This window comes from Xiphophorus maculatus, chromosome 22, assembly GCF_002775205.1.
Source record: "Xiphophorus maculatus strain JP 163 A chromosome 22, X_maculatus-5.0-male, whole genome shotgun sequence".
Classification (NCBI taxonomy): domain Eukaryota; kingdom Metazoa; phylum Chordata; class Actinopteri; order Cyprinodontiformes; family Poeciliidae; genus Xiphophorus; species Xiphophorus maculatus.
Genome location: NC_036464.1, coordinates 23,306,321 through 23,367,268, shown reverse-complemented (window position 1 = coordinate 23,367,268; position 60,948 = coordinate 23,306,321). Strand labels below are relative to the sequence as shown.

General features: G+C 40.4%; 1 protein-coding gene across 1 annotated transcript; it reads right to left on the bottom strand.

The window, feature by feature from the left end:
* Positions 1–3,003: 3,003 nt before the first annotated feature.
* Positions 3,004–38,678, bottom strand: LOC102231720 (sprouty-related, EVH1 domain-containing protein 2). The gene is made up of 6 exons (XM_005811367.3): positions 37,997–38,678; positions 18,514–18,706; positions 18,254–18,422; positions 16,793–16,857; positions 9,279–9,437; positions 3,004–8,297 (listed from the first exon to the last, which is right to left on the bottom strand). The coding sequence occupies exons 1-6, from the start codon at positions 38,020–38,022 to the stop codon at positions 7,512–7,514; spliced, it is 1,398 nt and encodes a 465-aa protein (XP_005811424.1). The 5' UTR covers positions 38,023–38,678; the 3' UTR covers positions 3,004–7,511.
* Positions 38,679–60,948: the final 22,270 nt, after the last annotated feature.

Below are 60,948 nucleotides of genomic sequence, written 5' to 3'. Positions count from 1 at the left end.
ATCAAATAAAGCCCACTAGTGCCCCCCCCCCCAAAAAAATCAGCTTTGGCAGCATAAGATCCAGACTATATTCTACCAGCACTTCACAGGCTTGTCCAAATCTTCTACAGCAAACTTTAACATGCTATTTCTTCAGCAGTGTGAATAGAAACTGCTGCTGTTGAGTGACTTGCTTATCGTTTAGCGTATTTCCAGGCTTTGCTGCAGCTCGCAGAGTGTTCCACAGTTCTTGGGACAACTGTTTAGATTAATCTTTAGACTCTTTTTTTTCAGAATGTGATGAGGGAGACCTGGTTTATGATGAAATGGTGGCTCTTTTCACTTCTGAAATATGACTCCAACACCACTCGCTGGACCATTCAAAAGTTTAGAAATGCCACTGTAAAGGTTGAGTTATATTTGCGTTCTTGAAAGGTCACGTCGCGCCAAGACAGTGGTACGGCGTTTAAAGTTTGACGCACACGTTGGAGCGGCATTCTCATAAAAAGAGCCTTCATGGAGGGATTATATACATGCCGGTGCAAGAGCACCTTTCCAATCATTCAATCTCATTTTCAAGAGTGACCTGGCAAGGTAGCAGCAGTGTTTACAATTTCTAAACGCTTACAGACTTCAGCTGCTTTCTTGGCTTCCTACACCTTTTTGCGCATCATTTTCTTCATCTGTTCGGTATATAAAACCTACACTTGCTTCACAAGAACAGAGATATTTCAGCGTTAGTGTTGGCCAGAACAGTAGCAAAGTTCTGTCTGGCCAGGGAACTTCATACTTCACAAGAACCCAGCGGTAGAAATCTTAGGAAATTGTCACTGGTTCCTGCCTTTGCAGCATTAATAGTGGTTGGATACCAGGCAACAAAGAAGTTTTGCCCAGATGTTCTTGCAGCCCCAGGAGAGAGAATAAATTCTTTTGTTCTTGCAGAGTATGTGTAGAGTTTTTTCCCCCCCCATTACTTCATTTGTGGACTAATTTGCTTTGATTCCTTTGCACACGTGGACTAGTTGGGTCATTGCCAACATCTTGGGTGAATATTATGTCAACAGCCCAATTAGAAATTTTCTAGCTGAGAAAAAAAAAGCTGATGTTGATATGCTTATCTTACTGTATAGCACTGTGCGGTGAATCTCGAGTTGAAACCACACATTTACATACAGCTTATAAAAAGACATGACCTTTTTCTCACTGACATTAAATCAGATGAAACTTTTCCTGTTTGATGTTGTTTAGGATTATGACTGAGGTCAAGGGGGTTGGGCTCCTTCCTCAAGCTTCTCACAATGGCTTCCTTTAATTTTTCTGCTGTAGAGCTCTTGCAACTGAGCGCGTCAGGTTTGGAGGCTGCTTTGCTCCCACATGACCTTTCAGCTCTGTCAACAAGTTTACTGCGAGACTGAGGTCAAGGCTTAGGGATGGCCACTCTACGTCTTCGTCTTTGTCCAAAAGCCACGTTGGAACTAATTTGGTGGTCTGCTCAGGATCTTTGTATATTTGGAAGACCCATTTATACTTTAACTTCCTGTCTGATGCCTAAAGATGTTGCTTCAATATTTCCATTTCTGTTTTGTGAAGTGCACCAGTCCCCGCCGAAGCAAATCACCCCCACAATATGATGCTTCAGCAATCTCAGGCTTGCAAACACCCCCTTTTACCTCCAAACGGAACAATTGTCATTATGGCCAAAAACTTTCAATTTACAATCATCAGAACTACCGGACATGTCTCTAGAAATTAGGGTCTCTAAATGAATTGGCCAAATTCCTACCTGGCTTTTCCTGATACTTTAGGAGTAATTGCTTCCTCCTGACTGCATGGCCTTTCAGCCCAAGTCGGCGTAGAAACGGTTTCATTGTTGATAACTCCAGGTTCAGCGAACAATTTTGTAAGATATTCTGCTTTTGAGGAGATTGGTTCACACAAAAACAAGTCACCTTTGGGATTTGGAACCGACTGGTGGCTTTGGAGGACGTTCCCATGTCGTCTCACAACACGCCCCTCCAGGCATAATGCACCCAGAGCAGTGGAGGTTCATTGCCTTCCAGATGTCTTGCCTTATTTGATTTGACCACGTTACACAAGGAAGCAGTGAGTATATGGTACGCCTCCATTTAACGCAAATATTGTCAGTGGACCTACTAGAAGGTTACAAAGCTGCAACATCATCAACCAGGCCTTACCAACTTGCTTAAAGGCAACGTCTGACTTTTATCTGGTTTCAACTAGATACAAGTTTGACTTGTTAGATGGAACAAGTAATCATACTCTATTTTACTAAAGTGCCCATGTAGCACTGTGCAAAAGTCTTGGGTCAGCTCACATTTCCTTGGGATTTTCTTTCAAGACATTGAAATATTTTGAATTGATCTTACTCTATGTTTCCGGCGTTTCTTTTGGAAATCTCAACCATATATCCCTCCACCCCTTTGAACTGCAACACTTTTTCAGTTCAGTACCAGATAATTTTCAGACTCTTTGTTTGTTATGCCACTAAGCTCGTCGGGGTACATTTGCAGCAGGTAACACTGAAAAGCATGTTTGAGAAACACCAGGGAAACTACCAATCATGTCCAAATTCTGGGATTTGAAGACAGGAACCATTTCTAAAGCTAACTGGAAAATTCTGCAGGTTGGACACTTTAAATCTGAGACACGTGGAATAAACCAGAAAAGTTTCATGGGGAGTTGTGGGGGTTTCCTCTGTGTTCTCTCTCGTTTTATTAAAGGCAGAAGGTAAGACACACATTTCGATTCGATTTTCTCACAGACCCTGGCCACTCTTTAGTATCTAGAAAGTACTTCCTTGTCCTTCTCAAAAGCAAGAGCTACATCCATCGTACATGTTATAAACAGTTACTTAAAAAAACAAATATAGAAATAAAAATGTACAACATACACGAGATATATATAATATAATTTTTGCTCTTACTTTGTTTTGTTGTTTTTACAGAGGTAAAAATGCTAAGTGTAAAAAAAAAAGAAAGAAAAAAGATCCAAATTAGTACAGTGTTTTTTTTTTTTTTTTTTTTTTTTTTTTTTTTTACCAATTCTTTTTGTCGTTTTCGATTTAAATACACAAGATAAGGTGGATGTGTTCAGGCACTTTGTTAATGGCTCTGACATGTGAGATCAGTGTAAAAAACAAAACAGAAGAAAACAACACACAGACACTTTCTGAACGGATTGGCCCAGTCCCTGATGCATCGTCGTTAATGGATCCAAAATTAGCAGAACAAAGCCAGACTGCAAGCTGATCCCAGTATCTTCGGATCAAGGAACAGGATGGAGAGGCTGGAGAGGATGCCACGTAAATACACACACACACACACACACACATGCCTTCATACAGTGACACACAAGTGGGTACAGGGGACAGGATGTGTCGAACAGACACAACCAGGGGGGAAAGAGGACATCCTTAAACACTTTTCAGCTACAGTAAAAGGACATTTCCTTGGCAAAACAATGAGGGCTGGACGCTTGTTTTTAGAATCGCAGACGTCTTTTTTACACTTTGTGCTCTCCGAGGGATTCCCACTGACGTCCTGCCTCGTTTCATCTTTAAACGGCTTATTGTGTTCACCGTCACGTTCCAGACGCTGCCATCACAGAGGCCAAGGGCTAAAGAGACAGTAAAACAGCAGGTGGGACAACGTTCCCACTTTTTTTTTTCTTTTTTCTTTCTGCATTTGCTGTAAAATTCAAAGCGCTCGCAAACCCCACCTGCACCCCCTTTACATAAACTTTAACCATTTCTTTCCCAGTCAGTCACAGACGAACCCACACTTCTGTTGCTGAGCCAAATCTGGCATGAGGGCAGGTTGAGGGTTGAGGGCTGAGGGGACGATTTAGGGCAGAGATTAATAGCACACGCTGGTCACATGTGGTTTCAGCAAGTTTGTTTCTCATGTTCACAACAACTTTTAATGCCTGAGATGGACAGACTGGCTTTTGGCGATAAACCAAGTGGCTTTATAATTAACAGAGAATAAGTGAAATAAATCAAGGGGGGTAGGCGTTTTATTCCGAACCCCCTGGATGTCATCTTACCTTTGCAACAAACGGTCTGATCATATAAAACATTCACTTCTTTATTTCTGTTTAGATTTTGGCGGAATAGGTGGGCTTTAAAGAGCCTTAAAATATTAGAATAAAATAATATAGAAAAGAGATCCAATTATATTATGTGCTAACTGACCTGTCCGTGTATTCAGCTGATCCTTTGGGTCACGAGGCACGGGCTGGTCATTAACGTATACCATGGTTTTAAAAAGATACCCTTTCAAAATGGCACGGATTTTCTGCCATACTTTCAATAAAGTGTAAACTTTGTTTACTGAGGTGCCGGAGAAAGTGCCAGAGTGACTGGAAATGTGTCATTCTGGCAGAGCAACGTTAGCCAGCTATCTGCAAGAAGGCTACTACACATTTTGCCTGAAGAAAATGTAACTATCAGGAAATATTTACAGTCACATTCATCCCTGTATGTATCATCAGTCCATGGTTTGTGTATTTCAACTCACGTTGCTCTAAAAGCATGCTCTGAGTTGCATGTCTGTAAAGTAGCAGACTGCAGGCTAGCTTCCAAGCTAACCATGTAATATGAACTTGTTCTGCTTGTGTAACTCAAAGAGCAGAAGGGGTTTCATATTATCTGCATTAGGCATGTCTGCTTTGAAACTACTGTTAAATGTAGGCGGTGTTTATTTTATATTGTGGCTATGTATCAAAATGAAAGTACCAATTATCAACACGGTATTAAATTTAAGCAGAAGTATGACTCATTTTTGGTTTTCTCTTTAAAGTAAAAGCCATTTATTTTGGGGTTAATTTTAGTGATAGTGATGAGTCTTTTTTTTTCCTTGCAGGGAGCTTATTATGGACCTTTTTTGTAAGATGAGAGTACAATTCGTCAGGCCTGTGCTGTTCCATATGTGACCAGTGAGAAAGTTTGGGATTTGATGGTTAAAAAAAAAAAAAAATCAAGGGTGCGGTGATTGTGTATCGCAGGCAAACTAGAGTCCATAGCTTACATATGTAGTGAGAACTTTTTTTTTCCTCTCCAAATTTCCTTGAAATTTCTTGTTACAAAAACAGCTTAAATCACGTCCAGTTGAATAGTTTGATTGTTGCAGACATCTTTACAGAGACAAGTGAAGTTCAGACTGAGACTCCACATTTTAAGGCATATGGGCACAAATAGTTAAACGGTATGTCATTATTATTTCAGTGTTTGACCAAAAGAATTTAAAAATCCTGATTTCTGGATGGAGGCTCTTGGTTTGCTGAACAAATCGAGGTGGCTGGAATTGTAAGACTCAGTGGGCGACCTGGTTACAGGAATTTCTAGGCACTGTTTTAAGGTCATGAGAAAGATGAAGGGATGCTAGATTATCGTAGCATTACTTGAGGCAACGTTGAATCACTCTTCTAAGGGTAGGTGATGAGTAAATAAATAGGATTTTAAAAAAAAAAAACATAAATCTTTGGAATATCTTAAGAGTATTAAAAGGATAGATTACATTCACTGAAGAGAGATTCTGTTAAGGTATTATCGCTAATAATTCCCTTACCTGTATTAGAAAGATGTCACATTGCAGCGAGTTCGTAGAAAGTGTTGAAATCGTCAGAGCAGTAGACCTTTGACGGCTAGCTAGCTCAGCTTAAGCTGATTTTAAAATATCTAACTGCGACTGTTCCGTATTCATGGAGATCAATGCTAAATTAGCAAGATACTAAACGCTTACTTTCACAAGACATCATCGTTGAGTTGTTGCCATTTTCTCAGTCAAATATTTGTGCTACGATGCAAATTTAAGTTGGTGGAGGCTACTAGCTAAAAACAAGTCTGTTAGACCAAAAGCAGCTTTGCAACGGAAACTATTTTTCTTTCTTTTTTTTTAGTGCATCAGGCTTGACTGATTCCAACCTTCCAGGGTCTCTCATTGGTTCTGATTTCATTTTTGACAGTGGATTTTGGAAGACGTGCCAATTCACATTAGCTAGCCATTTTAAAATGTGTAACTCTACCATGATATCAAACCTCAATGTTTATGCTAACAGGGAGAAAAAAAATCAATAACTATTGGCAAGACTAATTCACACTGCTGGTTGGAAGCAGAAGTGTAATCTAAAGTCTCCAGAGTGCTCGATTATGAACGAAGGCATTCATATAAAAACCTTACCAAATAATAAACTAGAAGAAAAAGTTTCTACTTTAAAGGTCATTATTTGACATGTAGTGAAATGCATCTAAATTCTTTCACATTTAGGAACCTAAAAGTCGTCCTGAAGATTCAGTGAAGACCATTTTTAGCTTAGTCTACCATCATGAACATGCATGTTCATCTGTGCATATGCAAAAAGTCTTATTTCCAAGGTTCCATAACACTACAGCTGCGTCATGTCAGTCTAATCTCGAGTCCACCAAAAGGGGAGTGAACTGTTGACTTTTGTGACAGGCTTGTCTTTTATGCATTCCTGAGCTTTTCCAGGTCTTGTAAGTTGTTTAGAAATCATTCCGACAGTACAACTTCTCCTAGTGACGTTGACATTGTTCGGCGGAGAAAAGCGACAAGCCTCTCGGCGGCCTCTTGCAGAAGCGAAGACGATCGATATCCGCAGCTGTAGTGTCATAGTTCCACAAACATTTTTAGCTAAGCTGCCCAAATCAGATGCAACGGGGAGTCCATGTGAGGATTTATTGACGTTTCTACAAACTCGCTGCGATAAGACGTCTGTCTGCTCACAAGAAAGGGACCTGTTGCTGATAATACCTTCACAGAACCTCGCTTCAAAAATCCAAACTGTGCCTTCAAGATTTGTACCGCATTTGTTTGAGCGAGGAAAGATGTCCGCAGAGAACTATGAAGAGTATATACATTAGCTTTACTACAAGCTGCAGTACAGACAACAAAAGGCCTCAACTTACACTCGTATAAACACACACATGTACGCGCGCACACACATTCCCAAAGAGGTGTAGTGTCTGATTTCTGTTGAACTGAGCAGGCCTGATGTTTGAATAGAAAATAAACAATATGGCCACAGAGACATTAAAGGAAAGAAAAGAAAATACAACAAAGAATTCAAGTTCTTTGAGGCCAATTCAATGTACAAATATAACAATATAAAGTACCTGCATATGTGATACATGACGTATAGGTTGGCTATAAAAAAGGCCCCCTGAAAAAGACTGCTCTCTCTTTAGAAACAAAGCATGAAATGGCCACATGGAGAGCTGAAAGAACTGTCTGCCATAAGGGGGAGCTTATCTTCCCAGGCTGTTCACAAAATGGACCAACTGTTTTTTGTTTTTTTTTTCTTATTTGGCTTATTTCAGTGTCTGGAATTTGTAGAGAAACCCAGAAAAACCAAGGCAAGAGAGCGAACAGCCGCGACCACTTCTTCCTCCTCTTTGAGCTTTTTCCCCATCCCTCCTTTTCGCTGCGTTTGCGTTGGGTTAAGGTTTTTATTTTTTCCGATGTTTCCTCTGAGAAGATTCCAAGTACGACATCTCAGCTCTGGGCCTTGTGTCGGCCTCCGCAGCAGCCGCATGCGAGCCCCACCCGGTGGCAGGCGTGGAGGGGCGGGTAGAGGCAGAGGCACGGCGCCACTGCGGACAAGCCTAGCAAAGCCAACCAACGGGTGCCAAGTCGGCCCCCGCCGCTACCCTCGCCTCCGTCGCAGGAGCAGGGGTCCGAGTACTCCCCCTCTGGGTCAGACATGCAGTGGTAGAGCATGGTGTCTGCCAGCCACATGCAGCTGACACGTCGAATGCACACTCGCAGGGGATCTGGGGCGTCCTGGCATCGTCCTCTCCGATTTTCGGAGAGGTAGAAGGCCTCGCCGCAGTGCTCGCACTGAGCACGCTCCAACCCGTTGTCCTTCCGCCCCTTCCTTCCATTGGAGGACGGGGAAGAGCTCGTGAAAAATGACCGAGGCTGGCTGGAAACGACAGAAGAGAAGGGCTGGTGGTAGGAGCCGCTGTGACCCTTAGAGGTCAAGGATCCTAGGGCGGGGTCAGAGTCTGAGGGCGACAAGGAAGGTGCCAGCGGGTAGGTATAGTCGTGCTTCTGCGCCTCTGTTTTGTCGAAGTGTACATAGGACTCTGTCTCATCCGGGTGGATGTATCTATCACGCACAATGGCGTGTCGGTAGTCCTCATAGCCCGTGTTCCAGGAGCGATCTGCCTGGCGTCCAAGGTAGCGTTCTGTGCTTCGCTCCCAGCTGCGCTCCCGGGGGTTGATTCGGACAATTTCCTCATCCTCGAAGGTGACGTGTCGAGGAATCCGAGACAATGGCTGAAGGGGAGAGACAGAAAGAACCTTTACTTGGACAAATGTCATTAGACAAATATACAATACAGGTACACCTGGTTAAGAGCATTAAAATAAATTTGTCTGTAAACCAAGAAAAATCTCACTGAGGCCTACCAAGTTACTGTCGATCACACTACATCTCCCATAATACACTACCACAACAACTCACCTTTGCACAAGTTGTACTTGTGGGAAAGTCAAATGCAGTAAGAAAACTGATTGTACTTTTTGTGGTTGATGTGCAATAACAAACGAGTGCATTCACATCAACCCTGTCTAGTCTACTTTAATCAAACTAGTTTGTTTTCCTAGAAAGTCCGGTTCATTTGCGGAGGTGTGTATTCACAATCGTACTCTAACGCGATTAGAGCAATCCCTCAAAAGCAATCCCTTGTCCACCTAAAAACCTAGGTCTCGGTTTGGTTGAAGTGAAATCTGATGTAGTTCCAATGCATATGTGACTGCCAAGGAGAGTGAGAGACCCCTCGAAAAGCAGGAACCGAGCAACAGTGCATGTCATTCTGGGTATTTACAACCACAAGAAATGACTCATGGTCTTTTATCAAAGACAAAAGAGAAATCCTACAACTACAAAAATCTGACGCCATTCCAGAAGAAAAAGGAAGAAGGAAGTAGGAAGATGTGCTCAGTGTCTTTTTCAGAGGTTTTCATGACATTTCCTTAGTGGTTCTTGGTGCAGTGCCACCACAGGCGAGGTGATCAACAGGTTCTTCAAAGAGTTTGGATCGTTTGACAATGCAGAGTGAAAGCAAACCACATCAGTTGAAATTGTATCAAATGTCGGGACTTTGGCCCGTAATCGAACCGAGTCTACTGGACTATCAGGACATGCATAACATGGTCAAAATAGTGATAGAAAGGCAGTTGCACTAATCAATGAATAGCTAATACTTGAGAAGATGCACATATCTATTCAACTGTGAATAAAGGAAACCCGTTTACCTGGTCCAAGTAGTAGTGGTCTGTGAGGCGGTAGGAGTCATGCAGGTCATGTCGATGTCCTGGCGTGCACTTGTGTCTCTGAGGAAGGGGCGAGGACTCGAGCGGCGTCAGGGAGCTGTCCAATTTCTGAGAGGAGTTGGATGAGCTGTCTGTGGCGTTCTGAGTGTACAAACAAACACAGGATGCGTGCTCAATCGCTGCTTTCTTTCTCATTGGACGCGGCAGACGAGTACACCGTGATTGGACAAACAAAAACAGGAAGCCTTGTAGCAGCGCTGATTGGGTAAAAAACAGGAAAACATGTGAAATGTTTTTTTTTTTTTTTGTCAGAGCCACTTCATCAAAGCTTGGATTACTGCACGTCGAGTCAACGTTCAAGATATGAAGAGGCAGCAACATAACTGGGACCATCTTAGAGACCACAAAGCCTTTTTAAAACTCAACAACAATGATCAGAAAATCCCTTGCAATCTGTCACAGCAAAAAGACTGCTTAAACGTTTAGTGAAGAAGAAACACAGATAAGTTAAAAAATGCTGCACATAAAGTATGTGGTGCAACTCAATATTATAACTCAAGACATTTGCACACGGTAACCAGAGTCGCCTTTTTTGGCCTCTCCAACACACACCCCAGGAACCCCCTCTGATCTTAACTCTTCTAGCCTCACAACAACCTGTCCTCCTCTCTCCCCCATCGCACTTTTCCCCACATTCCGCCCCTTCCCCTCTCTTGCCGGCACATGCAAGAGAGGCATATGCGCTGCTCTGCATATGCCTAGATGTGTGTGTGCACAAACAGTGTCCCGTTCCTTTTCCGCTAAAGGCTGTCAGGGCTCAAATCCAACCCAAGCCGTGGCCAGACACAAGGCAGTCGGGCTGTTGCCATGTAGTTCTCAGACAGACACATTTTCAGACGGAGCAAACCAGGGGTCGTCCTCTGAGGGCACCGTCTGACAGTCAGGTTGGTGCTGCTCCTGTCTCATCATGTCATCATGGTTATTTGAGTGCAAGGGTAGGCGCTATTCAAGCTGTGGTTCAGTCCGGTGAAAGAGTGTAACTGGACTATGACATAGGCTAAATAAGTCACTGGTGATTAAGAAAGAGCGTGTTAGAGGAATAGTGTCTTACAAAGAGCTACATGTTTACATTACTATGATTATTAAATATGTAAAGACAGTATAAAATTCTTCTTCAAAGCCGCAGTATGTAATTTTTTATTTACATTTTTTCGTTTTTTTCCATATTTGTTAAAACCATCACCATGTCATGACAGTACAATATGAGACACAGAATCTGTGCAAAGACTGAGCTCCGCCACCTTCACCTAGTGCTACCATTGCCGTTTGAAGAACAGCACCTCTCCAGGTCAAAAACAACCAATCAGAGCCAGGAGGAGGGTTAGAGCTGTCAATCAACCTCATGTATTCGCTGCTTACTGTGTTGATAGAGTAGAAACAAGACAGAAAAACTGCATATCCGCTGTCATCAGAATGCTAACTAGCCTTCCTGGCAGGAATGCTAATTAGCATTAGCGTTTCGGGAAGTATATCAGTCTTAATATTATTATTATTTTATACTTCAGTGAACAGGGAAGAAAATTCCATACAGTTTGATTGTATTATATGTATGGCCAACAATGATATTAAAACTATAGCAACACTGTAGCTACAATATTGTATATTACATTTTTTATTACTCTATTTAGATATTTATATTATGTACTTATCCTAACCTGATGTAGCTCTTCGCATGCCAACTTTCGCCAACAAGGACTGTGGCTTACACAAAGTATGTTTTTTCTTTATTTAAAATCGAAACCTAATGTCAAATCTCAAGATAAAAGGTTTTGTTCAATTGCACAGCTAACCAAAGGTTAGCAGTGCTCAACATAGCTTATTCGAGAAGGAGTTGTTCTGTTGCTGAGTTGACTGCTACCATTCGCTAATTCAATAATCTAAACACACTCAAAAATACAATAATCACATAGATCTTCATTCAGTCATTTGTGCTTTGATGTGCTAAGCTGCTAGCTGAAGGTTTAGTAGCCACTTTTGCATGGCAGCATGTTCTGAGCGGTACTAAGCACAGAAAAGAACACTAGTCTAATGCGGCTGCTGTCCAACACATCTGGGTAATATTGAGAAAGTCTGAGGACCCTCTGCTATCGAGTTAGCCACCAGTTGTAATAACCTTTGGTCCAGCTGGTAGATAGAGTATATTGATCGGATATCCAATATTGGATATCGCTGACAAGTCTTCCTATTTTGGCCTATGATCACTGTTTGCATGCCAGTGACTCTTTATGAATGTTGAAACTGCAAGCACCTGTTCAACATGCAAACACTTGTAATCATAAATATTGGGCAAATTAGAATGGTGTTCAGTGTGCATCACCTGTAGGTTACATACAGTCCTGGGACATGTTACCTGCAAGCATTTTGAACCCCTCCATTACATACCACTTCAGATCAAATCTGGGATGTTATTTGAGCTATATGACCCAGATCTGGTGTGTGTGTCGGTCTGCTCTGTCTGCTGAAGCCATCCCCATTATATCCTGCTCCCCACATGGATACTGCCATGCCGAGAATTTCCCCCAGCTTTCTTACAAAGCCCTGAAAGCAGCTAGCCAAAAATAACATAACATACTGCCTCTGCTCCTGGTCCCCCCCCCCCCAGCAGAAGCCATTACTGGGGGGAAGGAGGAGTGGATACGGTACAAAACCAGTCTGACTCTGGCCTCCATGGCTGCAACTAATTCAAAACACAGACCAGACTTTCTGCAGCTGAGCCCAAACGCCACAAGAGGACAGAGAAAGAGGGGAGAGTTTATATTACTGGACATCCTTTTGCTGTGTATTCCAGTCCAAGGCTGGACGGAGGGCATTTCAGGTTATTTTCTGATACAAAACATGCCCCGACTAAAAGCCCAGGAGGAGTCATCCTGCAGCAGGCCAATCTTGCACGACCTAGAATTGCTTCAATAGTTTTCACTCTCCCTGTTGTGAATGAGCCAAAATAGACACAGAGACAGGAGATGTGCAGAACGGGGGTGGACTGAGTTAAGTTTAGGTTTGATGAATGAGGAATAATTTAGGGAAGTCCGTCATTGCTCGCGCAAGACAGGAAGAACTAAGGTCCTGTTGCACAGAGCCGCTCTTCAGTTAAACCTTAACAATTTTGTCCGGCTTCCTCCCACAGTCCAAAAACATGACTGTTAGTTTAATTGGTCTCTCTAAATTCTCCCTAGGTGTGAGTGTGTGTGTGTATGGTTGTGTGTTCTGTCTGATTCTGTGTTGCCCTGCGACAGACTGGCGACCTGTCCAGGGTGACCCCGCCTCTCGCCCGGAACGTTAGCTGGAGATAGAGACCAGCACCTCCCGACCCCACTAAGGGGCAAGGGTGTTAGAAAATGGATGGATGGACTTTTGTTGTGATCCAGCCGCTCGTTTACACACCACCAGTGACCGGAGCCTCTCACACCAGCACTTTTTGACACTTTTCTGTAACACCCCCGTAGAGGTGTGAAGTAGTCTGCTTGTATGATAACGCACATGCGCAGAACACACAGCTTCAGGGTTTCTTTTGCGCATGTGTAGGGAAGATAACAAAACAATGGCGGATAGCATCGTGCTGTGTTGGGCTACTTAACGTGTTCAGTTTAACACAGTGTGTGTTACATGAGGACTTTGTTCGTGGGACACGGATACGGGTTTTTTTCACAATGAGATGCCAGCTAGTGAGATGGAACTAAGGGTCAAAAGCGCAGATGTATTCAACGACATGCTGAAACCACAGCGCCATCTAATGGCTTGGCATGACAACTGCAGTTGACTCGAAGCGTCTTGGCGGTGCCATGGAAACATGGACCCTTTTCCCAGTCGACATCCAAAAACACCAGCAGTTTTCAGGCAGCGGTCTCGCGTAAACCTGAGTAAGCTGTTCTCACTATAATTTAATTCCTACAGCTTTAAGTGAGAGGGAAAGTCTAAAGTTTCAACCAAAACCGCGGCACAATCTCTGACTTATCAAAGAAGTAAGAGATTAAAGATTCACAACTCATAGCACTTGTGGTATAAGCTCAATACCACAATTATCCTGAAATTTAGACAAAATATTGCTAAAGCGAGAACTCTGATCAAAGTGGTTAAATGCTAGCATCACCTGCAGCTGTAATGCTAAAGAGAAACATACAGGCTACATGTATGTTCGCTGGGTATTCTAGATTAAAAACACAGATAGGACAACTGATGCTAGACTCTTTAAAAGAAGGCAGGGGGTTGCTTTGTATTTATTATATGCTAAACAAATCCTACTAAACTGGAAATATTAAACATATTTTTGTAACTCGTAAGGTTTTGTTAACTGCTGCAACATTAAGTTTGGTCTGAAATATACAAGTTTTTATTTTACAAAATAATAATAATGCAGTTTCTCTACCAACAAAAGCAAAGGACTGCTTCGAATTTGTTCCGCTGAAATCTTCTACAGTATTCCCCGCACCACCATCCTTCCCCCGAAGCCTCACCTCTCCACTCCTGCTCATGTGTTTGTGTGTGTCTCTGTGGTGGCTGTACACTCCCAGCAGAGCACCTATTAGTCTTGGCCCTAACAGACAGCTCGAGTCAAAGATGAACCACGAGGCACTTCCTCTCGTAAATCAGCAGCCCCGCACTAAGCTGGGAAACAGCTGCTCCGCGCAAGCTCGGCGGCTTCTCTCCCTTCCAAATGGGAGGGCGCAAAGATAGTGTGTGTGTGTGTGTGTGTGTGTTTGTGTGTGCGAGGAGGGAGTTGGTGGGATACAGGAAGTGACCTTGTGACCCTGCCTGCTGGCTCAGGTGTCAGATTTCAGTACTAAAGGAGGAGGTAAATGGTGGGTTAGCATAAAATGCCTTTAAGCTGACCTAAGGTGGAAAACTATCTACTGTGGCAGGTATGCATAACAAAAGACTAATATTAAATCCTGAGCTGATAAGATTTAGCTTGCAAATGTTTCACGCAGAAGAACAGCAGTACAGGACATCATTCTATGTTTCACTTCAGCTTCTTCGAGTAAGCTTTTAAATTACATAAGATTTATAGACGGTAGAAGATTAGATGCTGTCATGTCTAGTTTGGTGTATTGTGATATTTTAAGCACAGCCCTTTATTAGGATGCCGTGCTAAAGTTTCTAAAGGTGAATTCACTCCAGCTCTGTTTAGTCCGCTTTAATCAAACTCCAGTTAGTTTGTCTACAAAGTCCAGTCTGTTAAGGGAGGTGTGAATGTGTAATCAAACTCTGATGCAGGCCAAAAAAGCAAACTCCGGTCCACCTAAAAACCCAGGTCTTGGTTCGGTTGAAATGAACAGCAGCACAATTCAAATGCATATGGAAACCCCTCCAAATGCTGGAAGCAAACTACATTCTAGGTAAATACAACCAAAACCAACCAAAAAGTCTAGTGCTATCGCCAGTGGAAACATGTTGCTCAATTAGTTTGGTTCATTTGGCACAATAAAAGCGAACAGCACTACATGAAACTATAAGAAATGCTGCAATTTTGGTCACAAAACCAACCAAGTCTCCTGGACTCGCAAGTGTGAAAACACTGTCAAAGTATCACAGTATTCTTGGTATATTTTGACTTTTTAGTCTCATAGTTTTGAGAAAAAACTGTAGCCTGGCCGTAATACTTTGTCGTGGAGGTGACCTGAATTCAACGTCCAAATAAACAGAAGTTGTAAAACATGCTTGACAAACAAGATGGCGGTCCTGAGTGTGCTGACATCACTCTGAACTATGGAAACCCAAGAGGTGCATTGGTGAAAAAAAAATGGATTTATTGCCCAGCCCTACTTTAAGTCATATATTCTGTATGAAGGAACATTTTTGAAACTTTTTAAAACCGTTGCTGTGGCTGACACTGGCAACCAGTTTTTAAGCCCAGGTTCTATGTATGCCAAAGCTCTCTATGACAGTCCGGGCCATTCTCGGACTCTATGAAAGTGGCATGACGTTGTGTTGCAGCAACTACGTTATCCTGTGTTGCAGCATAAACAAAAGGAAAGCAGCAACACGATTACATGGCCAAATAGAACCGCCACTAAGGGCCTACTTCTTCTGTTTAGCCAGATGACTGCGATAAAAGATGCACTTCTAGGGCAACAAAATCTACTTTACTGCGTCATAAACTTCTGTAAAGTCAAAATTCTTCCAACCCATGAGACCTAAAGGTCTCAAGTAAGGGTCAAGTGAAATTTGTCCTGATCAGCTCAGGATTATTAGAGCTTAGTGATTTGAATCTGATTATTTTAGGATGCATTCACACCAGCTCTGTACAGACCGCGTCGACCAAATTCTAGTTTGCTCACCTAGTTCGTTTGGGTAGGTCTGAATGCTCGACTGTACTTATATGGACCGAAAAAGTGACCTCTGGTTCAACTAAAAACCTAAGCCTTGGTTCAGATGACATGAGCTATATGGTACGATTATGTATGTGAACGCAAGCAGACCAGAGACCGCTTCCAAAGCAGGAAGCAAACTGTAAAGCAAAGACTTCTGAATAAACACAACCAAAATAAATGCGTGAGTCTAGCACTAGCAGGAGAAATGGATTGTGGTCTTTTACAAAAGAAAAATCCTACAACCACTAAAATCTGACACTATTCCATTTTTGTTTACTTCTTTTGAAGAAGAAGAAGAAAGCTGCGCTCAATGTCTTCTTCTTTTTTGTGCCGTTTCCTTCAATGATTCTTGGTGCAGCGCCACCACAGGCGAGAGGCGTGAGGTTGATCAGGTTTTTCAATTAGTTTGGTGTGTTTGATACAATGTAATATGAAAGAGAACCGCAGCGCCTGAAAATGTATCAATTTTGTCCCCCAATTGAGCCGAGTCTACCTTTCAGGCGTGAAAAGACCCTTAGAGTATCAAGTTTTTGAGTTTTTGCTAACATGTGAATGGGAAATTAAAAGAAACAAAACACATTAGGGTTTTTTTTCTCTTTTTGTCCTTGTCAAACATGTCATGTCGTGGGCTTCCTCTTCACATCACACATGCTCCTCTCCGTCCCCCGACCCTGCAGTGGGACCCGCAGCCAGCTCATACCTCAAACTACGATCCCCAATAGAAGATTACAATCAGTAGTTCCTTAAAGAGCTACTTAGTTGCTTTTGGAGGAAGAAGAGGGAGTTGAAACATCGCCTTGCGTGCTGAATGCAAGAGCTCGCCCGACGCCGAACGCTCTGAAACACGTTGCACAATAAAAGTTGGCTCTGCGACTTCCTCCGCCGATGCTCAGCTCAGAGATGAATCAACTTTGACCCCGTCTAACAAACAGACCAGCACGGTGCAAGGAAACCACAAATGTCCGGCCTGCAACCAGCAGCGTGAATGCGTCGCCGTGCATGAGTGAGATTCCTTTATCGTGCATTTGTCGAGGGGGGGGGGGAACAAAACAAAAAAAAAACCCCAAAGAAATGTTAATGTTTTGGACTCATTTTCTTAGGGACTCTGTTCATTAAAAAAATGCTTACAGTGAAAACATCGTCGTCCCCCAGTTCTCCCTCGTTCTGGAGTGCCGTAGAGGAAGTCGTGGAGCCTGCGGAGAGGGAGACATCGCAGTGAGCAGCTCGGAAACGCAGCTCGATCTTTCATCTCTTTTAAAGATGCACTTGCAGCAATAACCGGCGGTCAGGTTTGACAACTTCTGAACGTAAACTTCCTCATCCTGTCGCATTATCAAAACTTTAGAAAAACTATTTTCGGAACACGTTCCCCCACATACTTTGAGCTCATTCACGTCCTCGCCAGGACCGACCGGTTTCACCTGCCATGTTTTGGACACCGCCCGCTAAACACCTCCAGTCATGAACCGGAGAGGTGTTTTCTCGCCTCTCTGACTTTGTAGAACTCTTAACTTCAACATGGAAGAAATGGACGCTTGTTTAGTTCGAGATACACAAATTACAGTTTTCCAGTTTTCTTTTTTTTTTAATCTTTGATCTCCTGATACTGATTTCAGCAGAGCAATGTTTCTCTTTAAGAACTATAAAAATAAATTGATATTAGAAGATGTCACACTGTATGAGACGGTTTTCAAATGATTATTGATTATTCAATAATTATTAAATGATTAAGGAGGCAAAATGTTTACATCTTATATTAGCATTAGCTATTGTGACTGTGTGTTTACTCTCGACAAAATGAAGACCCTTAGACCTTAACATAAATTTCCACTCAAAAGTATTGCTTTCCCCACTTTAACCTTCCTGTTATCTGCTAAACTGACACTCTCTTTTTCAGTACTACTCCGAATAAATGACTTAAGACTTAAGAAAATCTAATTTCCTCTTTAAATCACTCGTGTTCTTTCACTGGGTATGGAATAAACAGATGACCATGGTAGAAATTTACCCCAGAAAAACGCCTTGTTCGTGAGGTAACGTTTTTTATTTACCAAGAAGTTTTGCACATGGTTTTGTGAAGAAACGGCTGCTGAAATCTATACATTTCAAATTTGTAGATATTTGTATCCAGCATTACAATTTATTAATATCAGATTTTTAAAAAACAGCTAATTATTAAACTTAACTAGAGCCATAATGTAGTTTAAATAATAACATCCATTTACAATCATCTGTAGTTTAATAATAAGTAAAGAACAAATCCTTCATTCAACATAAAATCTATGCTGGCCAAGCCATATAATTACCTAAAATAATAGGTTTTTTAAAATCATGATATTTATTGTTATACCACAAAATATTCCGATCAAATTCTAAGTTCATATCACCCACCCCTATTGCCAAATAAGTACTGACAGAGCAAATGTTTACCTGCTTATTACAGCCGTGCATAAAGTCAACATCTGACGTAGTCAAACACGCTGAATTAGCATTTTCTTGATTTGCAAAATTTTAAAAGTTCGCTCAAAATTCGCACGAGAATTAAATGGAAACACAGCTTGTGACGACCCACATTCCAGCACAGCGTACCTTCAGCCAGGTCTTCAATTGCTTTGTGCACCCCTCTGTCGAAGGCTCTGGCGTCAGCTGGACACTGGAACGACAGGCCGCACCGCCTGTCCTCCACCTTCCAGTGGTGAAATGTCGGCATTGCGATAGTGTACACTATGTCCTTCTTCAGCGGACAGTCCAGGATCACCTGTGCATCCAGCCAGTAGGAACTCAGCATCACTTCCCGTAGCAAAAACACAAATGTTCAGGGTATTTAAATTATTATTATTTTTTTTTACCTGTTTGTCACGCAGCCGTTCCCCCCGGATGACGAACTGGGAACTGCTGGAGCCGGAGAGATGCATCACCTCCGTAGGAAGGAGGCGACAGACGCCCACCCGGGTGAGGGCCCCCCCATCCTGAGCCAGCCAGCCGCCGCTCGAGTCGTCTCGCGTCATCACCACCGCTTTCACACGCACGATGTAGCTGTCACTGGACGGAAGGACGAAAGAAAGGTGGAAGATTATTAGAACCGGGTTCTCAATGTGACATTTGTGTTAGTCTCAATCTTAAAATGCTAATTACAGGAAACCGACAATGCTTTAAGAAAAGCATTAACTGATTCGTCATTTGCATCATCATTTGGAAGAAGTCTTTAGGGTTATTAGACGGTTGCTTTGTTAAAGTACAGTCTAGTTTGCTAGTATGTGTTAAGCTGCTTCAAGTGCAAACCACTTCCTTCCGTAGTAAAAACAGAACGACGGGCAAATCAATACAAAAATGCTTTACTTTATGTTAAAGAAACTAAGATAAACCCCCCCCCAATTATTTCAAATATTAAACAAAAAACATCCTTCAGATAAATTGTTAATATTCAAATTCTGTTTGCTAAAGCTGAAAAGGCTTTAAAGTCAAAGTGGACTTAATGCCACAGAAGTTTTGTGCAGTATTGGATTCACACCCTGACAGACTGTTTGAGGGCGTCGCAAGTCACGACTTTGTTCAGTGCACACTGTGCTGAAGTGGGAGGTGTTGCACCAGGATAAGTCAGCATTAAACACACACACACACACACGCCCACCCACACGTTTGTGTGGCTATCTTTGTGGGGACTTTCCATTGACTTCCATTTATTTCTACAGCCTAACCCTAACCCTAACCCTAACCAAAACTCAATTCATACTTTAGTCCTAAAGCTAATCCCTGACCCATAAACAGCATTTCCCTTGTGGGACCAGGTTTCAGTCCCCACAAGGTATTACAAACAAACGCACACACACACACACAGTAAAATTTATGGAAATGTTCAAAATCTCATGGTCAGCAGTCATAGTCTTAACTGGAATATTTCAGAATGACACGAACACAACTTCAAATGGCGGTGGTGAATCTCCTTTGGTACTTGACTTGATCGCATCCCATGTAGTTAACAGACAGTTTGTCGTTTTTGCTTTCTGCATCACAAATTACAAAATTTCAGCGTTGGGATTTTAGATCATTAAGTACAGATACGTTGCAAAACCCGAGGCCAAGCAAGTAACTGAATTTACCAAATAAAACAACCATAAACAAGGCAGTAAGGATGCTCTTTTTGGACTGTAATATTGCAAAACATTTTTATTCCAGACTGCATAAAAAAAACATACACACACAGCTGCTGCTTGGGTCTAAAATGAGTGATAGCAGCTTCCTGGTTTCAATAGTTTTATTCAAAAAAGCCTCAACTTCACCAGCTCCATAGTCACACCGTGTCGCTGTTCATCTGAGAGAATAACACTCAGAGCAGTTAGATATCTAAAATGTTCATCTCTGTTTTATGTCAGTTACTTCATAAGAAGCAAATATAAATGTAAAAGTAAGTTGAATTGAGCACAAATAGATGTTTAAAAAATAGGATGCTTCTTTGTTTCCACATGCAATTTGTGTGTCCAGCCAATAAACTATTGTGTCTTGGAAGTTAAACAATTTAAATTACTGACAAGTTTAAATATGCCACGAGTTTTTTTCATTATTGTTCTTTATCTGCTTTTGTATCTATCTAATATGTAGGACCTGATTGCTTTCAAGTTATGTTTCAATTAAGGCTTCACATCTGAAAAACACTGAGGCAGTTTGTCGTAGCTGTAAAGAGCCAAGACTACGATACAATTAAATGATAAATTCCAAGCACCAAGCCAAGGTTCCCATTGTATTCGGCAAAGGCCACTACCAAATGGCTAGATGCAGCAATGTTTTAAAAAATTGCTTTCGAATCGCTAAAATCTTCCAGCATATGTGCAGCTTGTGAAGTGACAGAAATGATCTCTGACTGAATGGTGGACAGAGAGCCACAGTGCTGTACCTCCCCCACCTGCTGCTGCTGCACCGCGCCGACCAGACAACTCAAACGAAGCCACTAAACCTTTTTCCACACTATCAAGAAAAAGAAAATATAGACTGAAAATATTTCTGGTTGCATTAAATCTAGACAGAACGCTGCAGGTTTTCTGTAAAGCAGCAGAATGCAGGCTAGCAACTCCACTAGCCAGCCCAATTATTTAGCTAAACAGAAGCAGCGGAACAGCAAAACGGGATATCATCATGCAAAATACTTATTTCAAAACTTGTACTAAATCACCATATGTTTAGTCTATATTATGGAAAGAAAATAAATATCACAGATACCATTGTTATGCAGCAACTGTAACTTTGAATATATAGCTATGTTTTTGTTTAAAATGAATTACATTATGTTTTAAATTGTTGTTTTAATTTTTAGTGTTAATACTGTAAAAATTGGCCTTTTTACTCACGATTGTCATACTGTGACAAACTCATATCATTCCAAATTTGCCTTTAAATGTAACATTTGCAGCCCAAGTGCAGGTCTTGGAAACGAAAGTAAATGTCTGGCAAGTTATTTATTAAATCAGCCTAAGTTATGTTTTCAAATCTAAATGAGTGTTTCTATACTGAAACGATGAAAAGTCGCTAGGCAATAAAACTAATAACACTAGTAATCAGGGAAATAGTTGCGTTCTTATCCCAGCTACAGATCGTTTAAGTAAGACGACAGCCAACTGGAGCCTGAATCGGACACACATCAAACCAACAAACAAGATAATGCAGCCAGAGTTTGGTCTTGAGGAGCACAAAACAATACATGACAAAAAAACAAGCAGGAGACCGGAGGTGGAGCAGCAAACAACACGAGCCATTCCCCAGCCTTAGCATGACAGCCACCACCCTCACGGGGACACAATGCACATGGTCCCAATCCTCATGAACGACCCGACAATAACAGGATGTGCCTCTGTATATTGAATCGATGCTCTTTGTGTGTGTGTGTGCGTGTGTGTGGAGGGGCTGGGGGATTGAGGAGGGACATTAAAAGAGATATGGAGGAAGAGAGGCAGAGTGGGAGTGAATGGGAGAGGTGTTATATAATTAGCTTGCAGATAGTCCAAAAGATCTAATGCACATACACACTCTCGCACACACGCAAACACAGGTGGCAAAACTGGTTCACCAGCTCCCACCCACACACATTCATAAAAGTGACTGAATGACAGACTGGCTGACTGGGTGATAGCAGACAAACAGCCCATACAGAAAAGCAGCCACACAAACACCCACGTTTGTGCTTTTGTGTAAGGCGCGCATGCATAAAATGAGATGTTTTTTTCCATCTAGCAACTACAAGTTGTTGTTGTTTTTTTTTTTTTCTTTGCACAATATGGGCGCAATAACTGAAAGGGTCACTTAAAAAAAAAAAAAGATGTTATGAAACAGACCAAACTGGGAGGTTCAGCGGTGTTTACTGGCAGAGGACAGAGTTAGCCATGATGTCGGTGCGCAGGTGGGGTTAAACTTGTCATGTGAAAGCACGATGGGCGTAGGCAAAAAGTCATTCAGGTTCCTCTGTGGAGCTGGAAAACTTGAAAAGCAACAAAGGAAATAATAGAAATTTAAAATAGACACCTCAGTTACCTACTTGTGTTTCCATTAATCTAAACTAACTGCAAGCTAGCTTACAGTGTAAGCCATCTTTCTTTCTTACAGTGAAAAGCAACTATCTCAAAGTTCATTGGCTAAATGGCTAAAATTGCTCATAAAAATAGCCCTAATGTGTTATACTTTTAAAATATCATATCTTGACTTCATTATTCCAACTAGAGTGATGTTAGCTTTGGCTAAAATATCTTCCCATGTATTTTAAGGTTGCAGTACATTGAGGCTACTTTGGTGGCAAATGAAGCATTTATGCAACCTTTGTGGCATACCAAAATAATAAAAATAAAAACAATACAGAGAAAATGTATCCTATTTCTATCAAAGGAATAAATAGCCTTGCTCCAGGCAACTATGATGGATTATCACTATATGCCTCAAATAAAACCACCAAAATAAACACCTGAATCCAGCTATAGAATGAATAACACCCCAAACATAGAGCTCATTTTCCAAATGTGCAGGCCAAATCTGAACAAGGCCCATATGCTGCCAGAATTAGTTGGCCCACATGCAGCTAAAAGAGTCCAAACACCCAAAAACCAGTCTTCCCTAGTAATTACCACTGAACCAGAGCTCACCAACCACCATTAGAGCACTCCCACACAGACTACGTCATTATATACCGACTACATGGGACTGATGAGATCACTTCTAGTATTGCAGAAAGAGAATGATGATGTGTTCTTCTGCTTGAGCAACAATTTCTCCATTAACTCCTAGAAAAGTAGTTTATAAATAACTAGCACAATGACTGAAAAACTACACAGCAGAAATGCAATCTTTTGCATAAGCAGTGACAAGAAAAAATACAAGTAAAATTTTGTTCATGCCTAAGAACTTCTAAAACAAAAGAAAAAAAAAAAGACCTCCGCTTGCTTTTATTTTAATTGGAAAATGAACAAGGGTTCTGCCTGGAATTCAGCACATTTATTGATGCTCCTTCAGCTTCCACTCAGTAACTCTCACTGTTTTTTAATGACCCAATATTTCTAAACTGTAGCTGCGTTTCCATTACAAACGTGCGCAAAATTTTTCAATATGCCGCTAACGTCAGCAAATTAAAGAAAAAAAAAAAAACAACAACAACACAATTTCACAATTGTGGTGTTTCTAGTAAAAAAAACAAAACACAATTAAAATCACACTGTAAGACAACATTCACCCACTACTTCTGGTTGTCTCCGTCATCTGATTGTTGATCACGTGACTTGTGTGATGAAAACTAAAATGTTCCTGTTACTGTTTAGCAAAAATAATACACTAAATTTGATACAGCCGAGAAACCACCCGACGCCCTCAGGTGGGTTTTGGGACGTCGCGTGCTGCGGTGGTCGGAGGGTGCGCCCCGTATGCACTACAGAGCTGCAGACTTAAGAGTCCCGTCCTCGGCTCGGTATCGTTCCCACGTGTCTTTCCACAGTTCTCTTTGTCTCCTTCCTGTCGAAATATTGTTGATTAAAGGCCACTGGTGCCAAAAATATATATGTGAAAAAAAGGGAGTTGTTTTTTTTTTTTTTAAACTGGCATTTTTCCATTCAGTTGCTGTTTTTTTTGTAATTCCAGTTTGCACAGTTACAGTATATTGCTAATGGAAATGCAGCTGTGAATAAGACTTTCTTGTAAGTAAGGAAAAAGTGTAGGTACTTCCTTCAGCCAGCTGGCAGGCAGTGTGCAGTGACAGAGGAGAGGCAGCGTAGCGTTATTCTTTACAACTTAAAGAATTGAAAACTGGCACTTTTTTAAAATGAATGTTCAAAATGGCAATTTGACTGCAGTAAAATCTTATTAAACCAGCTTGCTCCGTACATTAAAGTAACTCAAGACGCAGTTACTTTGAACTTCAAGTCATTCATTCGTTACTTTTGGCTCTGTAAAACTGCCATAGAAAATGTTTGCATTTGGAAATCCATACAGTTGCCTTTACATGACTCAGACACACATGACGAATCCAGATATAGCGCGACAGCATCCAAGCCATCCGCATGCAGAAATAAACACCAAATTCTGCAATAAATAGACACATGTGCTTTCAGATACACGATCCAGGCTATCAGCTCTCTGAGATGAACTCGTCACATTTTGGTCCGTCTTGTGACCCATGTCTAGCGCCCCGTCTGCCGACAGGCCCTGTAATCTGTGGTCGGAACACACAGACAGCCACAACCAGCAGCAGAGCGCTGCTTTAATACCCTTGGAGGAGACTAAACATCTTGGCACAGATGCACTCACACTAACATTTAGGAACTGTGAATCTAATTCTGTCCATGTCAATGTTGCATGAAGCGCTGATGCTGGAAAGAAAAAAAAAAAAAAAAAAAAAAGGGCCGACAGCCGCTTTGAAAGAAGACGACCGATGCGCCGAGGTCGTCCATTCATACAGATTCCAGCATGAAAAACATCTTAGTTGATCACTTTTAACCCAGCAGTAAAGTGGCTGTGAATTTTACTTGGCGTCACGACCAAATGTGAGTGACGACTCAGGTCGGACGGGCGATAAGAGGGGAGCTCACCGCCTCGCAGATAACAGCGGCGAATCCGTGAGTCGTGGCCTTTTATAATTTATTGTAAGCCAGCAGGACAAAAGTGCAGGGTGTGTCAGGCAACCGTGTCCTAAAAAAGCTCACGCACGTCCAATCGCCAGCCGTTATGCATTTGTTGCAATGCCACTTATACTGCATATCAAACAATAAGTCATAAGCGCAACAGCCTGGAATACAAGCCTGAAGTGTCACTAACTAGAGCCCCAAACGCTCTCTGCTGAGTTTTCAAACGGCGATATTCTTAGCTATGTGGAACAAAGCACTGAAATAGTCGAATGTGTTGGTTGCTAAACAACACATTTGTCCAAGTTCATGAACTTAGCATGTTTTGAGTATGTGCTAAAAGGATCTACCTGGGTTTACCTGACCCATACCGATTTCTACTTCACTTTGAGATTTGGACTCAGAGTAAATTTGTGATATGTCCCAAACCTTTGTTTGATCCTTTTTTTTTGTGACAAAACTCCTTCCATCCTTCCCCTCAGCATTTCTGCTGGCGACTACAGTCAGAGTCAAACCAGAGAAAACTTTATTTATTCTATCACTGGCTCATTATGAGTTTCATTAATGAAAATGAAAAAGCAAAACAAAACATGAGAATTTCAAGAAATAACTGGAAGTTCAAATGTCTTGTTTTGTTTCATCTTTTTGACCTTTAAGCTCTTACCTGCTAGGAGACATGAGGAATGTTGGCAGGCTTTTGGAAATAACAATATTGAGGTAAGGATTTACATTCTCTAGATGATAAACTTGGAAACCTTTGATTTTGTGATGCTAAGATAGCTAATCACTAACATGCTAATGCCATTTTAAAATGTCAACTCTGTTTTTTTTTATTTTATTTTAAAAACCTGTCTAACAATTACTTTTTTTCTCTGATACACACACATACAATTTAATATTAGTTCCTAATGAGAAATCTGACTCCTAATGATCGGTGTGGTCGAACCAGAGTTTGGTATCTGTTAGCGTTCACCGTTAGCTGTTTGCTGGCAGTCTTCAGTAGGAATTGTTTCGCTTCAATTTCTCTCATTTGACCTACAGAAATACTAAAGCTAACATAACTTTGACCAAAAAAAAAAAAAGAAGAAAAAAGGCCTTTAGCACCAACAAGAAGTTTATCATAGATTCAACAGCTTTCCCCCTCTTTTTGCTTAAAGACAAATATGATAGATTTGCGCGATCAAGTTTGGAGCTCGACTCTTCCTTTGTCCTCCTCATACGAGACGGAAAGCATTGGATGTAAAATTAGTTTTAAAAAAAAAAAACTGCAGGCAGAGGCTGAAGAAAAGCTAATCGAGACCACTTTAAAATTTTTTTACAGAGCACGACTGCACTTGAACCGTGACACAAAAACAATTAGAGCTGCTTTATAACTCTTTCACCATGCCCACTTTATATTTATACACAACAAACAGGCTATTGAATGTGCTCCAGAGTTAAATGGACCCTGAGAAATCCCCCCTTTGTGCAAGAGGGCCGTAATAAAACAGTAAACGGGACTTGGAAGCCGGCTTGGAAAGGTGTGGAATCCAGCTCATGTGTGCCAGATAAATGGGCCGGTGAGGGCAGTCCAGCCATGTGTGATAAGGGTGGCTACACTTCCTGTGATAAAGAATGACTCGCCACGCCTCTGCATGATCAACAGCGCCACACACACCCCTCTATGCACACAGTATGCGCTCTGTTTGCTGCAATCAGGAAGTGACTGAAGGGCACTTCACAATCAGGATCATTTCATTATTGGTTTGTTTTTCTGATGTCCTGAATGCTCCCAGTCTCACGGCATTGTGTGATGCTCCTGTGGCGAAGGCACTGCAATGCATGGCGCGCAAACAAAATAAAATGAAAATAGAAATAAGCTGCCGCAATGCTTCCAGATGTTTGAATTTGCTCGTTTTCTGACTTGTATGAGTCTAAACTTTGATGTCTTTGGTTTTTTTTCTCAATTAACTGCTACTAGTAATTAGACCAAGTAAGGATGAAATGTTCGTAATTTGATTTGTTTATGCTGAAGGACAATTTGCCGCTTGTTGGTTAGAAGAGAGGATTCGTCTGTTCTACCTGATCTTTTTAATTTCATTACCTCTCATTCAGAGAGACAGGAAGTGCGGGGTTGGGCCCTGGGGGAGAGGTGAAGAGAATTCATTCACAACTATTGACGCGGGCGCCTCCTGGGGGGAAGTCTGATCGGCATTCTGTCAATCAGCTGCAGTTATGTGGAACGTTCACATGTCCGGCCAGCACAAGGCTCGAGCCGCTGCTTAGGCCCAGTGCGTCAGTTGATATGGGAGCGGCGTTAACGGATAACACGCCATGCCCGACTGGCCAATCACGGGGCGAAAGCACCGAGGGCGCTCTGATCAATTAGTCACCGATCGTTATGGGTCTATATTCCCTCCGAAACAGCGAGGGTGGTTAAAGATCCGCAGAGGAAGGCGACCAAGCCATTCCTGAAAACATTTTTCGTCGAAGTTGCAGGAAATGGCATTCGGTCGTCCTCTGTAAGTAACCAAACAGAGCCTCTCCTTCGCATATTTTCACATGCTACGTCTGCGGTGGTTTATTTTGTGTTACAACATTGTTACATTTTCAACAGCTCCGCAAACAGACGCTACCCTCCGCAGATGAATGGAAATAATTAGAGAGCACCAAGAAATCGGCCGGTCGCCCGACTGACAGGCTGCTGAGGAAGTCAAAGAATCTGATCTTCAGTGTTTTAGTTGTGAAAAGAAGCCTTGGTTAGCCACTTTCAATATGTATTAGTTTTGGAAGCAGGAAGCAGAAAAATACAAGAAGCTATTTCAAGGAAGTAGATTTTTTTCCCCTCTACTTCTTTAGTCTGTAGGTCATTAGGGCTGCAAGACAGGGAAAATATTCAGTAAAGACGTTTTAACTTAAACTTTCAACCACATAGTGTCTATGTTCTGAAGGGCAAACACACAATGAGCCATTTCACAATTAACACTAACTGTGTTAATTGCTAAAAAAATAAAAGTCAGCTGTAGTCATTTTGTTTGTTTTAAATGAGTAAAACCATGCTTTACAACGACCGGTGGGTCCCCTTTATACTCAGAAGTCAGATTTGTTGTGGAGCAACCTAAAGATTAGCATTTGGTACGGCTCCTGTAGATGCAAAATATCTGTTTGAAAACTTGCTTCTTTTTGTGCTTTAACACATAAAACAGAGAAATTATTACGGGATTTTATTGCTAATAGCAGTTAGCAACGCAACAATTCAAAACTCTGATTGTTTTCCCGACTTGCTACTAGAACAATGCGAGTCACTCCCAATGCTTACACAAATGGATTGTGATTTTGCTTCTGCTCCTAATATGAATAGGTAATGAGTGTTCAAATCAGAAAGGTTAAAATAAAATGTTGTTTTTATATGCCGTTATAGCTTTCAATAGGAAATCTGGCAGATCAAAGCTTTGCCAAACCAAGAAAACAAAAATCAAATCCAAAATTCTACCAGTGCATCTTTAGAGTTACATCATTGGCATAAATTCCTTATTGAGAAAGCTTTATGTATCTTCTACATATTTTCAAAAAATCTGGATGGTTTCGGTATCTTCCTCAAAGACACGTCACAAATTCATCATGACTATAAATGTTGCTCGGAGCATAAACAAGCTTCACAATTCATAAAGTAGGCAGGCCAAAAAGTGAAAACCACTGATAAATAAATCAAACTCCTGTCTCTTACACCTCTGTGCAATTGTTGGCGCTCAGCATTGCTCTTATAACTGTACTTCAAAAGTGGCAGCCCCTCCAGTTAACACGAACTCCACTGAAACTAAGCTGATTGGTCCTAAACCTCTTACAGACCCTCGATAAAGCCTCCCATCCGCTTATTCTTGGTTCGACTTAACGCTTTGGGCTGAGTGAAAGTGACGAGCGAAGGGGGGTGGAGAGGGGGGGGTGGGGGGGCTTTCTAATCCTCTTTGCATCTTTGACGGACGTCCAACACAATGTCAGCCGGAGGTGTGTTTGATCAGGTGGGCTTCGTTTACATAAACTGTCAGATGTCAATGGTTTATCTTGTAATTGGACAAACTGTGGCGCATCAAGCCAACTGAAAACTATTTGCATGATGAACACTAGGAAGCCTGTTCACTCAGGGCTTCCCCAAACGAGGCACATCGGGATTTTTGCAGCTACGCATGAAAGGCAACAGCAATATCAGATGTTACTTCGCCCGAATTTGTTGCAGGTTGGAATCATATTTCACAACATGTGATATTTATACATAACATTCTCAGAATTAATTTAACTCTTCCTAAAACAAATGGTGTCGACTGGAGCTTACCAGCGGCATCGCAAAGACTGGGCCTCGAGATAAATATGCCGTCACACTGGCTATATAGTTTTGTATACTGTACCCACTGTACTTTTTGCATGACTTCTTCTAAAAACACATGTACTGCCAAAAACTGTTAGTTAAGGAGGTAAACTGTAGTCCATCCAAATGATTAAACCCATTTTGAACATTTGGTCATTTGGGTACAAAATGGAAACGTCAAGAACAAAATTCGTTCTACCTACGTTGACAGAAAACTAAAGCTATCTTCTGTCTACTGTAATAAACTTTGCCCAACACTTTGCCCACTCAGTACTTACCAGCAGTAATGACCCCTGGTTATTTAATCATTTTCGTTATTTCACACTATTCATACAAAGGGGTTCTTTAAACATTAATGTTATTTAATTTGTCAGGCCAATGATAAACCAAAATACCTATCATGGTAAGAAATTTAATCTGATAAAGACCCAACCCTATGCTCAACTACTAAAAGAAATAAACAGATAACACAATGACTAAGTACACAAGAACTAAATTTGATGACGAGCATAAAAAGAGAGTAGAAAGTTACAAAGTAGCAACATGTGGGTCTGAAGTGGAGCCATTACTGGAGTGACAAGTTGACTTGAAGTCGTATCCAAAGCAGCAGTAAAAACAAATGGTTAGCGTTGATGCTATGATTCATTGCCCTTAAAAATTTAATAACCCCAACAACATTAACACAAGGACTGTTTGGTGGAGATGAAAAGCTAAAAACACTAATGTTAAAACCAAGCTGACAAATAAACCATTTCTTTTTGTTACTGTTGGGGGGGGGGGGGGGGGGGGGGGGGTAAATATGTGCAAGGAATGTTTCCTCGGCTTTGAAAGCCTTATAAATTAAGGTCACCAACACGCCCTCAAGCTAACTATGGTGTCACACTAGCTGAAGAACTGAAAGTTCACAAAGTTCATTCACTGGGGAGAAGAATGGGAGTTATCTGCAAACAGCCTCTCGAGTCGTCGTACATACGGGTTCACCAGGGGGAAAAGACACACGATGAAGTGAATGAATACTCGAGCTATTATAATCTTGGTCATCCAGTCAGCTGATGAGCAGAGATTTAAAAAAAAGGGAGGGGAGGAAAACAATCCAGGTCCATTGTTTGGTGTCCTGATATAAACAGCTCGGACCATTATATGGCCTAAAGGCTCTGGAGAGCAAGCAGCGATGAGCCTCTGTGAAACACAGGAAACACTGTGGAAAGCATCTGTTCCATGTGATCCGTGCGTGCACGCGTGCACCAGCGGAGGGGGAGTACAGAAACTTAAAAAAAATACCGAGGGCTCTGCAAAGGAAGCGGACAGGCTGTATGTGTTTACGCGTCTGATTTTGACACGTACCGTTCAATGCAGCTCATCACTTCATCGTCTGCAGATAGTGTAAAACGAAGCCACGCGTCTTTAAATACACAGTCAAAATGTGACGCCGTGACAGCGGCGCTGACTTCATGCGAGTCGTTGGTCTTGAAGGCTCTTCCTGGCTCTTCTAGATTTTTAGACCTCACCCAGGTTGACAAACTTGGTTACCACGAGATATTAAGAGAGACAAAGCAGCGATTGGGCCTTTGCAATGTTCCATAGAATACCGGTTCAGGTCGCAGAAACTTAAAGGTGTGCTTCGAGAACTTTTCGACATTTTTTTGGCCTTTTATAGGTTGTAAAGACCAGTGATCCCAAATAAACTGTTTTATCGGTAATGGAAAATTGAAGGGGGAAAAAGTAAAATATGCTGCAATAAAATGTTAACTTCTACCGCGGCTCATACATTCATTTGAAAAAATAGTTTAAATCTTTCTGACGGCGATGTGAAAGACGGTTTCTTCCTCCCTGGTCTGCTCTGTATTTGACGCCATCCAACTTCTCATTGGCTGTCTGCCTGTACCTGCTGAACAAAAGGATCCCCCACAACATGATGCCGACACCACCTCCGTCCGCAGAACGGTATGTTCGGAGTAAAATACACTATTAGCTGTTCAACACACATCTCTGTCTGCAGGTGTAACCGGGTTGTATTAGCAGTTTCGTATGACCCAGAATGCGCTCTGTAGCAAAAATAGTTCACATATCTGTCGGTGAACGTCCTGAAAGCCGCCATGTGCAGCGAGGTGACTTCAAAATGCAGACCCCTTCTCTTGATTTCTTCTTCCCTGGTATTCTTTTATTTCTTTCTGGTTGTACTTGTAAATAATGTTTGGCTATATTTTTATATTTATAGCCTTTCAGACCGGCCTTCTTGCAGGCAGTGTTTCATTGTGCAGGTAAAACGTGTTTCCACTTCCCACATGACAACAACATGTTGAGGTGAGTGGTGCTGCCATCAAAATTTGATTCATAGTACATTGTTGTTCTGTTCAGTAATATTTTTTCTGTTCCTAACCCATAACTTGGACATTTAGATACATTTCTTTTTGTGAAGTTCTACTTATGAACCAAGTTAACAGCAACACCAAATGCATCCAACATGGCCGCTCGGCTGTTGGGTAATATTCTCCTGAGAAACGGGACTTGGAGCGGTCAGTCTGTGACATGACGATTTTTCTGTTATCGCTCTCCGAAAGACGACATTGTGTCCGAACTACTTTACCATAACGTGAATAAACTCCGGTTGCTACAGAAAATTAGCTTTTTCAGCTAACTTGAGCACATTTATATTGACAATGTTGATTAAATCTGCGGTATGTAACTTTTACAAAAACATTTATTTTTTTATTTGTTAAAGCTGTCACAATGTCATGATGGTGTAGTATGAGACAAACAATCTGTGAAAAAAATTGCCGCTCTTCCACCTCCCACTGCTATTATCGTCTGAAGAAATGCAACGCTCCCGGTCAAAAACAGCCAATCAGAGCCAGGAGGAGGAGCCTAGAGCTACCAAACATGCTTGTGTAAGCACTGCTAAGGGAAAAGGAAAAGCATTTATCCTTCGTCATCAGTAGCTATGCTAACTAGCCTTAGACCTCTCGGCAGTCTATGTTGTGGTGAATCAGCTGCAGACTGACATATACTGTCATGACATAATAATAATTTGAACAAATGTGTAAAAAATATATATATTTTTTTTAAATAGAAGTTACATACTGTAGCATTAAGATGCATTGAAAAATAAAATCTGGATCAAAAAGTTGGATTTTGGGCCCATCTGACCAGAGCATTTTTATGTACTATATACCCTACAAGTCTTCTTGCAAACTACCAATGGGATTTTTGTTATGGCTTTCTTTCAACAATGGCTTGCAGCATCATATCAGTTTCCAAAAGGAGTGAATCATTTAATCATCCATCTATGTCCGGTTTTGGTGACGAGCTTTCTCCCTCCTACCAGGTTTATTGAAACGTTAATATCGGATTCAGCTAAGTTGGAAAAACGGGGAACAGGACAGTCCTGCAGAGGGAACATACAGGTCGTCTGACTCCTCGCTGCTGCGTTCACCACTTCGTGACTGCTTTTTATTTCAGGGACGGATTCGGTTTCAACTCTTTGTCGACCTTAGCTGAATGTCACCGAGCATCTCCTGTCCAATACTGACTGTGCACATGCTGACTGGGCAGTAGCTCACACCAGATCAATACATCCTCTGCTCATAGTGTTACTCTCTGTGTACAGGGGGGGAGGATACAATGCACCCTTATAATGAGTAATAACCGAGAAGAGAAGAGGAACTTCCAAACCTGGGATATGACAAAGATAACACATTAAATCTGTCAACATTACAGCCCAAGCAGGTCGTAAACAAACGCGTCAACAACTACACGGCAACACAACAAAAGGCAGATAATGAACCGCTGATGTCGCAAGAGACTGAGAACTGTTACCGAATACTGACATCATAAAAGAAATACGTGACACCACGAGTATAAACGGGTGTGTCTTTATGTCCTGACCCGACATCAAACCCATAACTGGCTTTACTTCAGATAAAGAAACCGCATTACACAAAATAGATAATATTTACGACGACCGCTTCCGACCAGCCAAAAAGATAAAGATAGCAAGGCTACAACCAACAGTAAAAAGCACATTAATAATCTTAATAGATACTGAAATTATATTTTAATCTTTTTTTTTTTTTCTAGTAAATCGCTGTAGTCCAATAAAATTAGCTCAGACTCGCCTTTACAAGTCAGGAATAAGCCCAACAGATAACATTCAACTGGGAGACAAAAAAACTGTCACAAGATGAGAGTACACTAATGTTACGAGCTGTACTTGTTCACTGCATATATTTTCATGCAAATATATATATATATATATATATATATAAAAATATATATATACATATATATACTGTATTTCCAAAGTGGTTATGCACGTTTGTATTTGTCGTCAGGGTTGTGGTTTCACAGTCATGTGAAAAAAAGTCAGTATGACCTTCAAATAAAAAGCATCAGCTTCCAACTATAGGTAAACCCAAACCCGGACATGAGATGCTTTGACGACGTTTACCCAAACACTTGGCCAAAAAGTTACACCATAGTACGGCCTTTATAGCTTCTGCATTAATCAGAACCGGGTCACGCCAATCAAACTGGCTTGTTAGGTCAATTATATATATTCTAATCTGATTCTGGTTCTAAAACAAGTTTAGTTTATCATGCCAGTTGGTAAAAACTTTTCAGTCAAAGTGAGCTAAGATGATTGCCTCAAGTCACAAACTTTGCAGCAATCCCTCCTCCTTGTTGACCTTGTGGCGACACCGGACAGTTTATTGCATTGAGTCACCAACTCTGCTGTAAATCCTCACACTGGTCATCCGTTTGGCAAAAGAAAACTCCCATCAACTCAAATCTGGTGAGAAATGCCCCCCGTGATTGTAGGGGTGGGCGATATGGACTTGAATATTGTTTTATTACAATATTTTGTGGTAATATTGTGATAAACAATGAACGTGTCAAGTGTCAGGCTGTGACAACATGAAACGGCAACCACAGCCCCACAAAAACCAATAACGGTCTTGATAAACATATTAATTTGTAATGCGCTTCTTTAGAACACCGGTCACATAAAGAAGCGTGATTTCTGTCACTAAACTCCACACAGTAACTGCATTTAATCAAAATTTCAAATTAAACCATATTTATTGGTACTTTCATTGAACAAACAGTGGAGAAAATAGTAAAACTATCAATCCCGATAACTCGGACAGCTTTTAAACATCATTAATTGAAATTGACCACAGCAACGATAAATTGGAATTCTTATCATGATGAGAAATGTATCACAATAAATGATAAAAGATACGATAAATGCCCAGCCCCACGTGATTGCTATGAAACTCTTGGTTCCACTGCTGGTGACCAAAGACATTTCAATCCAGAAGAATTGTGCCAACTATTCAAACCTGTTTCTGTATGGATCTGTTATGGGGAACCATTTCCAGAAGCTTAAATGCAGTAAACAACATTTGTCAAGTGTAGCCAAATGGTTCCGACAGAAATGTCTTAAAATACTTTTGAACAATTATGAGAGACCTGAGGATAGACGTGCAAAAGCAGCACTGGTGTTGCCATCCAAAGTCACCCAGCCGGGTTCTTTTGAAAGTTTCCAGGGTGTGGTTTGGTTTTGCACATTAGTGGCGAAAGCAAACTTTATCAGCAAGGCCATAAAGGTATCGCCTGCAACAGGAAATGATCCAACAGCTTCAGGGAGAAATTTTTTGTTGTTGTAATATATTGTGACAAATGTATGGCCTCTGTCTCGCCGTAGGACTTGGGTGGGGACAGAATCAGATGTGGGACTGTGCAATGAGAGGTACACTGAGAGAACCGAATCAATAAAACTGATGCAACAATTTGCAAACATCAGATGGTGATACGTATATAATCAACCCCTCTGAATAAAAATGGTTAAATTAATTGAATTCCAACCAACTTCTCAATTTTGTTCAGACAAAAATGGTTTTAAGTAATAATTTAGGTTTATTTTTCGCTAATGTGGATTGTCCTGTGTGAAAAAGAAGCCGAAACAAGAACAGATTTGCGATTTAGGCATTAAATGTTAATATATAAATCCAATTTTCAAATAAATTTTATGGTGGTCGGATGTTAAACATTTTCCTTGACAGCCACAGCTAAGACGAATGCTTCAGGATTAAGAAGTTTGGTTTCTAACTTGCTAACAATTTAGCATTCGCGCTGTTAATAAACTAGCTACAGCATGAAATGCTACTGACACCATTAAAAAAAACCCTTCAAAATATCTCCCATCAAGGTGGCAATTAAGTTTTTTCTCAACAACCTTGAATAAAAATAATTAGCAAAAGGTTAAAGAAGCTCAGCACACTAGCATCTTTTTCTTTAGCATTAGCGTTCAGGAAAATATGTTACCAAAACCATAACAGATTTTTAAAATATGTACCAAGGTAGCATTATAACCTATTTTTCCTGACAACCACGGTTAAGGTTCTCTATGAACTCTAACATTAGGAAGCTTAGCTTGCTAGCATGTTTGTCCTCAACATTTCATGTTGCCAAGCTAGTTACAGCTGGATAAAAGCTCATAATATTTACTAAATAAATAGAAGTAAATACACTGAGGAGACAAGGTGATTTGTCTGACTTACTCCTGTTGTGTAAGGACTACAAACTTTCCAGTAGATATGCCTACTGACCAGTATCATACATCTTCTATCATATTTTCTATCTGAAGGTTAAAGTCCTTTTTAATGAGACTCCGGGTACAGTGCCAGAACTAAAATATTATTTTTTTCTGGCTGCAGAGCACAAAGTTTCACAGTGTTCACCTCCCACCTTTTGCTGCACACTGCTGGTCAGCAGACTGAGAGAAGGCTACTACACTGTTCTTTCACAAACAAGAAATATGAGTTTCTTCCGGTCATGAAAACCACAGATAGTGTGTGTAAGCTAACTCACAATTCAATGTTTAGTTGTATAGAAGTTGGGAGAATTTTGACCATTCCAGGCAGTAAGCAATTAAAAAAATACAACATAAGACAACTCCCCAAAAACACGCACAATATGTGAATGTCGCAATACAGATATCACTTGCTATGGATAAATCATTTTTAAAAAGTACTTCTACTTTGCAAATAGACCTCAGATAATAACTAGTTTATCCATCTCAACAACATGGCTTTATTGAATAAATCAATTCTGGCTAACACCTGCTGTTTTCACAAAGACCTGCCTTACTCTAAAACATTTTGTGTTGTATTAAACTAGAAGGGCCATATGGAGCCTGAACGTAGGGTGCCTAAATTATTAGCTCACATTGACTCCAGTCCAAGATTTTCTTCACCATATGCATATTGTATACATTGTGTGATATTGAAACCCTGATCCATTTGTGACATTAGCAATAGTAAATACAATTTTATTTTCGCTAGAGGTTATCTTAGCATAAAAAAATATCACCCCAACTAAGGCCTTGTTTCAAAACAGACTTGATAGTGTTTTGTTTTGAACTACTCTTCTTCCTGAAATAATTGTACCTGATCATTATTCTATAAAATATGTTCCTGTGTGAAGGCAACTACTACATGTCAGTAATTTTCTACTTCCAAATTTAGTAAATTTCGAGTATTAGTAGAAACTACAAATGTTATCTATCTATTGTATTTTAACTGTATTTTCTACCATTCAATACCCTCCCAAATTCGTGTTAATATAGTGCCGACCGGTGCCAGGTTACGTACTCGGGTTTCCCTGTGGGGTCGTAGACCGGGGAACAGACACCCAGACGCGGGGCTTGTGCTGACTACAGCACGGCCGACAGGCATGAATGGGGACTCGCTGAAGGTTAGAGGGCTTTTATGAATGAGCCGCCGTCACGCTACCGCAGCGCAAACATCCCCCCCCCCCCCCCATCCGGTGCCCTTCGCCCTTCCAGCCCCCGCCAACAAATCAGCCCAGGCAGGCATTGCCACCGAGCAGCCTAGCTCAGACGAGAGGAAGAAAAAGAAAAAAACAACCAACCGTCTAGTATAGTTTTTGTGTCGCCTAATATGAAAACAGCTGGTTAGGGGTAAGCGTTCGGCTTTAACTGGTGACCCACTGGTGCCGTGTAAACAGGTCCGTGGGCCTACACACACACACACACACACCGAGCTACATTTCGCAGAAGGCGAACGAGCCCGCGTGGCGGACAGAAACGAGCCGCGACGACTCGAATCAACCCGAATCCGACGCTGGATTTTTTTTCTCTCTCTCTCTCGCCTCTGAAAGCCAGCCGTCGTTTACAATCCCATATAGCCTGCTATTTTTTTTTTTTTTTAATTTTTTTTTTTTATGAATGGAGCGCGGTAGGCTATGCAAATGAGGGCGATTGAGAAAGAGATGGCGGATGGGGCATATCGGATATCTCTTATCCGGTGAGACTTCCCCCTTCGGTTGAAAGCAAACACACAGATGTGACCAAACAGCAGAGAGAAACGGGGGCAGAAAGAGAAATGCGGCCGCTACACCGTAACAAACCGTGCCCCCCCCCCACGCGCGCTGCCGTGGCTACATGTATTTCTCTATATATTTAAAGCTCGTTAGGCGCGTTTGAGTTCCTAAGTTACGCTGCAGCAGGGCCTCACTCGCTGCTCTCTCGCTTGAGATCCTTTCAGAAAATGTTTCCGATCCACCCACGCTTATTCCCCTCCTCCTCCTCCCACTCTCCTTTCTCTCTCTCTCTCTCTCTCTCGCCTTCTTTAGGCTGTTTTCTAGAACATAATAATATGGGGCGGAGAGGGGGGGGGGGGGGGGGCGAACCGTAAAAAATAAAAATAAAACAACAAAAATACAAACGCAACACACAGCCGATGCATTAAAGACACGAACGGTTACGATTAAAAGGGAAGTACAGCTTTGCAAGGAGAGTTTTTGCACATTCCACCAAGTTGCTCCAAGCAACTTATAAGCACGGGGGAGAGAGAAATCTTTAAAAGCTGCATTACTTACTCGTTTGGGTGTGTTTCCTCTATCATTTTTTCGTTTCACCTCAGGTAATGTACCACGGCGGTTGCATACTTTTCACTCGTCATTCTTTCACCTCCGATCCTGCGTCCAATTCCGCATAAATCCCCCCTGCGCCTTTGTGCGAAGTGTCGGCTCTCAGGCTTTGCCCTCGACAGTCCCTTTTTTTTTTTTTTTCCTGAAATCCTTTCCTCCGCTGAAGCCACGCTGTTTTCTCCTGGATCCCAGAAGAAGAAGGAATAAAGGACCTCCTCTTCTCCGTCTGGAACTTTAATACCCAATCAGTGGATAAACGCAGGCTGCACTGGCAATTTCGGTTGCCGAATCTAGCTCCTGATTCTCTCTAACCCCCCCACCTTCCCCAAACACACACACATACACACACACACACGCTCGCGCGCGCGCAAACTCGCTCGCTCACTCCCTCTCACACACGCTCCGTTTTTTAAGTCCTAAGGCGCATGTTTTCACCGACGACTCCTCTTCCAGTTGTGCGTAAAAAAAAAAAAAAAAAAAAAGAAAGGAAAGAAGCGCGTCTTTGCTGCTGTTGCCGAGGGGTGGCCCCGCTAGAGCCCCATCTCTCACTACTCCATGTTGGATTGCAGGCGGCTGAGCTGCTCCAACGACGCCGGGGGGAGGAGAGAGAGGGAGGCTGGGGGTGGAGAGCGGAGCAGGGCGGAAGCGGTGACGTCGTGCTACATTTTGGTGGAGGGCCCAAGACGGCTGCAAGCTGTGGCCTATAGTGGCCCTTGATAAATGCAACAACCCCCTCCCTCCCTATTACACACGCACACCCACGCCCACACACTCCTTGATCCTTGATTTCAAATCCGGGCATGTCTCATATCAAAACTCTTAGTTCAAGTACAAGCTTGGTCTTAAAAGATAGACTATTGAGTGGGAAATTGTGGAAAGGGTGATTATGTATGGAATGCCCAAAGTACCAAAATTTTCTAAACGAAATAAAATATATGCGAATGTTAAATAAATATGTAATTAAATAACTTTTTAAAAATATATTTAATCAATAGAATACAGTTTGAAATAAATAAATGTGTTTTTAATAATAGTTACATGTAGAATCTATCAATCACATTCTAAAGCCACATGAATTCAATTAAATTATTTTACAATGTATTAGAGCTGCATCGCATAAAAAAAAAACACGACATGTCAATATTGTTTTTTTATGATAATGTTATTTAAGTAAAATTTTTCCTCTACTGCAATGTCTCCAATGGTGGGTGTATTGTGATTGTGATGTGTTTTCTGTTTTTTATCGACCATCAGAGGATTTTGATTTTGATTACTCTGATCTTTGGCCGTAAGCAGCAGTGGATGTCTATCCAAATGGGAAAACATTCTTGTGGCAGCCAGAATGTTAATTCAGAAAAAAATAACAAAAATATTTTTATCCTTTGGGGTATATTTTTGACTAAAGAGTACGGTGTTATGTGTTCAGCTACACAGATGTTAAAAACCTAACAGTTAAACGTCAACGAACTTAAACATCAAAATTTTATATGGCCGCTCTTCTTTTAAAAGTTAGATATAGTTCCAGTAAAAGCTACTTTATTAGTACTTTGGATGATTTGTTAGCTAATAAAGTCAGCAGATCCCACTGGTTTTCAAACCTGTACCAGTGTTTGGATGTCATTACCAGAAACAAATATCTGACCTCAGAAGTTACTGATGTTCCTGGTCAACTACCAACCATTTCATCAAAGTTAGTTTGTTCATATTTACCTTGCAAATAATTACTACAGCCACTTCTCAGTACATCTAAAAGCAGCCGTTGTACCATAGTTTGAGATCAGTAGCCCTGCCCACTGACTGACACATAAGACTCGCTAATAGATTCATTTGTGATGTGTTGTCATACACCACCGTGGAATAAAGGAGTATTAAATAAAAATACATTTTAATTAATGAATATATTTAATAAAATGACTATTCATCGTGTATATCTTGAATACGTTGCCTAGGCTGTTAACATGTTTTTAATACAGGGCCTTTTGAATAAACATTGACAGATTTATTATTATTATAAATTTTTTTTTTCAAATAAAATTCTGGCCCCTTCAGACCTCCGTAGTTTTGTGCAAATTTCTCACTTTTTAAGGAATAAAAGCAACAGAGCCACAAACTATTATTCATTTATGCTTAAACAATCAATGGAAGTGCATGTCTGGTCAAACACAACGTGATTAAAGGAATTTCCGGGCTAATCCTGTTAACGTTTTACTAGCATATCAGTAAGCAGTTCTGTTAATCCTGTATTACCTTTGTGTAAAGCAATCTCTGCACTGATCTCTTTAAAATCTATTGATCTGCTAAAGAGTGAACAAGTTAAATGATTGGTCACGTTTGTTGGCTAAGAATCCAGTCAGATTTTCATTCCAACCACCCAAGCAGTTGCCAACATTGTTGTTTTCCTCTCAGGTTCATGTCTGTGTGACGGGGACAAAAAGCGAAGAGATTATTAGGGTAAAATAGTGATGGTGCACCGCCCTCTGCTGGTGACTGATCCATTGTACACCCAAATGACGTACCTTGTTCTTTTTTTCCCCCTTACATATTCTAACACAATAGTTGTATACTTTTGTTTAACCAAGTAAGACTTTAATAAATGCCGAGCTTATTGATCACTATTTAAAACTACATTAAAGCATGACCTGCGCTTTTTTTTTTTCAGTTTTCTGTGTCATAAAAAAAGGAAACAAAGCTGGTATTCATTGGTAACTGTATGACCGAATCAAGGATGTGGTTTGATAAGATATTCAATATTTACTCAAATAGGGAATATTATAAATTTTAGTCTGCAAAAGTAAATCGCAAGTCACTAGAATAAGAAAGTCAGATGGAGAAAGTTTGATATAAGGTGTAGCGATGTAAGGGGTAACACCTCACGACCAGCTCCCGATCAATAATCTTATGGTTGCACAAAAATCAAGCGTATTTGAAAATCTGGAATTATTGAAGCGGAGCCGAATGTACCTGAATCTCTCACATGGCACATACACCACCACAAAAACAAAACGTGAAAGGAACTTTAAAAAAAATTTTTTTTTACCCTTACAGAATAGCAATGATTGCCAGGGAAGTGCCTTTGTTTTAGTTGAACATTCCTTTCATTCGTCTCCTTTGCTTTGTAGTTTTCTTGTTCTTTTGTGCAGCTCCCGATTCAAGGGTCCAACGTGTTGGGTACTACCCGACACATGTGGGCAGCTGGGTGACTTCCGAGCATCAGGTCGTACAGAGTGAGAGGACGGTTCGTGAGATGCGAATTATTGAACCCTGCAATGTAGTTGTACATTTTGAGATGGAGCTGAATGCGACTTAAGATGGTATATAATCAGCTTTAGCATTGACAAATTTGACTGCTTGTCTAACTTGCGAATTAAATTTGGATGCGTCATTCATGACCGCAGCAGGAAACTGATCAGTGGAGAATTAGCCACCAGGATGTGTTCCTGATTTCTCTATTTTAGTTTATGCTCTGGAGCTCGTGAAATACTTTTTTTTACAAAGTCTAACATGCCCGAACAACTCGTCTTTTGTGCTATTGGTGCTTATTGACCTTCAATCTTTGACAATCACAACTTATCAAAGATAATTTGTGATTATTGCTGTCACCACGTTCATGTTGGTAGGAGTTATTCCAGTAACCAGTGAGTTGCCGGTTTGCACGTCCACTCTGTCTGTCTCCGTCTTTGTGTCCTCGAGTAAGAAGTTTTACCCGCCTTGCCTGCTGGTCAGAGGGTCCAGTCGTACTGGTGCATAACGACCTAACCTCTATCAGACTCCCAAAGGGCAGATGTGGCTACTCCCCAGTAGTCTGTCACATAGTACAGACCATTCACCACTATTTGCCTTGTGAACAATTAATAACATTATTTTTGAATCCCCTTAAAGACAGCTAAAATACAAGAAGGCTACAAGCAGGCAAGTGAATCAGTCAACTACCGAAAGGTTACAAATGTAGGTTTGTGGTTCTTCAGACCACATTTCCAAAGTCTTGTTCTCGTCTTGGTTTCCGCTTCATTTCTGGTTGAATACGTCTCTCGATCTTAGACATACTTGACCAGACCAGACCTGACCAGACCAGACCAGACCAGACCACAGCTGCGAGTTCATTTGAAACTTGACTGTTTTAAAGTGCAACCAATGTATATATATTTTTTTTTTTAGTTTGAAGATTTCAAAGACGCCAACATCCAGTGCAAATATATTAATGTTTTTCTGGTTAACCTTTTTGCTCTTCAGAAAGGTGTGATACCCTCTTCCCCCCCCAAATTGAATGCAAAATACTCACAAGTGCATGGAACAGCTGGGAAGTAAGAAGACTATATGAACAAAGCAACACGCATGGTTTCCTATGGCATTCTCTGCAGTAGGGTTGTGCATACTCTGTGCATGTAGAAATGAGTAATATTTTTTGTCTGATTACAGCCGGCCTTGACTTTTCATACTGTCAAATGTGTGCTTACAGGCAAACAGGAAGTCTCAAGTTTGACACGTTAATAAACAGGAACCAAAACAGAGACCACTAAGCTAGGATTAGTCAGAATGTTTCAATGATTCATTTACAAACCTTCATTTCTAAATTTGTACTGTACAGATAATACCTTATGCATATCCATCGGCCGGCTTTTTTTTTTTTACTCCTCTTTAATAGATTTCACCCGACTTTACCTTTCAGTCACACAATTGTTTTTTCTCTTGCTTTTTGTGACCTCCTGGATGAGGTGTTGGATAAATTTTCTGCCTCTTCAGGGAAGGTTCACCATAGTCTCATGTTTTCTCCATTTGGGGATAATGGCTCTCGCTGTAGCTCTCTGGAGTCCCAATAGGGCCTTACCTGCTCCACTCTGAGATATCAGTGACTTTGTTCCCCATCTTTTCTTGAATTTCTTGAGATCTTGACAGGAAGTGTTGCCTATTGAGATCTTGTAAGGACTCATTTATCCCAATGCTTCTGCAGGTCTTGCATTGATCCAGCCTGGGTGTGGCTGGTGAGGCTGAACCAAAGAAATGTGATTAATCAGACTTAATTCCTGATTTAAAAAGAAACTGGGTTCACACTGGACCAGTCATCTAGTTCTCTTTCTCTGGTATTAACATTTGTTTGATGGTTTTAAAGATTCAAGAGTGACGAAAGTCTGCAAATTCCTTTTCTTTACTCTGTTTCTTAAAAGGCCTGATCTCTGGACATGGACTCTTTCATTTGGACATTTGTCTCATTACATAAGATCTGTTGAACACAATGAAAATAAAATCCTTTAATCAGCACTTTTATTTACATAAAGACAAATAACCGGATCACAAATGCCCTCTAGTTCTCTTGATCCATTTTTACGTATTTTAAAATGGTACAAGCCATTTTAAAATACAATACAAAGGAAGGAATTTGCTGTGTTTAAAAAAAAAACAAAACACATTTGAGCAAACTACTTTTTGGAAAAGTGAAATATATTTCCAGAAATATATAATAACAAATGTAATAGAAGGGCAGTTTGATAAAACAATAAATTTAGTGAATTCAGTCCGACCTGTAGTCATGTTGGCACATCAGTGCCCCCATGTGGTCAAACTATAAAAATTCAATTTTCCTTAATTTAGTCAATAATCCCACTAAATCAAAAATATTCATGTAATTAAAGATTTGTTTCAGTTATTCAAATAAAAAGTGAAACATTAGTATAATATGGATTTATGACACAGAGTGACATTTTAGGGATTTTTTTTGTGTTATTTTTTATGACAACAAAAACCCCCACAATTCAGCTTGTCAGAAAATCTTACTTTTACATAAACGGTATTAAAAATTTCTCAGTCAGGCATATGGAAAAGTATTTCCTTGTACTTACGCATACAGTGTGTGTGTTTTAGTACTTGGTTGGGGCTCCTTTTGCATGAACCACTGCATCATGGAGTGTGAGGTAGAATTATGCATGTTAGCAAAGATAGCTGGAAAATTAAAACAGATTTTTATAAAGCTTCTCAACAGATGGAAGCATTAAATACCCTAAAACGTCCATGAACAGACAGCAGACGACATGCAGTTTTTTTCTCTCACATTTGTCCTTCCACTAAGCTTTCCATTAATATAAACAGAAAGCTTTGTGGGCAACGATCTCTAATAGCGTGCTAGCTAGCTTTCATTAGTTAAAAGCCACAGTCTTCAGTTATTGGAAATAACCAGTTAACCAGTTATTGGACTACCAGTTTTACTGCTGGTTTTGAATTAAATTGTATAATTAATCTGTAACAAGAACAACCTCAGACTTTTTAACCTGTTAAAACAACATACTGTGTGACCCTAAATGACATCACACTTCATTATGCTTTCCCGAGTAGCGAAAGCTACATGGGTGTGTTATTCTTATACAACGTGTGTCTTGTGTTTGTGGGGGCTGTTTTTGTGTCCTCATCTTGTCCCAATGTCGACTTTATATTCTGCTTGTGCTTCATGCAGCACAGAGTTCTCCACAGAGATTTGAGGACTCATTCATTTAAATCTCCCTGACGTACACAAGCAGTAACTCAGTCCTTTAGCACGCAATCAGCCTGCCATTCGTCATGGCTGATTGGGCCAATGGAAATTCATCTTACTTTACTGTTTTTCTGCTTCAGGGGGCTCACTTTTAACAGTTTCTAATTTCATTTTAGATCATATTTGTTGTTAAGAGACATGTATTAATGCCAATTTCTGTGTTTTGCGCCAGTCTCGCTAAACAGCAGACTTTAAGTGGCGAAAGATCATTTAGTATTTAGTGAACAGTTTGATTAGTACAACATTTTCATTTGTATTTAATTTCATAGCCATTTTAATCTTCGAAATGTGTCTTTCCTTGTGTGTTTTCAACAGTTTCCCCACCCCACTAGAAATGAGGCAACAATATAACCATAGAAGAAGGACAACTAAAGGAGCCAAATGACGAGCATCGATGTTTTCTCTATGACAGGTTGTTACTGATTTAAATTTGCCCACATACCAACAAATTATGCGAAAGCCTTTTACCGCACACACTGCCAAATCAGAACTCCACCTTTTCACTACATTGTATTATAATTTTGTAGAAAATAATGTCATAAAACCCACATTGTTACCTAAATTCCTAGGTTATAAAAAAAAAAAAATCAAGAAAACTGATTTTGGTATTTATATCTACTCTGTTTTATACTAGGAAACAACTGAAGAGAACTGGTTTATTGTTCAAAAACGCTTGCAGCATCTTTGCATTTACCAACAGTTTTAAGGATTCAGGTGTGCAGACTACAGATGAAGCTGTTTATCTACCATCAGGTGAAGCGTATGTCAAGAAAAGCCTGTCTTGTTTACGTATTTACCTCATCGAACTCCCAGAATCCACATTTGCTTTACAGTCGATAGAAGACGGGCAGATGTAGACATTTTTTTGGGTTGTTGCTCATGTTGGGGTGGAGGATAATGAGATTATCAATATTGCAGCTAAGAAAGCATTAGGACATGAGATTGTCAACGTTCAAATTCCAAAAAGGGTTGCATCTGGATCTGTGCACATTCAACAGTCTACAATCTAATACAACACAGGGACATGATACTGGTGATACTGGAAGTGACATTCAAAGGCAAGTTGGTGTTCGGAGCAGACAAAAAGAGGCTCAGTAATCAGCTCACGTTTGTTGACCTGTGGGAATAGCCAACAGCTCACCAAATGTCACCAACAGAGGGCAGTATAGTGAGGGGAAAACAACTTAGAGGTGAACAGAGTGGCATGATGGCGTTCTGAGGTCAAGATGAGCAGGATACCGTTATCTGGCTGTATTACTTGAGAATAGAGGGAGAGGGAAGGCAGGATGCGATGAGTTGGATGTTAATGCGGTTGTTGAGACAAACGGTGGATGCAGGTATGAGCCACAACAGCATTCCGTAGGTGTTGGGAGAATGTAGCTGCATTATGTTTGGAGACTGTAAATTGTAATTGATCATTTATGGTTAGATCAGAAAGATTCCTACCCCTGATATTTAGACTTCAGATGATCTTTTTTCAACCAAGAAATCTGCTTTGGAGAGACAATGAGTCTGACATTTCTCAAAACAACCAAGTATCAATTTTAAGAAAAAAAAAAAAAAAAGAGTCATTTGAAAGATTTATTTTTGCTAATTAGTACCTGTGGAGGTTGGGAGACCTCCACAGGCATAACCCCCATTTTTAGGGTTAGTAAAGGATTACTTAAACCTAAGTTGACCAGGGTTATAAATGACTTTGGCCTTAGCGATCAATTTGTGATGCAGCTTAAAGCACAGGATGACCAGAACTCGGCTTTCTCCAGGTCGTTTCATCCTCTCATCTGTTTTTGTTCCTTCATACTTAATGTGTACCATGAGGATACCAGGACAGATTGTGCTTTCAGCATTTTTCTTTTTGCAACATGGATTTATGGAGCTAATCTCTGAGCTAACACCAGACTGGGGCACTGAACATTTCTGCTTGTAACGTGTCAAAAATATGGGAAAATTTGAAATGATGAATACTTCTGAAGGTCTCTGTAGATGGGACTCATGTTACAGTTGAAATGAAGTGAGATTTTGTTTTTATTTTTGCATAAATCCAAAATGTGAGCTCAGTTTTTCCTAATAAAAAACATTTATACATGAGTTACAGGTAGATTATTTGGCTTTTAAATGCTAAAAAAAAATCAGCATTCTACTAATTATGTAATGTGTTGACATTGTAAAACATGAAATGAAAGTAAAACTAAAGAAATAACCCTCATAGGGACAAATTTGTAACCCAACCAGAATGACAAATTGGAAATTGCTTCGTCATACTTGTAAATAAAGAATAATTAAGCTTGGTTTTGACTTTGAAAAGATTACCCAAACAGTACGCAGCGTTATTTGACCTGTTGCTCTCGCTAAACGTTATCTGGTGAAGCTATGTCTCCCATTTCTAAGTTTGCAAACCTAATTTTCATTCTACGCTCTGAGCAACCTGAACTTTTTCAGTATTCATTCTTTTGCATCCTTTAGGTTTGTTGGTGTCAAATTTAAGCGGACTTCACAAAGAATGAAAGAACAGAAAATCCAAGTTAGAGTGTGCAGCAGCTATGATATATATAAAAAAAAGTATCAACCATCTTACAGAGAGATCAGTGTCATCACAAATCCTCCCCAAAGTCAAACGTTTAACCCTTTCTTCTTCTCTGCATCCTTGATGCAGAGAAGAAGAAACCTAAGATGGCTGCTGCCCGTGATTCACAAAAATAAACGTTTTGATTAAAAGCTTTGTTTGTCTTTGAGTGTTTAAAGCCATGTCTGCAACAGTAAAAACAACTTGTAAGGGGGTTAATTTGTCACTAATTCGAACCATACCGCGCTGCCCTTACCCCTCCTGAGTATCACAAAACATTCATCAGCTCTGACTCCCTGACCTCTTTGCATCAACGGCCTCCAGCCAATCAGAGCCGACCGAGACAGCGTCTCGCAGTCTGTTAGGGTTACACCCCAGCATTAAAGTCACCCAAAGGCCTCGCTTCACCTTTAAAACCAACACTGGTGCTGCCCTGCGCGCTAATGACTCCCCCAAACATACAAAAAACCTCTTTTGTCGCCTTCCACTCCATCACAACAGCAATCAATAAGTGATAAATGGAGTCACTTCGGTGTACATATTTAGGGTAACGTCTAACCTGCATGTGAGGACCTGATGGTAGACTGCACTCATACAGATGTGGCTTAACAGGCCAATCACACCGCTGAATACCTTCCTCTGTATGTACATGCATGGCTTTTCAAGCAGAGGGAGACAAACACTCAGAATCCCATTCACTTCCACATCTGTTATTTTCAACATACATGATGCCCTTTGACTCATTTTATGCCATAAAAAAAAAAAAAAAACCCAAAAATAATTTATAAAATTTACCTCTAGTGGTCAAAAGTACACTTTGGGTTTTTATTTTCAGTGGAGTTACCTTCTTTTATCGGTCAGTGGGCGGATTTTCTTTGGCTCCTTAAAGGGATAAAGTGATTTTTTTTTCTTTCCAGCCATCAATCAAGTTTATTTGTGTAGCACATTTCATAAACAAGGCAGTTCAAAGGGGTTTACATCATGGAGACATAAAAACATAACATAAAAACAAAGCATCATGCAGTCACCAAATTGCGAAACCAGAAGCAGACATCGCATTTTGCCAAGAGCCATCGTTAAAATCGTCAATACGCATCGAATATGTTGGTCAATGTACCTTTTTTGATGGTTCAATTCTATGTGAAACAACAGTTTTACAGTTGTTTTTCAAAGTTTGTTTCAGATTTGTGGAGCACAGTAGCTACCCTGAAGTTAATAGTAATATAGCTTACATGTGGTAGATAGATGGGAGGATTATAACAAACCTGCTGATTCTGACAGTCCGAAGACATTGCCTTCCTGTGCAATTCTGCTCAATTCAAATTTTGTTGGTTTTTTACAGTGCAGGCGATCTCCAGTGAGCCTCATAGTGTCAAACTGGCATATTGTTTTCTGGCATGAATTGTTAGCTTTACTGCAGATGTAACGGCTTAAAATCTCTACTTTCAGTCCACAGAATATTTTCTCCAAATTCTCTGGAATCATCAAGGTTGGGTTTTTTTTTTTGGCAAATGTTAGAGGACCCCTCGCTTCACTTTGGTTCAACATTAATTTGGAACGTTCCCATGTTTGCTATTTTTGTCCTGTCTGTCTCTAGTAGTTGAATCATGAGCACTGGCTTTATTTGAGGTATGACGTTGTTTCTGATACGGTTAAAAAAAATTTTCTTTAGAAAATCCGGGCATGATGTGTTGCTTCTTGAGATATTTTGACCAACTTCATGTTACGAGACAATTTCTCTTGAACTGATTTCTTGATTTTACAGGGCTGGTGCTAATTCAACCTAAGCCTGGCTTATGAAGATGAACTTAGCTTTTCAAAAGATGTGATTAATCAAATTTTTTTTTTAAATTTAGTTTAACATAGTGCCAGATTGATTTTGGTCTAATAAACTGCATTTTTTGGTGTATTTAAGTCTCTTTGATGATCTGGAACATTTAAATGTGACAACAACAGCAACAAAAAAGTAAAACCAGAACAAAACTGAAATGGACATTTTTTTTTATAGCACTAGAGCTGATTTTAAATGCAGCGAGATGCTGGAGACCTTTTATCACAGTGTTGTTGCCGGTGCCATCTTCTTTGCTGCTGTGTGTTGGGGAAGCAGCATCAGAGCCGGCGACTCTAATAGACTAGACAAAATCATCAGGAAAGCTGGCTCTGTACTGGGACTAAGGCTGAAGTCCCTGGAAACTGTGGTGGAGAGGAGGACACTGAAGAAGGTTCTGTCTATTATGGACAACAATCAGCACCCTCTCCACCACATAGTGGACAGACAGCGGAGCACCTTCTCACATAGGCTGCTCCAGCTCTGCTGTCGTAGGGACAGATACAGGAAATCCTTCCTGCCACATGCCATCTCACTGTACAATAAAAGCTAAATCATTGTTCTGCACTAATCAGTCCGATTTTGCACAACTGCACTGTGGCACACTTGCTGTACATATATTTACATATACATATCTGCATTTTTTGAATCTTTGCAAGGACTGCTCTTAAGTTGCTTTTTATATTAACAGCATTTTATATTTTTACAATTTATAGCATTTTATATCTTATTTTTTTATTTTATCTACAACTACTACTCAGTGGTAGTTGTTATTGTGTCTTGTCTCTATGCTGTAACTGCGAAGTAATTTCCCTGCTGGGATGAATAAAGTACTTCTATTCTATTCTATTCTATTCTATTCTATTCTATTTAAGTCATCTTCACTCTGCAGACAGCACCCTCCTTTTATCATTTGACCGTTTGGCTACGATGTCTTTACTGGTGAATGTGGTCGTCTTCAAACCAACTGGCTCTGGTCTAGTTTCTTGTTTTTGAAGCCTCTATAAATTTCAACCTATTAGTCAAGGATTCTTTAAAAGCATATGATGCAATCATTGAATTACAATATCCCAAAGGCAACTGTAGTAAATTTTGGCTTTGATGTTCCATCTTGGACAAATGCTGTCGAAGAAAAAATATCCGCAAACCCTCCGAAGTTAAAAATACTGAAGCTTTCTTTTTTTGTGCTGTACTAATATCAATCAAATTGTTATTTCATCCAAACCATTACAACAGAGTTTCAAATGTGTGAGTGTGCGGGCGTGGAGGGTTGTGTGTGTGTGGGGGCAAGGGGTGTGCATGTAAGGTCAGAGTTGGGGGTCATCACTGTTTAGTCTGCGGGTTTCTCCAGAGCAGCGACTACAGCTTTCGCTGATTTATATAGCTTCCAAATCTGGACCTTTGTGTTGGGCTCAAAACGTACACGCATACAAATACATACAATCCTGTTTTTATCAATCAAAAACTAAACATTTGCGGGATATTAGCGAACATGTGCAACGTCTTGAATCAAAAATATTTTCAAAAGAATGACTATATAAGGACAAAAAAAATTGAGAAATAATTCAAAGAAAAACGTCAAATCCAAACCAACATCTTTCAGTCGTCCAAGATCTGGTTGTCTCTCAGATGCTCAGCAAACTAAAAAACACATCATCCCGTCTCACGCACCGCTTGGCCTCCGTGGCCCCTGCAGTCGTAGGAATGATCTCGGGAGCCGGACTCTGTCGCCAGACCGCGGCTCCAGTCCCTCTGTGTGTGTGCGGCGGCAATTTCCTTGAGAATCCACTGCGATTGAGGCGCTACTTTCCCTTTCCACGGAAACACCAGTGACCTTCCCCCTCTGCCCCCCCCACACACACACCCGCTGCACATGGACACACAATGCAGCCACTGCTGATAAACACAGAGCAGTCACTTCCAATTAGAACTGACTGAACAGTATGATGTACAGTCCTTTCAGATAGCCTGCAGGCCCGCAGGGAGAAGAGAAAAGTCCTTCTTTTGTCAAATGCACACAATCGATTTCTGCTTCGATACACTCATACGTAACAATACATCGCTAATAGACGTCGCTTAACACCTGCATCTTAAACATTTCTTTTTAAAAAGACTCCATGACGTGGCTTGTGTCATTTTAGGAAGCAGTACTGCGTTGAGTTACTTTTGAATATGTTTTGCATTTGCTGATTGCTTATCTGCAGAGCCCTATCACATGGAGGATATCATCTAACACACACCAGAAGGGCCCAAACATGTGCAATTATTCCTGACAGATTTGACATAAACAGCTTATCATCCCTGTCTAAAGGCAGCTGTAAACAAACCCCACTGCTGATCAACCAACCTGATTTAATCTCCCTCTTGAATTTCCAAACAAACGCGCCGATCTTCGTCTGCAGACAAAGAAGCCCCGCGCTCAAAATGCTTCACAGATCCCGACTCCGAGTCTGTCGCCGGAGGAGCGGGCGAGAAGTTGACGAGATTAGACATCAGCCAGCAAAGCGAGCAACAACAGAGACTCCGCTGCTTTAACGGCGACCCGTGTCTTTCCCTGCATGTGTGTGTTATACGTGTTGAGCGCTTGTGGTGTGAGTAGAGGCCATCCAATCGAGCCCCTTTGTCGGTCGAGGAAGAGAGCGTGTTGATGGAATCCTATTGATGTGCGGATTTGGGCACGCCTCTGTGATCAAGTGCTCAAACACTACATAAGAGGGTCAGAAACACCCTTTAATCCTGCCTAACCCATTCTCTAAACAGGACACCATCGTGTCATCTCAGTGGAGAGGAAAAGAGGCTGGAGGAACAGCTGGAAATGTACCTTTAATCTGATTTATGGCAGAATGCTGGATAGGCAGATTTTAATTACTGGCTGGTTGTTTGAAGGGCTCAAGAGCATTTTCAAGGATGACTCATTGGAAGTAAAAACCGATGGTTATAAATTTAAGGGTAGTTAAACTTTCCTGGAAAGATGTAGGTGAAAAAGTCAGGTTCAAACCGACCTCTGCTTTGCTGAAATAGAAACATACTCACAGACATAAAAAAAGTACAACAGCAGCCTGAACAAATGGTCTGGTTTGGATGTCTTATTTTTTTTTTTACCCATGTAAAAAAAAAAAAAAAAGAGTAGTGGTGGGTATGTTAACGGGTTGTTTCGCAAGGAGCTAGCATGTCCAGAACAGGCACCACAGGCCTGTGATTTGTCAAGTTACAAGTTGAGCAAGATGTTACTGGTAGCTGCAGCACATCAGAACAGTTATTGGAGGTTTGTGAGTTTGCAAATGTTTTAATTGCTCCAGTTTGTGAAAAAAAAATGGTAAATGAGAAAACCAATGCACATTGGAAAGGTTTGGTTGCCCTACACAGACCACACCAAGGGAGGATCATGATGATATGCATCAAACATTACAGAAGTCAATGACTTCTCCATCTGCTATTTGGAGGCATGAGATAGATTCTTTAAAACACTCTGTCATGATCTTGATGTGTGGACACTTTTCTGAATATACTGTAGTTGTTAGCATTATGGCCTTACGGCAACAAGATCCTGGTTTGAGCCCATGTGTGCGTCGGTTCTCTTCGGATACTCCGGCTTTCTTCCATAGTCCAAAACCTTTACTGTTTTGTTAATTGATTTCTCTAAATTGCCTCTTGCCCAATAACCGCTAGAGATAGGTACCATCCTCCTTGTGACCCTTGAAGGACAAGTGGGGTTTGGATGATGGAGGGATGAGGATCTCTACTGGAAGGGTTCCTGCAGTTTGCACAACTGACTATGATACTCAATCATCAGGCTGGGGATTTAAGGAGCAGTTGGATGATCCGATAATGATGATCAGCCTTTGTCCTCTGTGCATATTCTTGAGATATTTCAAGATAACTCACCTTCCGTCCAGTGTGAAAGTTAAATCTTTGTATGTGTTCTTGTTTACCTAAATTCCTCTCATAGTGTCATCTGCAACTGTTAGGTTGAAACTCATGTTGGCTTCCACCTCAATCCCAGAATCCTTGAGTCATAACCTCAGTGACAGATACTTCGCTGAAAACTCACCTGTTCCAAGATGGTTCTCTGCAGCTTCTTGCTCCTCGCTTATCGCCTGCCTGAGTCTTTCCCTGCAACACTTTTGGTTGGCATCTTTCATGACAACAGACACATTCCCGGTATCCTCACTCCTTCTCCATGACTGAATTCCACAGCCCATCTCCATCATTGTGACCTCCAACACCCCTTACCAACACCTTAACAGTAAGAACAGTCTCCTCTCAACAGTCCAGTGATGGACTCTGAACTATCAGAGTCACATAAGGACAGTTACAAAGTCAGCCTTCTGTTACCTAAAGAACATTTTGAGGATTAAAGGACTTAACGTGCCTAATGCATAGACAAACATTAACTATAAAGCCATTAATATTGTATTTTGATTACTGATGAGCTGGAAGCCATGGACTGATGACTAATGGGTTCATAACATGCTCAGCTACATCTTTACAATTGACCAGCATGTCTACAGTATACATAGCAGCAAGCTGAGAAGACTAATCCTGCTACGTCCAACTCTCCATGTCCTTCCACCGTCATACTGTCAGAGAACCTCTGGTAATGATTTGGGACTTCCTGTCAGCACAATGCAGATACATCCCATACTTTGCTGACATGAGACCCTCAGACTGACCATACTGCCAAGCCCTCCCACACAGTCAGACGACGTATAAGACATTTGTTGTCTTATACGTTACACCTCTTCTGTTTGTTTTTTTTATTACTTCTGAATGCTAGACTTATAAAAGAATATTTTATAAATTGTCTTATATCTTCTTTAAATTCACAAGTTCACATATGCTAGTGTAACCCCCCCCCATATATGTGTGTATTATTATTGTTGGTAGTATTTTATATTTTTGTTTCTATTGGATTTTGTCTTGTAATTTAATGCACCAGCAAATCGGTTTCCATTTTCATTTTTGGGTTTTCTTTTTCTACCAGAAACCGCCAGTAGGTGGGTTGTGAGTTTACACCTTGGTTTAGACAGTAGAGAAAAAATGGGAGTAGAAGAAGGAACCACAGCTGGCTGCAGCACGTGGTGCTGAGAGAAAAAAAAGCAGCTATGTGATGAACTCTGATGAATTCCGGTAACGGTGGACAGAAGAGAAGATAAGTGACCTGATCCTTGCAGTTAAATCCTTTTCTGCTGTGATTTTCTCCGGTGAGTGTTGTGATGTATTTTTTGCAACCTGAAATGAAGCTCATGCTAAATGGCGTCACAGTCATTAACTGCTCGTATGTTCCGACAAGAAAATAAAAGAAGCATAAAACCAATCGGAGAAATGTGCCACATTGGAATATTAGAGTGATTTTCACTGTATTGCATTTTCGTTATGTACAAACTCATAATGGTTTGCATACAGTGATGCATTTTTTTTTTGCAAGCTTGCTATTAGTTAAATATTATTTATTGTAACAAATGGGATTTATTACTCCTGCATACTTTTGGACTTTAATAGTTAATTAAGTTCTATATATATATATATATATATATATATATATATATATATATATATATATATATATATATATATATATGCAGGTTGGTTTGTTTTTAGAACCACATTCAACTTGGAACATTGTCCAGCTGCACACCACCGCTGGCCTGGATTGGATGTGCTGGAGCTCCAGGTTTCAACCCAAGACCTGGGACCTGCTGGATCCGCTGCCTGCTTTGCACTGGATTAAGATAAGATTTTGGATCCAAAGAAACACATGGCCATTGAATTTGACAAAGACTTGACTGACTGACTTAAATTTCAAATACTGAACTAAAGAAAGGAACTGAACAATAAGAAATCTGGACTGAAAGAAAACACTACCTGATATAGTAAGGGTGGACACTTTATGTTGAAAGAAAATGTTACAATAATGTTCTGTTTAATTTTGCATTAAGCAGTCTGTTCATTTTTCTTCACAATAGGGCTGTTTGTGCTTATTATCCTCCTTTTTGAACTTGGCAAGAAGACTCATTGTAACTACAACACTTGAAATCTAAATTTCTCAATTTATCTGTTTGTAAGTTACACAAATTGGTTACTTAGCATTACTGTACCTTGAAAAAATGTTTAAAAAGCCCAATTGATCACATTTGCAAGCTTCTGGTAGGTTAGTTGCCAATGCTTCAGTAAATTGGCACATTTATTCTAATGCAACACTTGGCTTGTGGTGACATCATAAAAAAAAAATCTAAAAACCAGGAAGAGAACTGTGGACCTCCACAAATCCGGTTTATCCTTGTGTATCATCTGCATGTTCCTCAAAGTGGGAATTCATCAACAAACATAAGTACCTACGGATCAACCTGATGGGAATGTCCAGCTGTATTTTGTGTCCTAAACATGAACGTATCATTGTGCAAGGTGTGCAAATCAATCCCAGAAAATCAGTAAAAGATTTTAAGATGCCTGCTGGTAAAACAATGTCATGGGCTGAATATCAACAGGAACAGATTAGACTTTGCCAAAGCATTCAGAGATAAAAAAAAAAATTAAAAAATTACTCTTTTGATATTTTACATTTGGAGGAACAAGAAGGAAGCTTGCAAACCTGAGAACATATTCCCAAATGTTTTGGGGGGGGGGGGGGGGGGGGTGTTTTGCTACTGGTTGGACTGGTGAGCTTCACAAAACAGACAGTATAATGAGAAAAGAACATTATATAATGGATGTCAAGACATCATCTAGGAAGTTAATGCCTTTCAAAATAGAATGACACAAAGTGGAATTTTTCTTTTCAAGGCAGACAGAAGTATAAGACTTACTCAAATAAGGAAACAGTTTTTTTAGCTACTTTTTGTCATTTTCTACAGCTAAAAACAGGTGAAATAAAGAGATACTTAACCAGCTAAAATAGCTGTTTATTTTAGCTGTTTGCTAAAGTAGCTAGAATATTTAATCAGCTAAAACAGCTTTGCTAGAGTAGCTAAAATAAAGAGTTATTTGACCAGCTAAAATAGCTGTATGCTAAAGTAACTAAAACAAGTAGCTAGGTAACCAGCTACTTTAGGTGGTCAAATAGCTATTTTTAGCTGTAGCTATTTAGCTACAGCTAAAAATAGCTAATATTTGCTATTTTAGCTGTGTTTAGCTATATGGAATATAACAAAAATGGAAATAAAATTAACCCAAGAATGATCTATATTTGTATCCCTCCATTTTCGTTCTCACTCCAACATTTGCTCGATTGTGCCACTGAGCTGCTGCAGCAATTGGATGGTAAAATACCTGTGACTCTGCCAGCCTGTCGGCTTCCTGCTGGGGTGTGAAAAGGTAATACATGCGACGCCTTTCCTCAGAAATACCACAGTACTTCACACTATCCTACTGCACAGCATTTGAAAACCAAGGAAGACCACTGGCCAAGTGTTTTAGCACCCCATTAGAGAGGAAGAAACGATTGGCGACTCTCCCTGACGACGCCACCGAAAGGTGACTCGTCTGTGTGGTTCCCAGGTTGACAGATATCCAGAGAGCTGGGAGTAAAAAGAAGTAAATGTGATACATTTATTTCCCACTAAAATCACATCTGCCAGAGGAAATCATCAGCGGTTTTTGACAAATGAGCACTTTACTGTATAATACACTGAATGCTCATAGGGTTCAAATGTTTTTGCAAATACAGCTGAAGTCAGATATTTACATTCACAATATAAAAAAGATACAGTTGTCCCCTCACTCTCTCACCTTAGATCTCATGAAAACTTTCATGTTTTAGACCAGTTAGTATTATCAAAATGATTTGTATTTGCCACATCTCTGAATAATGAGAGCAGGGATATTTTATACAGAAGCTTACATACTAAATATTTGGTAGAATTTCCTGTAAATTGTTATGACTATTAGCGTCACACACTAGGTACATTTGTTGTTTGTTGTAATCCAGCATAACGTTGTTTGTACAGATGAATGCAGGATGCATTGTGAAATTGGACTGATGGGTGAATCTAATTTATGCAGCTCCAAACTTCTCTTCCCAAAATCTTAGCAATTTTTTTTACTTTGATTTTTCATGATTTCACAGCAGGAAGCAATGCGTTTTCATGTACTGAAGATGCTGCAGGCAAATGTCCAGATTATAATAATATTAATGCAAGTAGACTTCTAAATTCAAGTCAAAAAATTCAATCATACTTTTCAAAAATCACTCTTTTAATGTTCTGGAATTTCTGCAAATAGAAATAATTTTGGAAATAGGCCTTCCTTCCCAAACCCAAACACAAAAGAACACATTTTTGACCATTTGCCGACCCTTTGGGAGACAAAAAAAAAAAGAGAAGAATAATCCTTTTTAATGATCGGCGTGTAATCGGAGAACTTTGAAACAACAGTAAAAACATCTTGTTCAACTTGTACTTTCGCACTCAGTTCGGCTTCTCAAGCTAACCTCTGTGACAAACGACAAGCCGTCGCGTCCCGAACGTGGCAACCCCTGAACGCCTCTCCAGACAAGGATTGTTAATTCCTGTGTCTAGATTAAAAACACCTGTTGGTAAACAAGACAATTATTCTGTTGAGTCCAATAGGGAGCCGCGCATTAATCATACATGCATCCTGCCGTGTTAAAAGGCAACTTGATATTCCCCCACAGAATTCCCACTGATTAACTTGATACTCCTGACTGTTTAAAATTCATCTCACCGGTGAACAAGAAACTGATCTCCTGTGTGTGTGTGTGTGTGTGTGTGTGTGTGTGTGTGTGTGTGTGTGCATAAACTCAACAGAGTTATTTCCTTGAGATCTCTCAAAAAGTGTATGCATAAAATATCCCAGTCCCTCGGTGTCAGCACAATTAGCCGTTAAATAAAATGCCTGCTCCCCAATGCTTTCGCAACATTTTAATTAGACAAACCAGGCAAAGCGAGAGGCTTTTACTAAAATAAACAGCCCTGTTTGCCAAGAAAAAGCTCCCTGGGGGAACAGGCGCAGAGGAAGGTTGGCTTTCGGGGCAGGAAGTGGAGTGATGGCAACAGTTTAACCAAGAGACTAAAAAGATGTTGGAGGTTTTGCAGTATATTTTTATATTTCCTTGAAGTACCAGAGTTTTTAGTAAGTTTTAAGACATTCTCCACTTGTTTTTTTGTTTTTTTTTCCTGCTTCTTTTGGTATTGTGAGAAAGTCTGAGGTGTCTCACTTAAAACGGATGTCAACTAACCAAAGAATCTCTACTTTTAATCAAAGAATTAGTTGTTAAAACACAGATTTGTAATGTTTAGATTTAGCTGTTTTCCCAGCTATAAAAGCCAAACATGCCTGGCTTTTACATTACTAACAATTACCTGGAGTAACATTATTTTACCATCCATGAATACCTCCGCACCAACTGTGCAAAAAACCTGATATCCCAACCAACAAAATAAATGCAAACACTTTCTTTATATTGTTACTAAAATCTAAAGATTTTGTTTTAAATCAATGATTTAGCTTAATAAGTCTCACTAAGGTTTTTGAGTCATCTGTCCTTTGTACAAAACAATAGTGGAATGAAAATGTCCAACTTTGTTAATTGCTAATTTCAGCGAGCAAACGCCTGGCTCCGTCTTTCCTCCCAGGTTTGGCACGTCTTCCATGTTGTACTTCCATGCAAAGTTTGTCACATCACCGTTTCAATTTCTTTGTCAGCTGTTCCCACTCGCCTGGTCCGCAGAGAGCCAGCCTCAACATTTCCTCTCACCGTCTTTCAGGTATGTCCGTGGATCGTTCCCATTCGTCCTCGTCTTTGAAGTGACAACTGTCTTAACTGTCTTCCAGTACGTGTAATCACATTGTCAGGCCATTTTCAAACATTGTCAGTCCTTTTATCCCCTCCGAGACTCAAATGCTGGAAGGCAGCATGGATGATTATTGGTCACATTAACCCGGGAAATGGTGAGTCAAGGTGCAATATCCTTCCAGAGAATTTAAAAGCAAATTAGAATTGGTGTGAAAGCAAGTTAGACAACACAGAACCATTTGAAGATTAAATCTCAACATTGCCGCCTGAATCAGAAAGACATTCTAAGCACTTTTCTCCATATTTCCCTTTTGTTTGAATAATGATAGAAGAAAAATTCTTCCCTTCAAGGAGCATTTAAATACCAGCAAAGCTGAGAGAGTGGTGGGTTTTCGCAGAACAATTGTAAAGCTGGTAATTCATTGCATATCCTAGACCGTTTTTGTTGTTTCAAAGTCTGTTTCTTCTGATGTTCCAGACCTCAAGGCTTTCTCAAGACTCCATTGAAAAACAGGGAGATGTTGTACACTTTCTTAGCAAATTCAATTACATCGCAAAGGATGCCCCAGACCGACTGGAGGCTGTAGTACTGATGGCAACACACAGCAGAGACAGATTCTCCTCTCGAAGGCGGTGCTGGGGTGATTGTCTATCTGAACTATCCCATTTCTGACACCAAATGTTGAAGTTTGAGGAGCAGGGATTATAAAAATAGCAAACATGGAGAAGCATGTTTGCGGTCCGATAATCTGGAACAAGCTTCCAGAGAACTGCTGAAACGCTGAGTTTCTTTAAATCGGAGCTAAACCCGCTCGTGTTTAGAGTTGCTTTTGATTCATAACTGGAATGTTGATTGACGTATTTGATCAATTTGATTTACTTGATATTTAGTGTGGCATTTGACTAAATCTAATGTTTACTGTTTGTTTCATAATTGGTTATTGTATTATGTTTTTATGTGCTACAACATAACAATTTAAGCCTGTTGCTGAAATGTGCTTTACAAGTAAACTTCACTTGTAAGTTTAGAACAGTGAATTATCTCCCTAACGGTTTTCTTTAATATTTTTTATTTTATGTTATACAACTGGTACAGCTAATCACGGCCTTTCAGGTAACTAGCTAGGATATGAGACCCTCCTTACTCTCTTAGAAGAAAATAGTTTCTACTGTAGACTGAATAACAATAACACAGGCTGCTGATGAGAGAGACAGGATTATTTCTCTGAAAACGAAGGGTGGGACATCACAGACAGTTTTACCACAACTATAAAAAGCTATAAAATGACCAGATCTCAGAAATAATTACATTTCATTCCCAAGACTTTGTGTTGCACTCTTTTCCTGGTCCGATCCTGGTTTGGGACGGTTGACCCTCGTGTTACATGTGATCTGATCTGAGACCGCTGATCAAGGCATGTGTAATTCTAAGGGACATTCTGGAAGATAATGTTTATTGGGGGTCATAATCCAATGTGGGCTTATGCTACACTAAACGGTAGAACAGAGAAAACTAATTTAAATCTTAGGTTGTCAAAGTGGGGACCAGACTGACAAATATGAGCAGATGCACGGTCAGTACAAACTGTCCCCTAATGGATGACATGGAAACTCATTTAAAGATGTAGGATTTAAATGTTAACAGGTTAAAAATTAGTATATTGATATTATTCATTAATGTCAAATTGTAGTAGTTATTTCAGTGCTAACATATTTATCAAGTCATGACACTTTTAGCCCGTAATGGACAAGCAGGTTAAAGAATTGTGTTTTTGACAATCAAACTCTGATTTGAAAAGTTTTTTTTTTATATTAAAGTTGAACATTTGAAGCTGTAAAGCATGTGTTCCTTCATTTTTTACAAATAATCTGAACTGGTTTGATATATATATATATATATATATATATATATATATATATATATATATTTGTAAGTGTAACTATACATGTAATCTTACAGCTTCACAGACATTGTAAACTTGGGAAGTTGTTGGTTCAAATCAGCACTCTTTTCACATAATGTCCATTGGGGGGCAGTATAAGCTCAGTATTCAGCCAATGTTGACCCAACAAACATTCCCCCTGGATGTCCCAAAGGTTCATGTTGCCTCCTGAAGGACGAAGGAGAAGGGAAGAATCACTTTTATCTAACCTTGTAATCTATGAAATGAGCACTTCTCGTCTCTTCTGAAGAAGGAAAAAAAAAAAGAGAACAGGTTAATTGGATACAACTAAT

Bases quoted from the DNA above. Each gene is read 5' to 3' on its own strand.
- LOC102231720 (XM_005811367.3), bottom strand. From the start codon at position 38,022: ATGATAGAGGAAACACACCCAAACGA. The intron at 18,707-37,996 runs GTAAGTAATGCA...CCTTCCGTCCAG, and splicing joins GAGGAAACACACCCAAACGA to TGACAGCTACATCGTGCGTG. The intron at 9,438-16,792 runs GTAAGCATTTTT...TTGTACACTCAG, and splicing joins GGGACGACGATGTTTTCACT to AACGCCACAGACAGCTCATC.